The 72,089-nt window shown below is 45.8% G+C and overlaps 3 protein-coding genes across 3 annotated transcripts; 2 read left to right on the forward strand and 1 right to left on the reverse strand.

The window, feature by feature from the left end:
• Positions 1-20,934: 20,934 nt before the first annotated feature.
• Positions 20,935-22,187, reverse strand: LOC125548476 (3'-5' exonuclease-like). Its single transcript, XM_048712063.2, has one exon. It carries the CDS (start codon positions 22,029-22,031, stop codon positions 21,438-21,440), a length of 594 nt encoding a protein of 197 aa, XP_048568020.1. The 5' UTR covers positions 22,032-22,187; the 3' UTR covers positions 20,935-21,437.
• A 6,591-nt stretch (positions 22,188-28,778) lies between these two features.
• LOC147980022 (uncharacterized) lies at positions 28,779-29,369 on the forward strand. The gene has a single exon (XM_087516812.1). The coding sequence runs from the start codon at positions 28,779-28,781 to the stop codon at positions 29,367-29,369; it is 591 nt and encodes a 196-aa protein (XP_087372938.1).
• A 1,429-nt stretch (positions 29,370-30,798) lies between these two features.
• On the forward strand, positions 30,799-33,012 carry LOC125544314 (Phosphoglycerate mutase family protein). Its single transcript, XM_048707943.2, has 4 exons — positions 30,799-31,350; positions 31,438-31,519; positions 32,235-32,449; positions 32,781-33,012. Exons 1-4 carry the CDS (start codon positions 30,896-30,898, stop codon positions 32,899-32,901), a joined length of 873 nt encoding a protein of 290 aa, XP_048563900.2. The 5' UTR covers positions 30,799-30,895; the 3' UTR covers positions 32,902-33,012.
• The last annotated feature ends 39,077 nt before the right edge of the window (positions 33,013-72,089 follow it).

Below are 72,089 nucleotides of genomic sequence, written 5' to 3' on the forward strand. Positions count from 1 at the left end.
CATGAAATCTGAGATATGATCCATGTATGAGAACAAAGTATGGACTTTGATGGATTTGCCCGATGATCGGCAAGCCATAGAAAATAAATGGATCTTCAAGAGGAAGACAGACGCTGATAGTAATGTTACTACCTACAAAGCTAGACTTGTCGAAAAAGGTTTTTGACAAAGTTCAAGGTGTTGACTACGATACAATTTTCTCACTCGTAGCGATGCTTAAGTCTGTCCAAATCATGTTAGCAATTGCCGCATTTTTTATGAAATCTGGCAAATGGATAAACAAAACTACATTCCTTAATGGATTTAAAGAAGAGTTGTATATGATACAACCAGAAGGTTTTGTCAATCCTAAAGGTGCTAACAAAATATGCAAGCTCCAGCGATCCATCTATGGAATGGTGCAAGCATCTCAGAGTTGGAATATATGCATTAATAAGTTGATCAAAGCATATAGTTTTATACAGACTTGCGGTGAAGCCTGTATTTACAAGAAAGTGAGTGGGAGCACTACAACATTTCTGATAAGTATATGTGTATGACATATTGTTGACCGGAAATAATGTAGAATTATTCTGCAAAGCATAAAGGAGTGTTTGAAAGGATTTTTTCAAAGAAAACCTCGGTGAAGCTGCTTACATATTGAGCATCAAGATCTATAGAGATAGATCAAGACGCTTGATAAGTTTTTTCAATGAGTACATACCTTGACAAGATTTTGAAGTAGTTCAAAATGGAATAGTCAAAGAAAGAATTCTTGCCTGTGTTACAAGGTGTGAAGTTGAGTAAGACTCAAAGCCCGACCACGGCAGAAAATAGAATGAGAATGAAAGTCATTCCCTATGCCTTGGCCATAGGTTCTATAAAGTATGCCATGTTGTGTACCAGACCTATTGTATACCCTACACTAATTTTGGCAAGGGAGTACAATAGTGATCTAGGAGTAGATCACTGAACAGCGGTCAAAATTATCCTTAGTGGAATAAGGATATGTTTATCGATTATGGACATGACAAAATGGGTTCGTCGTAAAAGGGTTACGTCGATACAAGTTTTGGCACTGATCCGGATGACTCTTAGTCTTCATCTGGATACATATTGAAAGTGGGAGCAATTAGCTAAAGTAGCTCCGTGCAGAGCATTGTAGACATAGAAAATTGCAAAATACTTACGGATCTGAATATGGCAGACCCGTTGACTAAACTTCTCTCACAGGAAAAACATGATCACACCTTAGTACTCTTTGGGTGTTAATCACATAGCAATGTGAACTAGATTACTGACTCTAGTAAACCCTTTGGGTGTTGGTCACATATCGATGTGAACTATGGGTGTTAACCACATAAAGATGTGAACTATTGATGTTAGATCACATGGCGATGTGAACTAGATTATTGACTCTAGTGCAAGTGGGAGACTGAAGGAAATATGCCCTAGAGGCAATAATAAAGTTATTATCTATTTCCTTATTTCATGATAAATGTTTATTATTCATGCTAGAATTGTATTAACCGGAAACATAATACATGTGTGAATACATAGACAAACAGAGTGTCACTAGTATGCCTCTACTTGACTAGCTCGTTAATCAAAGATGGTTATGTTTCCTAACCATAAACAAAGAGTTGTTATTTGATTAACGGGATCACATCATTAGGAGAATGATGTGATTGACATGACCCATTCCATTAGCTTAGCACCATCGTTTAGTATGTTGCTATTGCTTTCTTCATGACTTATACATGTTCCTATGACTATGAGATTATGCAACTCCCGTTTGTCAGAGGAACACTTTGTGTGCTACCAAACGTCACAACGTAACTGGGTGATTATAAAGGAGCTCTACAGGTGTCTCCAAAGGTAAATGTTGGTTTGGCGTATTTTGAGATTAGGATTTGTCACTCCGATTGTCGGAGAGGTATCTCTGGGCCCTCTCGGTAATGCACATCACATAAGCCTTGCAAGCATTGCAACTAACGAGTTAGTTGCAAGATGATGTATTATGAAACGAGTAAAGAGACTTGCCGGTAACGAGATTGAACTAGGTATTGAGATACCGACGATCGAATCTCGGGCAAGTAACATACCGATGACAAAGGGAACAACGTATGTTGTTATGCGGTCTGACCGATAAAGATCTTCGTAGAATATGTGGGAGCCAATATGAGCATCCAGGTTCCGCTATTGGTTATTGACTGGAGACGTGTCTCGGTCATGTCTACATTGTTCTCGAACCCGTAGGGTCCGCACGCTTAAGGTTTCGATGACAGTTATATTATGAGTTTATGAGTTTTGATGTACCGAAGGAGTTCGGAGTCCCGGATGAGATCAGGGACATGACGAGGAGTCTCGAAATGGTCGAGACATAAGATTGATATATTGGAAGCCTATATTTGGATATCGGAAGTGTTCCAGGTGAAATCGGGATTTTACCGGAGTACCGGGAGGTTACCGGAACCCCCCGGGAGGTATATGGGCCTTAGTGGGCTTTAGTGGAAGAGAGGAGAGGTGGCTAGGGCTGGGCCGCGCGCCCCTCCCCCCCTAGTCCGAATAGGACAAGGAGAGGGGGGCGGCGCCCCCCCTTCCTTCTCTCTCTCCTCTTTCCCCCTCCCGAATCCTATTCCAACTAGGAAAGGGGGGGAATCCTACTCCCGGTGGGAGTAGGACTCCTCCTGGCGCGCCCTCCTCCTGGCCGGCCGCACCCCCCCCCCCTTGATCCTTTATATACGGGGGCAGGGGGCACCCCTATACACACAAGTTGATCCACGTGATCGTTTTCTTAGCCGTGTGTGGTGCCCCCTTCCACCATAATCCTTGATAATATTGTAGCGGTGCTTAGGCGAAGCCCTGCGACGATAGAACATCAAGATCGTCACCACGCCGTCGTGCTGACGGAACTCTTCCCCGACGCTTTGCTGGATCGGAGTGCGGGGATCGTCATCGAGCTGAACGTGTGCTAAAACTCGGAGGTGCCGTAGTTTCGGTGCTTGATCGATCGGGCCGTGAAGACGTACGACTACATCAACCGCGTTGTGCTAACGCTTCCGCTGTCGGTCTACAAGGGTACGTAGATCACACTCTCCCCTTGTTGCTATACATCACCATGATCTTGCGTGTGCGTAGGAATTTTTTTGAAATTACTACGTTCCCCAACACAATCAAGTCGGGTGATCCCTGACAATATAATTTATCTCAGATGTAAGAAAACATAACCCATTACGTTGTCTTCCTTGTCCAACGTCAACTCTTTAGCATGTCATATTTTAATGAGTGCTCAAAATCATAAAAGATGTCCAGGATAGTGTATTTATATGTGAAGACCTCTCTTTCTTTATTACTTCTTATTAATTGCAACGATGACCAAAACTATGTTTGTCAACTCTCAACAACTTTTAATCATCATACTCTTTATATGTGAGCTCATTACTCTCCATAAGATCCATATGATCTCTTTTATTTCTGTTTATTCTTTCTCTTTTATTTTATTCACTCAAGATCATGGCAAAATAATCAAGCCCTTGACTCAACACTAATCTTTATTATATATAGCTCACGGACTCGATTACATAGAAGGATCATAAAGCAAAACTCACAACTAGATCATACTAAAAACTTTATTCTACTAGATCAAGACATTATCAAAAGGATCAAACTAGGAAAACGGTAAAGATAAAAGTTGTGATGGTGATATGATACCGGGGCACTCCCCCAAGCTTGGCAGTTGCCAAGGGGAGTGCCCATACCCATATACTCAGTTCTTCATTGTTGGTGAAGAAGTTGATGGTTTTGTTGATGGCGTAGGCTTGTCGTCCTTCTTCCAAGGCATAGGCTCGCCATCATAGAATGATGATCGAGTCTCCTGAAACCTCAAATCTGCAGCCAAACTCATCCTCTTGAATCTATACTCATACTCACAGTTTTGATTTTGCAGGTCATAGATCTGGGCTTGGAGGTGCTCGATTTTCTCATGAAGCTTGAAGATGGCCTCCCCAATGTCCTTGATGTCCAGCTTGTGGTTGTTGGTGAACTCCGTGATCATAATGTGATTGGAATCGAGTCCACGCTCCACCATCTCCTAACACTTGAAAACTTCTTGCTCCAATGCCTCGAACCTTGCCTCCGTGCTTCCGGTCTTCCTTGGTCCCTCAACATCACGGATGTGCAACAACCCCTCATGCATCTCAATGGTTTGAGGGTGTTGCAGCACTTCCGCGAGGTAGGGGTTGATGACCTTCTCGAAGAACTGGTCCTTGGGGGCACTTGAAGACGACATGACGACCTGGATCTGTCAGAAAAACAGCTCGAAACAAAGACAGGAGATTTTTGCGTGATACGGTGGTCAAAACCTTTGGGAGATTATATAATGAATTTTTACCGACCAAAATACGTGTCGTGTAAGAAAACGGAGTCCGGAGAGCACACGAGGTGCCCACGAGGTAGGGGGCGCGCCCTCCACCCTCGTGGAGCCCTCGTGTCCTTCCCGGACTGCTTCTTATTTTTCTATTTTTCTAAATATTCCAAAACGGAAGAAAATTGCCATTAGAACTGTTTTGGAGTCGGTTTACTTACCGTACCACATACCTATTCCTTTCCGGAGTCTGAAATGTTCCGGAAAGTGTACTTTATGTATTCCTCCAGGGTTACGATTTCAATAACATTGGTTTCAACATTTATAGGATTACCTGAGATATAATGTTTGATTCTTTGACCGTTCACCACCTTCGGATTTGTGCCTTCGAAGTTGTTGATTTTTATGCCACCGGAAGGATAGACCTCCTCGATAACGTAAGGACCTTCCCATTTAGAGAGAAGTTTTCCTGCAAAAAATCTTAAACGAGAGTTGTATAATAATACATAATCACCTACATTAAACTCACGCTTTTGTATTCTTTTGTCATGCCATCTTTTGACTTTTTCTTTAAACAACTTGGCATTTTCATAGGCTTGGGTTCTCCATTCATCAAGTGAGCTAATGTCAAATAACCTATTCTCACCGGCAAGTTTGAAATCATAGTTGAGCTCTTTAATAGCCCAATAAACCTTATGTTCTAGTTCGAGAGGTAAGAGACATGCTTTTCCATAAACCATTTTATACAGAGACATACCCATAGGATTTTTATATGCAGTTCTATAGGCCCATAATGCATCATCAAGTTTCTTGGACCAATTTTTTCTAGATCTATTAACAGTCTTTTGCAAAATTAATTTGAGTTCTCTATTACTCAATTCTACTTGACCACTAGACTGTGGGTGATAAGGAGAGGCAATTCTATGATTAACATCATATTTAGCAAGCATTTTACGGAAAGCACCATGAATAAAATGTGAACCACCATCAGTCATTAAATATCTAGGGACTCCAAAACTTGGAAAAATAACTTCTTTAAGCATCTTAATAGAGGTGTTATGATCAGCACTACTAGTTGGAATAGCTTCTACCCACTTAGTAACGTAATCAACAACAACTAAAATATGTGTATATCCATTAGAGGCAGGAAAAGGTCCCATATAATCAAAGCCCCAAACATCAAATGGTTCAATAACAAGTAAATAATTCATAGGCATTTCTTGACGTCTACTAATATTACCAATTCTTTGACATTCATCACAAGACAAGACAAACTTACTGGCATCCTTGAAGAGAGTAGGCCAATAAAAACCGGATTGCAATACCTTATGTGCAGTTCTATCTCCAGCGTGGTGTCCTCCATAAGCTTCGGAGTGACACTTGCGTAGGATCTGTTCCTATTCATGATCAGGTACACAACGTCTAATAACACCATCTACTCCTTCTTTATAAAGATGTGGGTCATCCCAAAAGTAATGTCTCAAATCATAGAAGAACTTTTTTTTGTTGGTATGTGAAACTAGGTGGTATAAATTTAGCAACAATATAATTAGCATAATCAGCATACCATGGAGCAGTACAAGAAGCATTTATGACATTTAACTGTTCATCAGGAAAGCTATCATCAATTGGTAGTGGGTCATCAAGAACATTCTCTAGCCTAGACAAGTTGTCTGCAATGGGGTTCTCAGCTCCCTTTCTATCAATAATATGCAAATCAAATTCTTGTAGCAAGAGAACCCATCTAATAAGTCTAGGTTTAGCATCTTTCTTTTCCATAAGGTATTTAATAGCAGCATGATCCGTGTGAATAGTTACTTTAGAATCAACAATATAAGGTCTGAACTTATCACAAGCAATTACAACTGCTAAGAATTCTTTTTCAGTAGTTGCATAATTTCTCTGAGCATTGTCTAGAGTTTTACTAGCATATTGAATAACATTTAATTTCTTATCAACTCTTTGCCCTAGAACAGCACCTACAACATAATCACTAGCATCACACATAATTTCAAAGGGTAAATTCCAATCAGGTGGCTGAACAATAGGTGCAGATATCAATGCTTTCTTAAGTATTTCAAATGCTTCTACGCAATCATCATCAAAAATAAATGGTATATCTTTTTGTAATAAATAAGTCAGAGGCCGAGAAATTTTTGAGAAGTCCTTAATGAACCTCCTATAAAAACCAGCATGACCAAGGAAACTTCTTATACCTTTGATGTCCTTGGGACATGGCATCTTTTCAATAGCATCAACCTTGGCTTTATCAACTCCAATACCTCTTTCAGAAACTTTATGCCCCAAGACAATACCTTCATTAACCATAAAGTGGCACTTCTCCCAATTCAAGACAAGGTTAGTTTCTTCACATCTCTGCAAAACTCGATCAAGGTTGCTCAAGCAATCATCAAAAGAGGATCCATAGACGGAGAAATCATCCATGAAAACCTCACGAATCTTTCCACAAAAGTCAGAGAATATAGTCATCATGCATCTTTGGAAGGTAGTAGGTGCATTACATAAACCAAAAGGCATATGTCTATAAGCAAAAGTACCGAACGGGCAAGTAAAAGTGGTCTTAGATTGATCATCAGCTGACACAGGTATTTGAGAGAAACCAGAATAACCATCTAGAAAGCAAAAATGTGTATGTTTGGATAATCTTTCTAGCATTTGATCAATAAAAGGTAAGGGGTAATGATATTTTTTAGTAGCCTTATTTAATTTGCGGAAATCAATTACCATCCTATAACTTGTAATAATTCTTTGAGGAATCAATTCATCTTTATCATTAGGAACGACAGTAATACCTCCCTTTTTAGGGACACAATGGACAGGACTTGCCCACTGACTATCAGCAACGGGATAAATAATACCTGCCTCCAGAAGTTTTAGTATTTCCTTTCTTACCACTTCTTTCATCTTACGATTCAGCTGTCGTTGGTGATCACAAACTGGTTTGGCATCTTTCTCCAAATTTATTTTATGTTGACATAGACTGGGACTAATTCCCTTAAGATCATCAAGAGTATATCCAATAGCAGCTCGGTGCTTCCTCGGAGTTTTCAATAATCTCTCTTCTTCATGCTCTGAAAGGTTAGCACTAATAATAACATGATATATCTTCTTTTCATCAAGATAAGCATATTTAAGAGTATCAGGTAACCGTTTGAGCTCAAACACGGGATCACCCTTGGGTGGAGGAGGATCCCCTAGGATTTCAACAGGCAAATTGTGTTTCAGGATGGGTTCCTGTTTAAAGAATACTTCATCTATTTCCCTTCTTTCATTCATAAACATATCATTTTCATGGTCTAGCAAATATTGTTCTAAAGGATCACTAGGAGGTACGACAATAGAAGCAAGACCAATAATTTCATCTTTACTAGGCAATTCCTCTTCACGGTGTTGTCTACGAAATTTAGAGAAATTAAATTCATGAGACATATCACCTAAACCAATAGTAACAACATCCTTTTCGCAATCTATCTTAGCATTAACTGTGTTCAAGAAGGGTCTACCAAATATTATGGGACAAAAGCTATCTTGTGGGGAACAAAGAACAAGAAAATCAGCAGGATAATTGGTTTTCCCACACAAGACTTCAACATCTCTAACAATTCCAATTGGTGAAATAGTATCTCTATTGGCAAGTCTAATTGTGACATCAATATCTTCTATCTCAGCAGGTGCAATATCCTGCATAATTTCTTTGTATAAGTCATGAGGTATAGCACTAGAACTGGCACCCATATCGCATAAGCCATGATAACAATGATCTCCTATTTTAACAGAAATAACAGGCATGCCTACCACAGGTCTATGTTTATCTTTAGCACAAGGTTTAGCAATTCTAGCAGTTTCATCACGGAAATGAATAACATGCCCATCAATATTATCAGATAAGAGATCTTTAACAATAGCAATATTAGGTTCAACTTTAATTTGCTCAGGAGGTGTATAGGTTCTAATATTGCTTTTACAAACCACAGTTCAAGCTTTAGCATGATCTTTTATCCTAATAGGAAAAGGTGGTTTCTCAACATAAGCAGTAGGAACAATAGGATCATTATAAGTGACAGTCTTTTCTTCAACTTCAATAGGTGCAGATACTTTTACTTCTATGGGAGCATGATATTTAAACCACTTCTTCTTAGGGAGATCGATATGAGCAGCAAAAGATTCACAGAAAGAGGCTACTATCTCAGAATCAAGTCCATATTTAGTGATAAATTTATGGAAAACATCGGTATCCATAAAAGATTTAACACAAACATACTTAGGTGTCATACCTGACTCCTTACCTTCGTCGAGGTCCCAATCTTCAGAGTTGCATTTAATTATTTCCAATAAATCCCATTTGAATTCAATAGTCTTCATCATAAAAGAGCTAGCACAAGAAGTATCGAGCATGGTGCGATTGTTATCAGAAAGCCGAGCATAAAAATTTTGAATAATCATTTCTCTTGAGAGCTCATGATTGGGGCATGAATATAACATCGATTTAAGCCTCCCCCAAGCTTGAGCGATGCTTTCTCCTTCGCGAGGCCAGAAATTATATATATAATTCTGATCATGATGAACAAGATGCATAGGATAAATCTTCTGATGAAATTCCAGTTTCAATCGTTTGTAGTTCCATGACCCCGTATCATCACATAGCTTATACCATGTCAATGCATCTCCCTTCAAAGATAAAGGGAAGACCTTCTTCTTAATAACATCTCCGGGCACACCTGCAAGCTTAAATAATCCACAAACTTCATCCACATATATTAGGTGCTCATCAGGATGCTTTGTTCCATCTCCTACAAAAGGATTAGCTAGCAGTTTTTCTAACATACCCGAAGGAATTTCAAAGCAGACATTTTCATTTTCAATAGGTTCAGTAGGTTGAGGAGCAACTCTTTGCTCTAATGGTCGGGGTGAAGATACCCCGAACAAAAACAAGCCCCTCAGAGGATTACTTTCCCTAGTAACAAGTGACGGTGAATTTCAGCACACTATATAAATTTTTCCTTACCAAATTCCACCTACCAATAACGCTTCACTCCCCGGCAACGGCGCCAGAAAAGAGTCTTGATGACCCATAAGTATAGGGGATCTATCGTAGTCCTTTTGATAAGTAAGAGCGTCGAACCCAACGAGGAGCAGAAGGAAATGATAAGCGGTTTCCAGTAAGGTATTCTCTACAAGCACTGAAATTGTAGGTAACAGATAGTTTTGTGATAAGATAATTGGTAACGAGCAACAAGTACCAAAAGTAAATAAAGTGCAGCAAGGTGGCCCAATCCTTTTTGTAGCAAAGGACAAGCCTGGACAAACTCTTATATGATGTAAAGCGCTCCCGAGGACACATGGGAATATCGTCAAGCTAGTTTTCATCACGTTCATATGATCCGCGTTCGATACTTTGATAATTTGGTATGTGGGTGGACCAGTGCTTGGGTGTTGTCCTTACTTGGACAAGCATCCCACTTATGATTAACCTCTATTGCAAGCATCCGCAACTACAACAAAAGTATTAAGGTAAACATAACCATAGCATGAAACATGTGGATCCAAATCAGCCCCTTACGAAGCAACGGATAAACTAGGGTTTAAGCTTCTGTCACTCTAGCAACCCATCATCTACTTATTACTTCCCAATGCCTTCCTCTAGGCCCAAATAATGGTGAAGTGTCATGCAGTCGACGTTCACATAACACCACTAGAGGAGAGACAACATACATCTCATCAAAATATCGAACGAATACCAAATTCACATGACTACTAATAGCAAGACTTCTCCCATGTCCTCAGGAACAAACGAAACTACTCACAAAGCATATTCATGTTCATAATCAGAGGGGTATTAATATGCATATAGGATCTGAACATATGATCTTCCACCAAGTAAACCAACTAGCATCAACTACAAGGAGTAATTAATACTACTAGCAACCCACAGGTACCAATCCCGGACTTAGAGACAAGAATTGGATACAAGAGATGAACTAGGGTTTGAGAGGAGATGGTGCTGGTGAAGATGTTGATGGAGATTGACCCCCTCCCGATGAGAGGATCATTGGTGATGACGATGGCGATGATTTCCCCCTCCCGGAGAGAAGTTTCCCCGGCAGAACAGCTCCGCCGGAGCCCTAGATTGGTTCCGCCAAGGTTCCACCTCGTGGCGGCGGAGTCTCGTCCGGAAAGATGGCTTATGATTTTTTTTCCTCATCAAAAGACTCCATATAGCATAAGATGGGCATCGGAGGGCCACCAGGGGGGCACGAGGTAGGGGGCGTGCCCCCCACCCTCGTGGGCAGGGTGTGGCCCCCCTCTGGAACTTCTTGCGCTCATTATTTATTATATATTCTGAAAATGACTTCCGTGAAGTTTCAGGACTTTTGGAGCTATGCAAAATAGGTCTCTAATATTTTCTCCTTTTCCAGTCCAGGATCCCAGCTGCCGGCATTCTCCCTCTTTATGTAAACCTTGTAAAATAAGAGAGAATAGGCATAAGTATTGTGACATAATGTGTAATAACAACCCATAATGCAATAAATATCAATATAAAAGCATGATGCAAAATGGACGTATCACCTCCCATGTTGCCGAAGTCTCTGGGCTGAGGCAGAGGCTGGAGCGGACCGAGAACGAGCTCGGTGAGGTTAAGGTTCGGCTCCAGGAGAAGCAAGGTGAGTGATGACTTGCTGTGTGTTTTAGAAAGGATGGGCGTTGTATATTGACCATTGTGTCGTAATATGTGTGGGAACCGAGACCGAGGTCGAGGCCCTGAAGAAGGCCCTGGGCGAGGCCGAGGAGAAGGCTCTCCAGCAGCAAGCCACCCGTAAGAAGTCCAAGGCCCGGGTCAAAGAGATCCAACAGGAGCTCCAGGATGCGGTCAAGAAGTGCGAGGCCTTGGAGCATGATGCGTCGGTTCAAGGGACCGAACTCGCCAGAGCTTGTCAGAGCGCAGAGACCGCACGGAATGAGGCCCAGGCTGCCCTCCAGGAGATCCAGGAGGCCAAGAAGATCACGGCGGGTAAGGAATTTAAGATGCAAAGCAAGTATGCGGAGAAGCAGTACCTTTTACTAACCCGGGTTCGGAGTTCCCCAGGAGCATTTGCGGATTTACCATGCTGTGTATCAGAGGTCGCGGAGTTCTACCGAGCCGAAGGAGGGGGTTCTATGGAGAAGCTATTCTGGTCGCAGTATGCGGTGCCAGAGCATCCCGTATCCTTCACCGATCAGCTGAAACAGCTGGTGGAGCTGCATAGGGTGGCCGAACTAGCCATGAGGGATTTCATAATCCGGCTATGGCCATCCGAAGCTATGCCAAGCAGCTACTTTGGACTCGTGAGGCGGATCGTGAACGCCTATCCTCAGCTGGATGTCATCAAGCACTCGGCCTGCATTGAAGGTGCGCGCATGGCCTTCGCCCGTTGCAAGATGTGGTGAGCAAAGATGGACGCCGTCGAGGTGACCAGAGGGCCGCCGGAGGGCAAGGAACACCACACACCCGAACGGTATTTTGCGAATGTCCTGGAGGGTTCTCGCCTTGCGGCCGCACAATGCTCGCAGGACATTGTATTTGAATAAATGTATTTGTGTTACCTTTGCCTTTTATTAGAAGAACAAAGCCTGTTTTGTAATGTAATGTTGTTATGCTTTGAATTGTTTCCTCCTGTGCGGCCGTATTGTATGTAATCTGAGGGTTGGCCAGTCGTCGGCTTCTGCCCTCACGTAGGTAGTACGGAGGTGTTCGGGATGGAATCTAAACAATCTTGATCCAATTATATGGTCCTTGAAGGAGTTGTTTAGCACAACGAACAAGGCAATCAGACTGTACGACTTAAACGCCCTCACTTAGCCATAGGAGTTTTATAATAAAGCGTAGGTGCGGCCCCTGGTTCGAACAAGGGTGCTGTCAACATCTGATCGGGAAGTGCCGATCTTTCGCATAATGCGGAAAAAATCTCCAGCGATTTGTGACCCTCGAACAGCTGACCAGCTCTCGCCGTACCATCACAGTCAGTTTTCGGCTTTCTCTACTGAGGTGCTCATCTGGTCAAGGCCAGGGCACAATCGCAGTAGTTCTCCCTTTACTACCCTAGCCGATTTAGCGAAACGTAGGGTAGCAAGCACAAGAGCCGGGCAACCCAACTATTGACCAAAGACATGATTCGGAGCTAATGCATATAATTCTAAATTCAGGTTGTCGAACTTATCTTTAGGGATTGTTCGAACTTTGTTGCCGTATCGTGGGGCGATGGGGAGCCCCTGGCAAATATGAAATGTACCAGAGTGTATGGCCGCTAAGTAATATAAAGGAAAACAGAGGGAGAACAGAGATAGGGTTCGGAGCCCTTGAACTTGGATCATGAACTGTTTCCCTTGTAATTGGGTTAATGCGTCCAAGCGCATTGGTACAAAATAATGCAACAAGCAACCGGCTATTTGACATGCCATACCCGAAGGCGGACTGCATGTGGGTCCTGAAAAACGGTTAGCCTCTAGGGCTTCCCATGTACGCATGTGCTCCGTGTCAATCCGGTGTGTTTGTCCTTTGACGGGATCGTTAATCAGGCCGTCGAAGGAGGCCCCCATAGGAGAAACCTGAAACAAGGGAAAAGAATATAGTAAAGTTATATGTGTGTCCAGGATCGGTCTGGCCGAACCGTGGATCCCGGGATAGCTTGTGCCTCCTTCGATGCCCATGGAATTTTGAGTGCGTAGTTATGGACGCGTGGTATGAATGCCACTACCTCATCGGGATTGGGACGGAGGCTGAATTGCTAATCAAGCTCTTGACGAGCCATGTTGTCCTGTTGCAGTATAGTCTGGACCATCTTAATGATGTCCAGGGGCTCGGCAGCCAGACTATGATGCTGCTTGAGAAAGCCGCTTTGTACCTCTGCTGCTAGGGCGGCGGTGTGCTCCTCTGTCCGAAGGGAGCGTTCTGTGTTTCCGTTGACTGTTATGACGCCGCGCGGACCGGGCATCTTCGGCCTGAGATAATCATAGTGTGGCACCGCGTTGAATCTAGCAAATGCGGCTCGTCCGAGTAGTGCGTGGTAGCCGCTGCGGAAGGGGACGATATCGAAGATTAACTCCTCACTTCAGAAGTTGTCCGGGGAACCGAAGACCACCTCCAGCGTGCTTGAGCCCGTGAAGCGGGCCTCAATGCCTGGTATGACTCCTTTAAAGGTAGTCTTTGTGGGTTTGATTCGTGAGGGATTAATGCCCATCTTTCGCATTGTATCCTGATAGAGCAGGTTGAGGCTGCTACCTCTGTCCATTAGGACTCGTGTTAGGTGAAATCCGTCGATGATTGGGTCGACGACCAGTGCGGCTGAACCGCCATGCCGGATACTAGTTGGGTGATCTCGACGGTCGAAGGTGATCGGGAACGACGACCACGGATGGAATTTTGGGGCGACTGGCTCTACCGTGTATACGTCCCTAAGTGCTCGCTTGCGCTCCCTTATGGGGATGTGTGTAGCGTATATCATGTTCACCGTTTTGACTTGAGGGGGAAATTTCTTCTGCCCTCTGGTGTTCGGCTGTCGGGGCTCTTCGTCCTCATCCTCACTTTGTGATCCCTTTTCTTTGTTTTCGGCATTTAACTTGCCAGCCTTTTTGAAAACCCAACAGTCTCTGTTGGTGTGATTGGCTTATTTGTCTGGGGTACCATGTATCTGGCATGGACGATCGAGTATGCAATCCAGGATGGATGGTCCCTCGCTGCTCCTTTTGTAGGGCTTCTTTCGCTGTCCGGACTTGGAGCCGCTGAATCCGGCGTTAACGGTGGTGTCATCGGTGTTGTCGCCATTGCTTCGGCGTTTGTGTCTATTGCGCCAGATCTTTCCGGAGCTGTTCTTGGCCTCGAAGGGGCCTGTCTCGCTGGCTGTGTTTTTGCTATGAGCCAGCCAGCTGTCCTCACCAGCGCAAAAGCGGGTCATGAGTGTCGTAAGGGCTGCCATGGACTTCGGCTTTTCTTGGCCGAGGTGGCGTGCTAGCCATTCGTAACGGATGTTGTGTTTAAAGGCCGCTAGGGCTTCGGCATCCGGACAGTCAACGATCTGGTTCTTTTTGGTTAGGAACCTAGTCCAGAATTTTATGGCTGATTCTCCAGGTTGTTGAACTATGTGGCTTAAGTCATCGACATCGGGTGGACGGACATATGTACCTTGGAAGTTGTCAAGAAAGGCCTCTTCCAAGTCCTCCCAGCTGCTGATGGAATTCTCGGGCAGGCTATTCAACCAGTGTCTAGCTGGCCCTTTGAGTTTCAGTGGGAGGTATTTGATGGCGTGGAGGTCGTCTCCACGGGCCATGTGGATGTGGAGAATAAAGTCCTCAATTACTGCGGGGGCGGTTGTTCCGTCGTATGATTCAATATTGACGGGTTTGAACCCCTCGGGGAATTCTTGATCCAGCACCTCATCTGTGAAGCAGAGAGGGTGTGCGGCGCCTCTATATCGGGCCGCATCACGGCGCACCTCTGATGGAGTGCATCTGTGGTTATCGGCCCAGGTGTGACTAGGTTTGTCACGCCTGAATAGGTAGTCGTCATCCCGAGTCGGGAAGCGTCCTCGCGCTCCGTAGATTGATCTGGTGTGTTCTGCTCTACTGTCCAGCTCCTGCCGAAGGTCGTATGTATGGTCCCGAGCTGTTTTGTCCCTGTTTTTGCGAGGTGGTGGGGCGGGCTGTTATTCGGCCTGAGTTGTCGTTTTATCCCGACCGCGGGGTGGTCGGTCCGCCGCACTATCCCGACCGCGTGGTGGTCGGTCCGCATTGCGTGGGGGAGGCATGGGATTTGGTGCTTCCTCATCGAACTGAGGTAGCAGTCTACGCTTTGGGTAACTCTTGGCTGGGCGCTTGAGGCCATATTCTTCGGCTGCCAGGACATCAGTCCACCTATCAATGAGCAGGTCTTGATCAGCTTGAAGCTGCTGCTGCTTTTTCTTCGGGCTTCTTGCAGTGGCTATTAGCTGGCGCTTGAAGCGCTCCTGCTCGAGGGGTGCCTCAGGCACGATGAAGTCCTCATTGCCGAGGCTCTCATCATCCTCGGAGACTGGACGATAACTATCATCGTCTGGGTCATTGGGCATGGTCTGATTATCAGGGTTATCTTTCTCGTTGTCTTGTTCCTCTTGTTCGGATGCAGCCCCGATAGGGTCTTCATTGTTTTCATCGTCGCCCGGAGTAATATTCTCCCCAGTGCCAGTATTTCCGTCATTTGAGCGACGAGGCTTAGAGCGGCGTTTAGGGCGCCGGCGCTTGGACTGTGTCTCAGAAGGTTTATTCGCAACTGGATATCCTTTGTCATCGTCGCTAGCTTTTTTAGGTGTGTTGACCATGTACACATCATACGAAGAGGTGGCCATCCAATGTCCAGTAAATGGCAGGTTTTGGCCTTGCTCATGGTCGGCATCGTCGTCCATACCGTCGATATCTTCGGAGTCGTAATTGAGCACGTCGGTTAAGTCATCGACAGCGGCTATGAAGTGGGTGGCGGGTGGGAAACAAAGTTTCCCATCGTCAGCCTCTGGCTCAAACCGAACATAGTTTGGCTGTGAGTCCTTTTCCAAGGACAAGTTCTTTTAAGAGTTTAGCACATCACCCAAAGGTGAGTGCTGGAAGAAGTCTGTGGTGCTAAATTCGAAAATCGATAACTCATCCAGCTCGGTCTCCGCAGGCGTACATGGTCCGGAACTTATAGCCGGAGACGAACCTGGAGTTCCATTGACGCGGATATTGCGACGTGCCGAGTCCGTGTGCGGCTCCAACGACGCAGTCTCTGTGGCTTCGGACACCACGATCTGCTCTAGTTCTAAGGCCGTTGCAGCAACAGGGACCATCTCCTGGATGTGATCTGAGGACAGATTTAAGTCATGTTCCTCGGAGCGAGGGGGAGAGATTGTCGCGGTCTCAAATCCATTGAAGATCAAGTCTCCACGGATATCCGCGGCGTAGTTCAAGCTTCCAAATCTGACCTGGTGGCCAGGGGCGTAGCTATCGATCTGCTCGGACAGCGTCGCCATAGTCGATTGGAGGGGCCATCGAACCTTTCGTCGACGGCACACTGGAACTCTCAATGAAAGCACCAATGTCGGTGTCAAAACCGGCGGATCTCGGGTAGGGGGTCCCGAACTGTGCGTCTAGGATCTATGGTAACAGGAGATAGGGGACACAATGTTTACCCAGGTTCGGGCCCTCTCTATGGAGGTAATACCCTACGTCCTGCTTGATTGATATTGATGAATATGAGTGTTACAAGAGATGATCTACCACGAGATCGTAATGGCTAAACCCTAGAAGACTAGCCTGTATGACTATGGTAATGAGTATATCCTTTCCGGACTAACCCCTCCGGTTTATATAGACACCGGGGGGGATCTAGGGTTTACATAGAGTCGGTTACATGAGAAGGAATCTTCATAGCCGGTCACCAAGCTTGCCTTCCATGCCAAGGAGAGTCCAATCCGGACACAGGTACAGTCTTCGGTCTTCATATCTTCACAGCCCATTAGTCCGGCCCATGGATAACAGGCCGGACGCCCGAGGACCCCTTAGTCCAGGACTCCCTCAAATCTGTTACAAGGTGCGAAGTTGAGTAAACTCAAAACCCAACCACGGCAGAATATATAGAGAGAATGAAAGTCATTCCCTATGCCTCAGGCATAGGTTCTATAAATTATGCTATGCTGTGTACCAGACCGATTGTGTACCTTATCATGAGTTTGGCAAGGGGGTACGATAGTGATCCAGGAGTGGATCATTGGACAGCGGTCAAAGTTATCCTTAGTTACCTAAGAGGACTAAGGAAATATTTCTCGGTTATGGAGGTGATAAAGAGTTCATCGTAAAGAGTTATGTCGATGCAATCTTTGACACTAATCCAGATGACTCTGAGTCTCGATCTGGATACATATTGAAAGTGGGAGAAATTAGCTAGAGTAGCTCTATGCAGAGCATTGTAGACATAGATATTTGCAAAATACATACAGATCTGAATGTGGCAGGCCCGGTGACTAAACATCTCTCACAAGCAAAACATGATCACACCTTAGTACTCTTTGGGTGTTAATCACATGGCGATGTGAACTAGATTACTGGCTCTAGTAAACCCTTCACGTGTTGGTCACATAGCGATGTGAGATATGGGTGTTAATCACATGGTGATGTGAATTATTGGTGTTAAATCACATGGTGATGTAAACTAGATTATTAACTCTAGTGCAAGTGGGAGACTGAAGGAAATATGCCCCAGAGGCAATAATAAAGTTGTTATTTATATTTCCTTATATCATGACAAATGTTTATTATTCATGCTAGAATTGTATTAATCGAAAACTCGATACATGTGTGGATACATAGACAAAACACAGTGTCCCTAGTAAGCCTCTACTAGACTAGCTCGTTAATCAAAGATGGTTAAGTTTCCTAGCCATTGACATGTGTTGTCATTTAATGAACGGGATCACATCATTAGGAGAATGATGTGATGGACAAGACCCATCCGTTAGCTTAGCATAATGATCATTAAAGTTTTATTGCTATTGCTTTCTTCCTGACTTATACATATTCCTTTTGACTTTGAGATTATGCAACTCCCGGATACCGGAGGAATACCTTGTGTGCTATCAAACGTCACAATGTAACTGGGTGATTATAAAGATGCTCTATAGGTATCTCCGAATGTGTTTGTTGGGTTGGCATAGGTCGAGATTAGGATTTGTCACTCCGAGTATCGGAGAGGTATCTCTGGGCCCTCTCTGTAATGCACATCATAATAAGCCTTGCAAGCAATATGACTAATGAGTTAGTTGCGGGATGATGCATTACTGAACGAGTAAAGAGACATGCCGGTAACAATATTGAAGTAGGTATGGAGATACCGACAATCGAATCTCGGGCAAGTAACATACCGATGACAAAGGGAATAACGTATGTTGTCATAACGGTTTGACCGATAAAGATCTTTGTAAAATATGTGGGAGCCAATATGATCATCTAGGTTCCGCTCTTGGTTATTGACCGGAGAGGTGTCTCGGTCATGTCTACATAGTTCTCGAACCCGTAGGGTCCGCACACTTAACGTTCGATGACAATTTGTATTATATGAGTTATGTGATTTGGTGACCGAATGTTGTTTGGAGTCCCGAATGAGACCACGGACATGAGGAGGAGTCTCGAAATGGTCTAGAGGTAAAGATTCATATATAGGACGATAGTATTTGGACACCGGAAGTGTTCCGGGGGTACCGGGTACGTATCGGGTCACTGGAAGGGGTTCCGGGCAACCCTCGACAAACTATATGGGCCTTAATGGGCGAAGAGGGAGACAGACCAGCCCCTAAGGGGCTGGTGCGCCCCTCCCATATGGGCTGGCCAAATTGGAGTAGAAAAGGGGAAGGAGGAAAGAAATAAGGGAACAGGATTCCCCCTTCCCCCTCTTCCCTTCCTACTCCGAATAGGAATATGAAAGGGGGAGGCCGAATTGGGAGGATCCCAAGTAGGATTCCTCCTACTTGGGGTGCCCCCTTGGCTGCCTCTCCTTCCCTCAAACCTATATATATGAGGGGGGCACCGCTAGAACACACATCAACAGTTGTTAGCCATGTCTGGCGCCCCCCCCCCTCCACAGTTTACGCCTCCGGCCATATTCACGTAGTGCTTAGGCGAAACCCTGCACGGATCACTTCACCATCACCATCGCCATGCCGTCGTGCTGACGAAACTCTCCCTCGGCACTTTGCTGGATCAAGAGTTCGAGGGACGTCATCGAGCTGAACGTGTGTAGAACTCGAAGGTGCCGTACGTTCGGTACTTGATCGGTTGAATCGAGAAGACGTTCGACTACATCAACCGCGTTAAACTAACGCTTCCGCTTTCGGTCTACGAGGGTACGTGGACACACACCCCCCTCTCGTTGTCATGCATCTCCTAGATAGATCTTGCGTGATCGTAGGAATTTTTTTGAAATTGCATGCTACGTTCCCCAACACAATCAATGAAGCCAAGCATAGCTAAAAACCCACGGGCTTTGTTCATCTTCAAAAGCGTCTCCTGTCCTCAACATTGGGTGATCTCAAAGACTCTGGCCCAAACACTTCTGCCACCACCTTTGCAAATTGTTTAACAAAAAAGATTGAAGTGCTCTCTGCCATTGCCAAGTTATCACAATGTGGCAGTAACCTTCTGCCCATTGTTGTGTCCAAGAAATCTGGCGCAATACCTCCTCTACTCGAAGGACTGATCATGTTGCTTCACACAATTGCAAATGTAAAGAAACAAATTCGAAGACATCCTAAACCGGTGTTGAAATTACCGCTCTGAATACATCGATTTGAACCAAAATTGTTGTGCATCGATCTAGTGTGAGCCTCTTGCCGATCTCTCCATAAGAAGTCATGAACATAAACGGAACCGCCATGCTTCAGTCTCTTCCTGTGCATCATCATGAACAAAGTAATATCTTCCTGCTCGGTCATGTCATATTACTCATCCGGCGAGGAATCATCCCAAAGAGAGGAGTCACATAAACGCATCTACAGTACAAGGCAAAATAGCTCGATGCCAGGATGATAAAAAGCTTAACACCTCTTATTTGACTTTTTCAATATTTTGAAATAAGAAAAAGATCTAAATATAAAATGCAAAGGTCGTCTTATTGAAAACCTTAATCATCACATCCCCTCTCTCCCACTTCACACGATCGGAACACATTGTTCTTATAGAGAGAAAGGCCCTTTCCCATCTTCTTAACCTGAAATGAAAGGGGTGCCCCGGGAAGAGATCCAATGGAGAATCTCTGTCATTAAACTACTTCTTCGTGCATGACAAAAAAGCGAGAAGGAATTTTGTTATCTTGTAGAAATCTGGCCGAACACCTTGTGTGCGAGGAGAAGGGAGTCGGCCGCCTGCTCGTCGAAGCCTAGATGGTTGCCGCATCAGGGCTAATGCGTACGAAGAGCCTCCTTAGTGTCGAGAGGTTGAGCTTGCGGCGAAAAATCGGCAACACCGTGATATTGACGTTAATGAGGACATTGGATACAACCAAAAATATTACATACATGCATATTTATGAGGTGATTTCTAACACAAACTATGCAATAATTTATTTATGTTATTTATGAGGTCGGACCGTACGCAAGCGGGAGCGGGGCTGCCCTTTTTGATTACTCAATCACTAAACAGTGAGGAGTTGGCTAAGGATGATCCTGGCAGCTATTTTTTCAGTACAAGGAATCATCATGCTAGCGTGTTCTTCTGGCCGTAGTAATTGATAAGAGTAATTTCTGACATGTATGCTATAGTCTGTACCAGTAGCTTAGTTAGTTATAGGGTATCAAATGAATAAGAGGAAAAATTGTAACTGACAATGTGGTATAAGTGGGCATCAGATATCAAATTATGATGCCAAATATTAAACAGAGCAAAATTCTATCTACGAAACTCTATGAACTGATAACTGTCAAACTTCAGAGCAAATGACTTGTCGGAAATCTGAAACATCCCATCAGTGATAACCGGAAGCAGCATGGACCTGGAGCACATAACTAGAAATAGTTGGCACTCCACCAAAACAAACATAGTTGAGCAGAATACACAAAACAGTATCGATCAGCACAAAAGGATTAATGCTCATGTCGTCAATTACAAATTGTGGTATGAGCAACAAATACCAAATTATGATACCAAATGCTAGGCAGATCGAAAAATTATAATGGCAACTTTAGAACAAAGGAGCTATTGAAAGTTTAGAACATCCGATCGGTGATAACTGAAAGCAGCCCTGACATTAACACAGAATTAAAAATAGTTATAGTTCACTAAAATTGCATAATGAGGCAGAATATTTCGCAGAGAGTTTCGATTGGCACAAAAGGGTCCATGCTCACGGCACCCAGTTGTAGGCGCGATCTTTTCCCTGCTCTGAAGTTAATCATCATCACCACCAATGTCTAATTCTTCCATCGCAGAATCACTCTCAAACCCTTGCCTAGCATTATGAAACGAAGAACTAGATCTAAACACAATAGTACGAGCTAGACTTAAGAATGCAAGTTTTCAGGACTCAGCCGCAGAAATCATCAACTCAGAGGTCGCCTGTGAGCAGCTTCCGGCCAACCTCGAAGGAGACGAAAGCGTCGATGCAGGCGTACTTGATCTGGTCGTAGGAGAGGCAGTAGGCGTCCCACGGGCCCATCCTCACCCTCTGTGGCTTCTGAAGGTTGGCTCCCATGACGGTGCGCGCCACGGCCTGCAGTCCGGCCTGGCGGAGCTCCGGCATTTGCATCCCCTCCGCCGCGAGGCCACGCAGGTCGACCGCGTTGGCCACCTCGAGGCTGTGGTCGTCGCTGAGCCGCTCGACGTCCTCCTGCACGCCGACGCCGACAAAGCGGAGGTTGGGGTCGGCGAGGAAGCCCGACAGAGCCTGGGGGACGAAGTCGGCGTGGAGGAGCTGGAAGATGAGGCAGCGGCGGCCGACGCAGAGCTGCAGGAGCGCGACGGGGTTCTGGGAGGGGCCGTAGCTGGGGCGCCACTCGACGTCGATCCCGACGACGAGGTCGCCGAGGACGGAGCGGATCTCCTGGAGCCAGCCCTCCACGGTCGCGCCGGAGTTGGTCACGGTGGTGACGATCACGTCCGGCCCGAAGGTCACGTCGGTGACGAAGGTGTCGGTGGCCATCGGATGATGGATCGCTCCTCGGTTCTGGGCTAGCTGGCGGGCTGGCGCTCCTTCCGCCCGCAGACGACCGAGGTCAAGAGGGGGTCAGAGCGAGGGAGAAGAAACAAACCGAAGGGCGATGGCGGATTGGCGGCGGGCGGGCGGGCGAGGGCAAGGACCAGCCTGACATTATATCTCAAAAGGAGAATATTAGAATAAACCCTCTTACTAGTTGGAAATCCCAAAAGAAAAGGGCAACTATTCGAGCGAGCGATCGTAGTGTTTTTGCAGGAAACGAATTGCCATAACCCCGGAGGCAGGAGGCAGATTCTCAAAAAAAAAACGGAGGCAATGGCAAGGCTATTTTTCAAAGGCTGGTTTCGAGTTTCGAGGGAACAAGAGGGGTTTTGTGAAGAATAGCGTTGGCAGGCTTTGCGCTCGTGCTTTTGGGTTACTAGCACTGTAGCTGGTCTACTGGCGAGAACAGGGCCTGACGCGTAGGAATCAAGCTGTCAGACGATATGTTTGACCCATCTGCTTCTGGCTGCAGGGCGGTCCTACCAGCCGTTAAGCTCCATCTTGTGCAGGTTGCCATGCCTGCCAACTAGACATAGAATCTGATATGCCAAGCTAATTACGAAGAGAGAGTAGTCTGATGATCCTGATAAGAAACGATCGATAGTGCTGCTACTTTGCCTCGGTACATATTGTTGGTTCCCTTCACCCACCCACAGTAACACGCCACTACAATTATACTTTGTAGTTTGCATGTACAGTTTCGTTAGCTTTTCCTTTCAATTTCATCATGCTATTACAGTTTCGGCCCGGTTTTTCTTATAAACGGGGTCAATTTGTTAAGGTTTTTGATCCGATTTTTTTTATAAACTGTATCACCACTCTGGCATTCTGGTCACTTTGAGTAATATATTCAGGTGTGGAAACTACCCCCCCCCCCCCCCCCATGATTCTCAAAAAAAAAAGTATATATGTTCCTATGATGTGTGTACTTCTATGTAGATTTTCTTTCGTACAATGGACTCGGGGCCTCAAGAAAGAATTCGATATAAAGGATCAAGAAACAATGATTTGTCCGTATGTTCACATGTCCTGCTATCAAATTTGTTTATGAAGGATCACCAAAGGTTTGTAATTTTATTTAATCTTTGGATAAAACTCTTCATCTTTACCATGTATTGTGTTCTTTCCTTTTGCCTGATAACACGATTCTTGCTGACATTTTCAAAAAAAACATTGTGGTGTTTGTTCGAATCTAGCACCTTTTTATGTGATCTAGCACCTTTCTTAGTAAGACGAAGCATGCTTCTATATGTACTTAAGGGGCATGTGGCAATTAAGAGGAATGCCAAGAATCAGTGTATGTTCTTTTGTCTAAAATCACAAGTCACAATTACTAAACTTTGTTTCTTCAAATATCGTTGTGTGGTATTGGCAAAACCAATTGTATTTTTGCCCTTTTATTTCTCTAACTTCGAACCCTTCTTTGTTTATTAGGAGGTGCGAAATCAAGCATAATTCATGCTGTGTGTGGAGCCACGTTTTGGTCTATGTATAGCACATGACATTGTTGATACCATATTTTTTACTGGCAAATGTAAATTTTATTCGATACAAAGTGTAAGAGACTGCAATGTCTATGGAAACTTCCTTTTTTTGTCATGTGATACTGGCGTTTTACAACTAACCACGACTTTAAGACATGTCAATATGTGTGCTCCATTCTTCATATTTTCCCCCAACATAGGTTTTCTCGAGAATCTTTCGTTATCAGGACATCCTTTTGAAGTAGTGTTCAATTATTTTTGGTTTTAGCATATGTTTTCAACGAGTATTTTTCTAATAAATCACTAGGAGGCATAACTATTGCAGCAATTCTTACTATCTCATCTACGTAAGGCAAATATTTAGCATGATGTTTTTTAGTAAACTTAGAGAAATTTTTATGCACAAGAAACAAGTCTTGGAGGGTGGTACAAGCGCCGGTACGATCCCTTGCGGTCGTACCGCACCTCGTATTCCCATCTGGAATGAAGGAACATATCAGGACCTTTGGTACACCCCACGGTATGAGTTCTCACGATAGACCCAGGGCCATCTTCTCTTCTGGTGCCCAAGAAGTCCTCGCACCGGTATGGTACGACTAGCGGTATGAGAAATCACGCTCGTACCACATGTTGTTTTCTCTTCTATTACCGGAGGCTTATTTCCATGCGTTTGACCTTCGGAAAAAAATGTGTGTGTGTTTTGTCACGTGTGAAGTTTTGGTACGACCCATGATACGAGCTGACACGCTCGTACGCGTGACCTTTTTACCTTTGGAAGCAGAAAGGATTTTGATGGGCACTTGGTATGAGCACGGGTACAAGCATGCCACCCGCATCTTCTGCTCTGATTGCGTGAAAATTAGCATATTCTTCCTGAATACTATGGTTTGTTTCCTAATCTTCCTCACCTAACGTAATCTTGCGAATATCTGTGAGTATACCTTCTTATATATCCTTTGGAGGACCTTCTCCATTGCACGTTAGCAAACCAATCTACCTCTAGATGCATATCAAGTTTGTAGGCAAAGGGAAGAACCTCAAGGCCATGGCGCGCCATTGGAACAAGCGGCGAACGTCCTCACGGGAGGAGGAGGATCGCCTCACCACCGGTAGGACTACACCACATGGTTCAAGCCCCCCCACAAGCAGGACTTTGAACTTGAGGAGGAGCCTCCTTCCCGTGGGACGAAGTGTGATCGTGCATGGTGCAACACGAGTGAAGACTCTTCATCAGAAGAAGACCCTGAAAAAAGAGTGATGGAGGAGGAGGAGGAAACCGGTAAGGTGCAAGTTGAATCTGTTGAATTCAATAGCACGGGCAACTCTGCATCTACTAGCAAGGGATCTCCAACAATGATGAGCCCAACATATAACTCTGTAAGTGCATGCAGTGATTTTTTTTACTCTCCGAAAGTGTTGTTGTGAGCTCGAGCTCACATGTACCCTTTGCCACAGTAAAAATTCAAAATAAAATTTAAAAAATATTTAAAAAATCTGATTTTTTTTGCCAACAAACATTGATGTTTTTCACATGCGTGCAAAATTTCGTGACAAAATGACATTCATGCAGGTCACGGCAAAAAAGACAAAAATGATGCATCAAAATGCTTCAAAAACTGTTTTTTGGAGCATGATTTTGCTTTTTTTTTTTGCCAAGACATCCACAAATGTCATTTCATCACGAAAATTGGCATGCATGTGCAACACATATCAATGTTTGTTGCTAAAAATTTCATATTTTTTTTGAATTTTTAAAATATTTTTTGGTATTACTGTAGCAAATGGTGCATGTGAGCTCGAGCTCACATACTCCATGCCCCAATAGAAAAAATGACTAGATGCATCCGGGTACATCTGCACCTACTTTGAAAAATATATTTCTAAATGTAAAAAAAGTGAAAAAAAGTTACACATGTACATCTTCACGTTTCATGTACTCGCGTAAAGTTTTACGGAAAAATGACTTTTGTTTTGGACTGTGTAAAAAGACAAACAAATAGTATCTCATAGAAGGACGTGGAGTTTCTATACCCAGGAGCAAATGCTCCTGGTGTGAACAGTAAAATCAAATAGATTCAAAAATAATTCAAAAAATTCTGAACTTTTTTTGTGCCATACTTTCACAAATGTTTGTTGTGCTTGCAAAATTTCATCGCAAAATCACATTGGTGAAAGGCGTGGTAAAAAAGCAAAATCGATGCTGTGAAAATGTTACTTACAAAAGCATTTTTGGAGCTTTGATTTTGTTTTTTTGGCACGCCTTCCACCAATGTGATTTCGCAATGAAATTTTGCGTGCACAACAAACATTTGTGAAAGTATGACACAAAAAAATTTCAGAATTTTATAAACATTTTTTTTATTTTTAAAGTTTACTATTCATACCAGGAGCATTTGCTCCTGGGTGTAGAAAGGCACTTTCGCTCGTAGAATGCTATTTTCCAGCACTGCAATTTGTCTTCTGTGCCGAGGCAAAATAAAAGACATTTTTTGCAAAATATTGTGCCGCGCGCATATCTTTACGAAGATGTATGTGTGAAATATTGATTTGAATTTTTCTAACATTTTAAAACGTGTTTAAAATACATTAATAAATGGATGCAAATGAACCTAGGTTCAAGTCCTCGCTCCCGACAGTAGCACCATCACACACTTTCACTCGTTCGCACAACCGGCTCCTCACAACAAGGCTCTGCATCTAAAACGTGTTAGGCTGATCATGGTGATGAGTAACTTGGACTAGTAATATGCATATGTTACTAGTCTATATTATTTTCTTCATAGTGGGTAGTAACATATGAATGATAAGAGCAATTCTAGCAGACCCCACATCCCGTTCCGATCCGCAAAATAACTGTCAAAGTACGGATCGGGGCGAAAAAACCTGCCCGATCAGATCCTGTATCCCGCCTCGGCCCGTAAATATTTTTGCGGGGCGCGGCAAAACTTCTCCCCCAACCTCTAGTTTCACGGCTGGGAGGCCGACCCGAGCCCAGTCCCTATCCGCAGCGAGATTTGGCGGGAGGGACATTCCGCACGCCCTTTCCCGCTCCCCCACCCTCCGCCACCGCACGCTCCAGTGCATCCTCCCCGACCGTCCCTCGCCGCCATGGATGACTCCCTGCTGTCCCCCGTCATCGTCGAGGTCACGCACGCTCATTCCCCTCGGGTGGATCTCGTCGCCGGCCATGTTGGCCCCGCTGCCGCTGCCCAAGCTAACATTGCGCCTACCCGCAAGCGACATGGCAACGTGGTCGTGCAGGGCGAGATTCCAGCAGCCCCCGCCGCGAAGGCCCGCGCTTCGGGCGCCAACGCCGCTGCGCGATCCCGGCCGGTGGCGGAGAAGGTCGGCAAGGTCTCCGGCGTAAAGCGGAGGAAGATTCCGGCTACAAAGAGGCCGACTCCTTCATCCACTCCCTCCGCCGCAGAAAGAGGTTCCCCGGCGATGCCGCGCAACAGTGCTCCTCCCACCGCAAGCGAGGTGTTTGACGAAATGGCCAGAAGGTATGCGTCTTCGGTCATGGCGATTTCCTTTCATTTTCGTCATTTTTTGCGACAGCTCGTGACTTGTTATCATTCACTATAGCGGTGGTTCGAACAATGCAACTGCTGAGTTCGTGAACTTGTTGGACACCAACGCTGTTGACATTGATCAAGCCCCGTTCGCCGCATTCGACTACAATGAAACGGAGGGCGGCGTGGACGATCATGGTTGTGAGGAAGAATTGGAGGAGATCGAAACGAAAGCGTTTGAGCAATCACAAATAAGAACTGGGAAAAACCAAAGATCGAAGAACTACACGATCTTGTAAGATCAAGCTTTGATCAAAGCATGGAGTGCGGTGTCTCTTGATGCATGCACGGATACTTCTCAAACCGCCAAGAGATATTGGCAAAGGATTGAAGATCAATACTTCCGCCACTGAAAACAAATCCATGTCCTTGTTGCTCGCCGAAGAGAACAAGATCATGTCAATGAACCGCAATGATATGGACGATCTCACCAAAACATGGCATGATATGGCAAGGAGAGAAATCTTGAAGAGGAGAATGGTCGCGTCGGCCGGTCTGTGTTACAGTTCCGGAGATATTTTCTCTGCTCCATATGGTGGCAATGTCGACGATTTCGGTGCGGGAGTTGGGACAAGCGCCAGAGGTGGATTCGGTGGTGACGATGAACTTCAAGATGAGCTCGATAGCGCGGAGCGAACATCGACCAAGATGATGCCGGACATGGGCGGAACTTTTGCAATGCCCTCTTTTGCGTTTGTCGTAATGAACTTGGCTTTTATTTGCGCGTAAAACTGTGTTATGTTGTTTGAATTTGGACTTAGTTGTGAAAACTTATGTCAAATGCGAGAATTGAGCATTTTCTATTTGCGGGTCGACGCGCAGTGTCCGAACAGACCCCGCAAAAGCCAACCCGTAGAAAAATATATTCCGCGAATATCCTTTTATACGGGTCCGTTTGGGGGTCTGCATCTGCAGTCATCCGAGCCAGCCTGCAAAAGCGGTTTCCCACGAACTGCAAACGCGTTTTGCGGGCCAGCCGGATGCGGGGTCTGCTAAAGTTGCTCTAACATGCAAGTCTTCATTAATTGAGATATAAACTCATTTTACCTCGAGGTGTCTCATGTTACAGTAACATATTATGTTACCACAAGCATCTCTTTCCTCATTAACTCCATGCCACATAAGCATTTTTTTTGGATGTGCTATGTTACTACCTACTCCCTACGTCCGGTGAAAACTGTACATCTAGCTTCAAAATTTGTCCACAAAAGAGTGTTTTTCTATCTTGCCAATGTATTTTAAAGTAGGAAAAAATACTTCTCTCTCATCACACGGTAATTAAGACCAATAGCAATCTACACATGGTTTTCTTAATTTCTACATGCACTTAGCTCATTGGTGGTTGGGTAATTAAGAGCAACTCTAGCAGATCCCGCAAAACGCACAGACCCGCAAAAGTCCGGCGAGTATGCGGGCTCGTCCCAATTTTCGGCCAGAACAGAGTCCGCATACTCGCCCGGCCCGTAATTTTTTTGCCGCAGCCCGCAAACTGCACGCCCCGACCGCTATAACTGCGGTTCCACGACTCGTTTGCGGGTCCAAACCCTACCCCCACCGCTGCCGAGCCACGCGATTCCCCTTCCCCCTCTCCACATTTCTCGCGCCGGCGACCACCCGCCCCGCCTCCAGCCGCCATGTGGGGTCGAATGTGGAGCTCCGGACGTGGCTCCGGTAGCAAATCCGGCGACGGAAGGGACCCGGAGCGCGAGCGGCGCGTCCGGTCGGACATCGCGAGGAAGCGCGGTGCCCGGAAGTGGACCAACCGTGGCATGTCGCCACCGCCGAGCTTCCAGCGAAGCGAGACGGAAGAGTACGACCACCGCCACGCATCCTTCTCCTCCGCGAGGTTTTCGTACGCCGGGAGCTCCTCGTCCTCCGGCGCGGGCTTTCTCCCCGTGAAGAGGGAGTGGTCGAAGGACGAGGAGGAGCCGGCGCCGTTCGCCTTCGTCCCCGTGAAGGAGGAGCCCGAGGAGCCCGCTCCGCTCGGCCGCCGTGGAGTCGTCGGACCCGAGGACTACGTCGCAGACGTCGACGCCGTTGCGGCCGCCATCGCCGAGTGGAGCGTGCGCAAGGATGCGGAGCGCCCCCGCCACACCGAGGAGCTCGAAGACCTCGAGTGGCGGCAGGCGGTCGCTGCCAACGAGAAGGCCGAGGAGTGGTGCCGCATCCGCGCGGAGCAGGCGGCGAAGTACGTCGAACTGTGCAGCTTCGGCGAGGAGGATTGAGTGTCGTTCGGCCTCCACGGCATCATCCTCACCGCCGTCAGATCCGACCCCCTCCAGTACTAGTTAAAGTAGCATGTGATATATGCTTGTAATTTGTTGATCATGTAGTATGTATGAACTATGTACTATGTGATGTGATGAACTATGTTTGTGCAATTTCTCCCGCGAAAGTGTTTTTTCAACTTATGCAGGTTTAGATACGGTATCTGTTCAGCCACGCTAGTTTTGGACCCGCAAACACGATCTTCGTGAAACCGCAAACGCGTTTTGCGGGTCAAGTTTTTGCGGGGTCTGCTAGAATTGCTCAGGAGAGAGATGGTGGCTTGTACCTTTTCACTGTATTTTTTACTCAACTCCATAATTTATCCTAAAAAATTTAGATGTACACTCTTCACCAGACGGGGGAGTAAATTACAGTCCATCAAAATCGCACGACTCGACTACACATTCCCGATGCCTCTATGTCCCAAGAGAATAATAAAAGAAACCCAAAAGCACACCAAACCGAACAAAGTGAGCTAGAGCCCAATACACACAAATAAAACCCAGAAAAAAAATATCCATTCATACACAATAGTCTGAAACAAAGAAGCTCATCTCCAGACAGAAAAACCGTGCGCAGCAGCAAGGCGCATGTATCCCTCTAGTAATGACCTATCTATAAACAATCTAATTTTAGCCATAACTATTTGTGGGAGAGAAATTACAGACTACTTCGACACAGTGACAACAACAAAACCACTGTTTGTAAGTTGTCTATAAATAACTTAGAATTAGCCTATTTCTCTCTCCCCATTCTCTCTCCTCCAAATTACTAAATTATATATGTGGCAACTCTTACATTAGACATTGTTGTTGTACATGTCTTAAAATTTAAAGAATTGTAGTACACCCATTATTTATAGTCAATTTATTTTGTTATATATGACATAAAAAGTTTTCTTCAACAGAATTAGTCTATGATTGAATGATAAGGAGGATAGTGGTATTCCTAGCTTAGGGATCAAGCCCTAGACTTGACATAGATGATCACATTTCCTAGATTCATTCCAGGCATTCAGCAAATGTGTGTTCAGTGGAGGAGACGTTCCTCTCAACTACGAAGACATCTATGACGACTTCGTCAATGTCAAGATGATGTGTCGATTCAATCTTTCAGAGATGCTCATACAGGTATGGTGTGCATGGATGCGTTTATAGGAATGAGCATATGTTGCATTTGTATTGTGTTAAAAAAAGTTTTCTTCAGAAAAAGGGCTGGACATAAAAATTTAGCCGTGTCAATGTTGTTAAAATTTATGAATTTATTTTTCGTGCCCATTTGATTTTCATCCGTTTCTCAAAATAATAATTTGATTTTCATCCGAAGAAGCCCGCACAGAGTCGTTGCCTGCTGTCCGTTCACTCTCTTATGTTGGCGAGAGGTCGACGAGAACGCTAGAAAATACTCGGAAAACTTTCACTCCAATCGTTGGAGCTGCCAAATCAGTCCGGCAGCGAGTGCTCGCTCCGCCGGGCGTCCGGAAATGCAAACCACCTCTCTGTCTTCCGCTCCGTCCTCTCGACCCCCCTCCGCGCCGCCGCCTCCGCCCCCTTCCCCGCACGTCGCCTTCCCCTCGCTCCGTCGCCGAGACCTCCTCTTGCTCTCAGCGTCGCCTCTTCCCCTCTCGCTCTCTCCGGCGGCCGCCTCGGCGCGCGGGCTGTTCCGCATGCCGCCGCCGGGGCTGGCCAACCGCTACTTCCTCGTGCGCGCTGGCGAGTCGGTGTACGAGGGGCAGGGACTCCTCCGGACCAACCCCGTCGCCAAGACCTCAGTCGACAGCGGTCTCTCCCCCGCCGGCCTCCGCCAGGCCGCGCGCGCCGCGCTCGAGCTCCGCCGCCTTGGTGCATGCGAGGACGACTGTTGGATATGGCCCTCCATCACCCAGCGCGCCTACCAGGCCGCCGAGATCATCGCTGCCGCCAACAGCATCAACCGCAGGTGCCTGTCTATCCACATCGTCGTGGGCTATGAGTATGACCGTCGGTCAGTGATCCTGTACTGAGATTGTTGGTTACTTCTGTGAAGTAAAATCGTGCCGGAGTATAGCTTCTTGGACGCGCGGGGGCTGGGTGCGTACGAGGGGAAGAGGTTAGAAGCATTGCCAGAGGTATTATTCATCCGATCTTTCGAGCTCCAAGCTAAATTCTACTGGCACTTGCTTACATCGAGTATTAGAAGAACAACTGACTTGAGGGATCACAGAGATGCAGTGTATTTAATTGAAGACGTTGGTACATTAGTTTCTGGAGAAACTTCAGAATATATTATTGCAACGAATGAACTTTAGATATTGGAGTGCACTGACCTTGCAGATGTACATTGCAAAACTGAAATACGAAGGATTAGTGAAATTCTGCTTCCCATGAAGGCAGCAACAGTCACTGGTTCTAGATCTGCCTAATAGAATGTGTGAATCTACTAAATCTCTACAGACAGATGGGCTCATTTGAAAATAAAATAGGTTTAGAAACATGGATTAAGAATAGGATGTGGGCCATGCGAATTCTGATAACTACATTTAGAGAAACAGTATATCGTCCTGACATAGTTATGTTGCCATTTTCATCATTAGGCAAGTTTCCATGCCTGTTTGAAGTTACTGGTAGCTAACCAGTGAGATTAGTAGTATTTTCATAGGTGGACATCCGCTAGTGGGCAAATGAGTATCCTGGAGGGAGAATATTCTCGGTTTGAACATAATGTATAGCCCGAGTTATGTTTCCCAGGCTCAACATGATCCGGTGCAACAAATACAGATAACTTTGGTTTAACAGATTTTGTTCCTATCATGATCGAGTTTTCCTTTATTGTGATGGATTTAGGTGTATGCATCTGATAATATTTCGCCAGACATCAAACCACCTCCTACTTATGATGGTACACCTAACGAGAGCGTGGCGGACGTATTTGTTCGGGTAACACAGCTCATGTCAATACTAGAGACTCAGTACTCAGGGGATACTGTTGTCATCGTTTCGCCAGATTCTGACAACTTGTCAATTCTTCAAGCTGGGTTGATAGGACTGGACCTGCGGAGGTAAAAACTAATCCTTGTCATTTTGCAAGCTTATAAGAAAGACTTCATGTGGACATACTACTTGCATCAGATATTTGGATTTCCGTTCCCTTTGATCCATAAACATACACCAAAAAGTTCCTGAATTGAAGGGAAACATATCCTGACTAAATGACTAAATATTTTAGTTTTGAGTTTTGTGGTCGTTTGGTTGCTGTAGTAAGCTGGATCATCTGAACTGTTGGTCGGTTGTATCTCTCTATCTTAAGTATGATACATGCAGTCCTCCTGCTGGTTCAAAAATAGAAGGGAAACATATCCGACTAACTGACTAATGATGCAACTTCTGCAGGCATGACAGCCTGTTCTTTCAGCCGGGTGAGGTCCGAGCCGTTGATCCTGCCAGTATACCTGAATACAAGCAACCAGCCTCTAGTGTGTTTAAGTGTACAAATCCACCAAGTTGCAAATAATTTACTTCTTGTTACCATACTTTCATATCCCCTGTACATGAAAGAATATTCCCATGACATTGTATAGCTTAATGCTGTGTATATAGCTAAAAATGCGTTCACCGCAGCACATCTGACAACCAGCAAATCTGATAGTTCCTACCATGATACTTTTTTTTTTTGCGAATAGAAACTTGTATATTACTCAAACTCCAACAGTGTTACAATCTGAAACAGCAAGTTCCAAAACTCTGGGAGGTCCAGAACCTAACCAAGTCATAGTTCTACCTTCCTCTTTAGCAAAGATAGCTAAACAATCACTAACTTTATTTTGAGGTCTACGAATATGAGTAATAATAGTCTCCCGAAGACTCATCATCAGCTTGATCTCTCTAATAAGATAAGCATAAATTGATCTGTTGATGTCATTTGTCTGCACCATCTTGACTACTTCCAAGGAATCAACCTCCAATTCAACGGGTAGCTCAGTTCTCATAAGGGCGGAAGATAAACCCTCCATACAAGCGCACAATTCTGCTTCCAAGACATCACGACATCTATACAACGTACGACATGCAGAAAAGATGATTGCACCATTAAAATCTCTCAAAACCATACCAGCACTCTTCCATCCATGGTGAAGGAACCATCAGAGTTCAACTTAACTTTCCCCGCACTCGGCGGGCGCCAAGATGAACTACTTCTGTGGGCAAAACTGAAGATTTTGATATAGGCACAACATAAACTGGGGTTTTACCTTTGCAAGGACCGATGACTGAATTGACTTTGATGTTCATCAAGGTCTCCAAATAACTGCACAAGGACTGCTTTGACACTTCTACAGGTGGCGGATTCTTATCATGAACGACCTCATTACGGACAAACCAGCTACGCCAAAGTGTCATCAAGATCATGCTTCTCGTCTCAGCAGGCACCCGGGCAAGCAAATGTAACAACCACTCCCTTCCAGAATTTTGAATCTCGTCCAACTTTGGAAGCGACCAAACGGAGGACATGCAGCGCCACAAATCTCTTGCTAGCGGACACCGGCAAAATGGATGAAAGTTGTCTTCCTTTTCAACACCACACACTGGACATATAGCTGTAACTTCATATAATACTTCGTATAATGAATCGGGATAAGTATATTTTTCATCCCTCGATTCTTTCAAAAGTATAGAAATAGTCCCTTAATTCCAAAACCAGCAAACATTGGTCCCTCAACTTTCAAAACTGGATAAATTTAGTCCCTCCTGTGGCTTCGGGTGGCGTGGTTTTGGACTAAAACCAGACTTCGCACTGGTACGTGCTCCGGCCTTGGCAGTTCTAGTGGCGTGTGGGCACCTGCCCCGTCGAGCTCAGCAGCACAAAGATGCGCATGCTATGAACCACCAGCGCGCACCGTGCCAAGCTATAGAACCTCCACGAGGCCGCTCCCGCGCGCGTCTTCCAGCGTGTCGTCTGCAATGCTCTCCCGGAGCGCCATGACTTCGTGTGCAGCACGACGAGCCTGTTCATCTGCTCGCCCGGATCAGGAACCCGCTTGCTCGGTGCTACGCAGACCGCAGTCGAATGCGATGTTCTCTCCGCGGTCGCCTGTCGTGCGTGTTGTGTTGCTGCTGCTGCCCGAACGTCAGCGACACAGCCAGCGTCGTCGTGTGTGTGTCGTGTTGCTGGTCATCGTTGGTGACGAGACGTAGATCATGTATGCCTTGGTTGATGATATGCAGGCATCACGTGCACACATGGTGGCAGCTAGGAGACCACGGCTCTCATGGCTGGGACGCAATTTATGCACCTCCGGATGCTGTTCGTTCAAGTCGGGTACACGCAGACGGCGGCGGACTGCGCGGCAAACAGACTGAGCAGGGCGAGCGCGCGACTGCCTCATGGTCACCGGAGTTGCAGGTCCAGCACGTGTGTGTGAGCCGGGTGGGCTTGATTGATAGAGTATAGTAGGGGATAGCTCGATTACTGTGGCAACACTCTCAGATTCACGATTCAGTGGCGAATTACAGGGAAATTACAAGAATGGTGGCTAGGGTTTGTGACGAGGAGAGGAAGGGGAAAGAGCCGAGCCGCTGTTGCCATGATCCACTGGATGACTGTGGCTGCATGGCTGTTTGGATTGCGCCAGCACCAGCCTCGCCAACTGCGGGCGCGCCAATTAATTGGCTGCAGATTCCACCGCCAGCGCCTGGCCAAAAAATTGGCGCTAGATTGAACTAGGACAGCCAGTTAGGGCAGGGCACACCAATGATTTGGTAACCATCCAAACACAAGCGCTAGGCCAGGTCAACGCCAAAATGTTGGCAGGGCATCTCCGGGCATCGATCCAAACAACCCCTGAGTCTCGCTTCAAGTAGCCATTGCCTGGGCTTCAGTGAACCCACTCTGGCCCGTGGACTCGCGTGTTGGGCCGCTTGAGCCTGCTGGGGCGCTGGGCAGCTTTGGTGTCGTTGGAGTGGCTGCCCAGTGGGTCCTGCATGTCGGGGTCGCTAACATCCCCCTCTCCTTGAGACGAGGCTTGCCCCCAAGCCTCAGAATGCGGGAACCTCGCCTTGAGGCTGTCTTTGTCCTCCCAGGTGATGCCGAGGGAGGCGGAATTGGACCACCGGACCTTCACTTGTTTGCGCATGGAGTTGTTCTTCCGGCGCCAGCGAGTTTGCAGGATTTCCACTGGCACAGCAAGGTCGTCGGTGCAATGTGGTACTTGTGGTTCAACAACCATACCTGGAAGAAGTGCACGGCGTAGGAGCGACACGTGAAACACCGGATGGACAGTGGCTTGCGGTGGCAGTTGAAGTTTATATGCCACATCGTTGATCTTGTCGATGATGGCGAACGGCCCGTAGTACTTGTAGCTCAGCTTGTGGTTTGCTCTCAGGGCAACAGAGGATTGGATGTATGGTTGCAGCCTGAGGAAGACACTCTCGCCCACTGTGAAGGTTCGGAAGGATCGCTTCTTGTCAGCTTGTTGCTTCATGATCTGTTGCGCTCTGTTCAGGTGCTGCTGCAGTAGGGCTTGTACTGTTTCCTTCTCGTCCAGCCACGATTGGAGTGCTGGAACATAACAAGTGCTCCTGGCCGAAATTCCCCAATGGCGCGGTTCATACCCGAACATGGCTCTGAAAGGAGTCATGCCAATGGCTGAGTGATGGGCATTGTTGTACCAGAACTGGGCCGGAGGTATCCAAAAGCTCCACCGCTTGGGACAAGCTTGAGTGGAACAGTGAAGGAAAGTCTCGACACATTGATTGACGCACTCGGTCTGTCCACCCGTCTGCGGATGGTTGGCAGTGCTGAGTCGTAGTTGCGTGCCCGCTGCGCGAAACAGCTCCTGCCAGAACTAACTTGTGAACACCGGGTCCCTGTCAGAGACGATCGCTCCCGGCAGCCCATGAATCTTGTAAATCTGGCTCATGTAAAGCTTGGCCATTGATGCTGCTGTGTACGGGTGAGCCAATGGCAGGAAATAGGCAAATTTTGTGCGCTTGTCTACGGTCACCAGTAAGCAATTGAACCTGCTGGACTGTGGTAAACCATCCACAAAATCCATGGAAATGAAGTCCCATGGTTGTGCTGGAATAGGTAGAGGGAGCAGCAACCCTGGAGATGCTGCACGATCCGGCTTAGCCTGTTGACATATCTGACAGCAACGGACGTACTGGAGCACTTGCGCTTTCATCTTGGGCCACGCGAACAGTCGTCTGATGCGACGGTAGGTTACTGGGAACCCTGAGTGTCCCCCCAAAGGACTGTCATGGAAGGCTGAAATGATCTTCTGTTGCATTTGCGTACTCCCTCCCAGCCAGATTCTGCCTTGGAATCTAATTACTCCTTGTTGAAGGGAGAAGCGACCCTTGGGATCATCACGCAATGACAGCTGTTCCAGCAGGCGTGAAGCGTGGTTGTTGCTGTTATAACTGTTGACCACATCCTCAAGCCAAGTTGGGTGGCAAGAGGATACTGCGAAGAGAGTATCTTTGGTGTTGGATCTGGACAGTGCATCTGCGCCCGTGTTCGTAGTTCCTTTCTTGTAACGGATGCGGTATCTCAGTCCCAAAAGCTTGGTGAATGCCTTCTGCTGCCAAGGAGTGGTCAGTCGTTGCTCTTCCAGATGAATTAAGCTTTTCTGATCGGTGAGGATGTCAAATTCTGCATGTTGCAGATAGGGGCGCCACTGGTCCACTACCACAACGATTGCCAAATATTCCTTCTCGTACGTGGACAACCCCTGGTAGCGAGGACTGAGCGCTTTGCTCATGAAAGCTATCGGGTGCCCTTGCTGCTGCAGAATGGCCCCGATTCCATGATCACTTGCGTCTGTTTCGATGGTGAAACGTTGTTGGAAGTCGGGCAAAGCCAAGACAGGTGCTGAGATCAACTGCTGCTTGAGAACTTGAAAGGATGTCTCGATTGTGTCTATCCATATGAAAGGAGTCCCTTTCTTGAGAAGGTTGAACAGCGGTCTTGCAATGACTCCAAAATTTCTCACAAATAGCCGATAATAGCCAGCAAGACCCAGGAAGCTACGCACCTCTTTGGTGCTGGTAGGAGCTGTCTAGTTTGCTACTGCTGTGATCTTGGTTGGATCGGTCGAAACCCCCTGCGAGCTGATGATGTGGCCGAGGTATGAAATTTGCTGCTGACCAAAAACACATTTGCACACTTTAGCTTTCCAACTGTCCTTGCGCAGAAGTCCCAAAATCTGACGCAAGTGGATCACATGATCTTCGAGAGACACACTGAAAACGAGAATGCCGTCGAAGAATGACACGACGCAGACGCGGTTGACAAGTTTGAGAGTTGTGGTGACTGGCCCGATGAAGGTTGCTGGGGCACCCGCGAGGCCAAATGAAACCACCTTGAACTCAAAATGGCCTTGATGTGTTTGGAACGCTGTCTTGTATTCTTCCCCTGGAGCCAAACGAATCTGGTGATAGCCCGCTCGAAGATCTAACTTGGAAAACCAAGCAGCACCGTGGAGTTCATCCAATAGCTCTTCAATAACCGAGACCGGGAACTTGGCGACAACTGTGAGAGCGTTGAGGTGACGGTAGTCAATGCACAGACGCCAGGTTCCATCCTTTTTCTTAACCAATATCACTGGTGATGCAAAGGGGCTCATGCTTCTCTGAATGACACCTGATCTGAGTAATTCTTCCACCTGAGCTTCTATCTCTGTCTTATGTTCAGACTTGTGACGGCATGGTCTGATATTCACAGGTTGTGCCCCTGGAACTAAAGGAATCATGTGGTCACAAGACCGGCGTGGTGGGAGGCCAGTTGGTTCCTTGAAAACATCCGGAAATTCATCCACCACTGCTTGTATGCACTCTGGAGTTAGAGTAGGTTTGCTGGTTTCCGATGCCACAATGCACAAGTGAATAATGTGTGAGACTGCCCCTTTGCTGCAGAGCCCGCGCAGTTGTATATTATTGATGGACTCGCAAGTGAGGACGCGGCGTCGTGCCCGACCAGGCAGAGGGGGCCTGCCGGCGATGGAATCTCCACGAAGCACGCACGCCAGTCGATGATCATTGGGCTGTGTTCCTCGAGCCAGTCCATGCCCAGTATTGCATCGTAAGTGCCCAATGGAAGCACCTTCAGATCAGTGAAGAATTCGCGCCCCTGCGAATACCACCCGTAGTGAGGAATGAAATTAGAGCAGAGCATCTCGCCCCCATCCGCGACTCTGACTTGTCCTGGCTTGGGAAGGGGCTGCACTCTGGTGAGGGAGGCAGTGAGTTGCGCGTCGACGAATGAATTGGAGTTGTCGGAATCAACTAGAAGAAGCACCTCACGCCCTTGGATCCGCGCGCGTAGCTGAAAAGCTTTGGCGGAGACACCCCCTGTGACAGCAGACGGGGAGATCCCCATGACCGTGTCGTCCGAGCCATGGCCTTGCTGAACTTGGGAGTCGAGGAAGTTGTCGAGGCCGATCATGTCGAGCAGCTCCTCGACGACGTGCAGTTGCACCGACGTGGGGCACGCGTGGTTGTGTCCCCATCGCTCGCCGCACTTGAAACAGAGGCCGCGGGCTCGACGATAATCCCGCAGTGCCTTGATTTTCGAAGAATCGGCGCGCGTTGCGTCTGTCCCACGCCGATCGGTGGCGACCTGAGGCGGCGTGTGGCGCGCTGGAGGTGGGGGCAGCGGTAAAGGCACTGCTGGCCGTAGGCCTGGCTCCAGCGCTCTTGTTGTATGCACACGAGCCCCGTCCGCCACTTCCTCTTGCAGCTGCGCAAGCGCACACGCTGTGTCCAAGTCAGGCGATCGCTGCACCATGACAACCGCCCTGATGTCGTGCCTCAGTCCCTCGACAAAACGGGTAAGGAAATAGTAAGGATGTATGGCCTCAGAAAATGAATTCAAATGGTTAATAACTGCTTCAAATCTTTCAATATAATCCGGTACTGTAGTCATTTGGCGAATGGAATAAAACTGGCGTATCAAGGTTTGGTGCCGATCACAGCCGAACCGTGTACAGAGTAACGCCGTGAACGAGTTCCGATCGAACTCGTCCAGGCGGCGCTGGATGGACTGCAGCCAGATTGCTGCTGGCCCTGCGAAATTCAGTGCCGCCATAGGAACCCAAAAGGAAGGCGTAATCCCAAACATGGCGAAATACTTCTCACATAGAGTCTTCCACATGTTGGGATTTTCATCGGAAAACTACGGAAAGGAGATAGATGGATGTGCTTGGCCAAGACCAGAGAGCATCTGGTTGGCGTGGGCAAACGGAGACAGCAGGTGTGGAGTAACAGGATCGGTGCTCGTACCGTTAGCCGGGAGCGGCGACGGCGTCAGGAGGGACACCGCCGGTTGCCCCCGATGGATCTGAAAATCGCCGCGGCCATTGGGCCCTTGGGTCTTGATCTCTGCACTGGCGCCCTGGAGCACCGGAGCCGCCTTGGATCGGCCCTGAGAAGGCGCTTGCGCTTTGCTGCAGAGCCGTGATGGCGTCGCCCAGATCGGTCCGCCAGGAGAGCAAGTCGTCGATCTTCGTCATCGTGGATTGCTACGCCTTGGTGAGACCATCGATGGCGTCTTCGATCTTGGTCTCGAAATGACTGAGGAAAGGCCAAAACGCTTGGATACATGGCCTCCCGGGCTTGTCGCAAACCCCTTGTCTCGATGAGGTGCGCCAGAGCGAAACGGGAAGGAGTGGTGGCTGGTCTCTGATACCAGATGATAGAGTATAGTAGGGGATAGCTCGATTACTATGGCAACACTCTCAGATTCATGATTCAATGGCGAATTACAGGGAAATTATAAGAATGGTGGCTAGGGTTCATGGCGAGGAGAGGAAGGGGAAAGAGCTGAGCCGCCGTTGTCGTGATCCACTGGATGACTGTGGCTGCATTGAGTCTCGCTTCAAGTAGCCATCGCCTGGGCTTCAGTGAGCCCACTCTGGCCCGTGGACTCGCGTGTTGGGCCGCTTGAGCCTGCTGGGGCGTTGGGCAGCTTTGGTGTCGCCGGAGTGGCTGCCTAGTGGGTCCTGCATGTCGGGGTCGCTAACATTGATGGTGTAGGACGTCACCTTGGACGAGCCGCCACAATATAGCAGTACACACGCCGGGGCCATCAGAGCCGCGGCTTGTGGGGAGATATCGAGAAAGAGGTGTCCTGGTTTAGAGGTTGAAGATGCTCCTTACAGACGGGGTCCACATGTAAGTGAGAGAGATAAATAGCAGGAAGTAAAGTGAAAATTTGGGTTGATGTGATGGGGGGCATACTTGTCACCTTGACTAAAAAAACACGACGTCAGCAGGAAACCATCTGAAGCAGGGTGAGCGACTAAACTTATCCGGTTTTGAAAGTTGAGGGATCAATGTTTGCTGGTTTTGAATGTTGGGGGACCAATGTTTGCTGGTTTTGAAATTGAAGGATCATTTCTATACTTCTGAAAGAGTTGGAGGATGAAAAATATACTTATCCCTAATTAATCCAAATAGCAGTGTTTGAATACGCTGTATCATGGTAGTAATGTTGAGATTTTTCTGCAAGGGAATTTACCTTTGTTCAGGGCAAAAAACATGTAAACCATATAATGTTTTTGCGATACATCTTTGAAATAGGCAAAAGCTCCAATAACATCTCATAAGTTAAGTACTCTCTCCGTCCTAGTATAATATAAAGAGCAGTGCTATGCAGACGATAATATTTGGACGATTTGCGGACGGAGGAATCTTGTCCACAGCCAAGAAACGACTGTTGGATTCAGGAGGATCTCAGATCCCTAGTCCATAGGAAAGCTAGTCTAGAGGGGAGAATCTCGACCCTAGTTACCTCCTGGTTTTGACTTTTATTTGCTGTGCCTGTGCCCGTTGTTCCTCTAGATCTTTTGTACATACCCCTACCCCCTCTCTCTTTTGTACATGATGTAACTGTAAGACTTGTCTCTGTTTTAGTTTAATTTAAGGCAGTAGGGTTTTTACCCCTACTGTCATTGGCCCCTAAAAAATATGGCTGTTGGATTCTCTAGTCGTGCACAAATCACCCAGAGTTTGTCGTGTGTGGAGCAGTTTTGTAATATAAAAATGTTATCGCCCAGAGTATGTTATATTGGTTGTGATAACATCTTATACTATGGGATGGAGGGAGTAATATTTTACTTCTCCAAGAAATCACGAGTCATTCAACCCCCCCCCCCCCCATGGCAGCCCGGTGCTACCCTACCAAACTATTGGCGTTTGACCCATAGGTCAGAGTTATGTTTGGATGCCTTTAAAATTTTCAAATGTCAACCAATATTTTGCGCCTGCAGTCGGCAACTCTTATATCTGCAAAACTGCCCGCCAATAAATTGGTGCACCTGCGTTTTGGTAGGGCCGATGTATGCTCAATCCAAATAGTCATTTGTTTCCAACATCCAAGATATACTCCTCTTTACTTTGTGTTTGCCAAATTATATGATTTTCTTGTGGATCTTCCTAGAATGCAAAAAACAGAATGCAGACACCTGCAAATTCATAAAATCAAAGTCCATTTTGGTTTGCCATCAATCTGAATTCAAGAACTCCCCCCGTTCTTAAAATACAACCACTTCAAACCAAACTAACATTTCTAAAAGCACCTCATACAGCTCCCTTACCCGCAAAATAACTGCGGTTTCTAAGGAGACTGGAGTTGAGCTAGCACAGCTCACTTAACCCACCGCAAAGCACTAGAATTCTAGTTAAGGACTGTTTGGCTACCGCATGGGTTTTGGCCTCCTTGCTTATATGTCATGACTACGCTCGGCTGAGTGAATACATGCAAAAAAACCATGTTCGGCACATAGTTTGGTTGTCCACATCGCCCTAGCTTGGCTGAGCAGAAACACACGCACATGTGTTTGGTTGCAAGCAGAGGCAAAGAGCTATTGTTTGGTTGCATATAAAACATGTGATGTGGTAACCTCTTTGTTCGAGTGGTGAGGTTACCACCACACACACGGCCATAGACAGATCATGGCAAGTCTTGAACTAATAAGCACATTCGAACAACCATTAAGCATTACGCGCTACATTGAGAATCATAGTCATAGGAAATACTAACATGCACTAATAGTCCAACACGATTTTAACAAGTCTTAAAATCATAACCAACACTAAATAAACCTTAACGGTTCCAATGTAAATGCTTCCTCGTGCTTCTTTCACTTGCCACTACCTCAACAATGTTGATGTTGAAGACGAGCACCTTGAAGTTGTCGGGAGTTAGCACCTTGAAGGTGATAATTAAGGCACCCAATCTTCAGCCGGTGGGCCTACCATTGACCACCTGGACCGTGATCCTCCAGTTGCAGTCGGTGTTCATCATCAGAATGAATTTCGATGGGACGGTGGCCATGTGATCGGTAAAGGCAGTGGGCATCGGCAGATACTCCAACTTGGTGCAAGAATGATCTTGCAGAAGTGAGTTAAGCATGAGTCGTCATGAAAACGATTGTAATTCCGAGGCCTCTTGGGGGCGCTACCATCCACCACCGCCTTGCTTTTCGAGTAGTTGCATGAAGCAGCATTGCCGAGGACAAGCTTCTCGACAGCGCACTGCATTGAACACAGATGAAAAATATCAATGGAGTCACCACACTAGCAGATCAAAATGTACTACACATATGAACAAGATCAATAGATGAACATACCAAAATCGAGCATTCATTCACCCCCACGCACATGTAGCATTCACTCTCATCCCCCTCTCTCTCACCACTACTTCAACTTTCAAAGCCCCTATTTATCTACCATCGCATTCCGCTTCCACCCATCCCTCTATCTCTTTCTCTTCCAAAATCTATCTCTCTCTCTCACCACCGCTCCACCACCATGAACCCCCTCCCCACTGGCCTTGGATTGAAGACACTGCTGCTTGGGTTCTCGTGTGACGACTACCCAAAGTTTGTGAAGATGATGAAGGTGTGCTCTCGGTTCAACACCGTGGACGAGATGATCAAGGAGGCAAATGTTGTGATCTCGTAGATGACAGAGACAGAGATGGGGGCATTGATACCTGACCCAGCCAAAACACTATGTAAGTGGACATATTGTTGTGGGCGATGGAGGAGGCCGAGTCGGACGATCCAGGTCAGAGAGTTAGATAGGATACGTACATGTTTGTCGTAGCTCCTCTGACCAGGCGGGCATTCTAGTGGCGCCGACCACCATCGTTCTAGAGGATGACGACGAGGATGAGATGGTGGATGCTGGCAATGCCAAAGCTGTCAACACTCTACAATGCCACGAGGGGTCAACGAGTACCAGCGTCAAGCCTACTGCCGCACCAAGCGTCTCTAAGCCCATCGTGCATAGGCTAGTTCAGTTGCATTGGATTTGAAGGGATTTAAGGGTATTGTCATCGAACACCCCTGTTAGTAAAAATCCTTTGCATTCCCTTTGTACAAGCCCTAAATAGATATACTCGCTGACCCGAAATTGAAGCCTAAATCATGCTCGAAGTTTAATCTATGGGCAATCAATGCCTACATGACTACATCGATCAGTACGAAGGCGTGGAAAGAGGGCTTACCGCAATCGACGGAGCTGTGGCATAGAGGTGATGAATCAATGATGAAATTGGTGCTCGTCATCCAAATCTTGCCTTCTAAGATTGTCGTCATCACCGATGACAGATTCACAAGAGGGGAGAGTGAGCGGCGAGAAAGGGGCTGAGAGATTTATGTTGCCGCATCGGGAAACAACGCGATGTCTCCTCGCGTGTCCCTGCACATGCAGTTGCCTACGCTCGCTTGCATCACTCGGATCTGGCCTGCTGGAGACCAATTCAAGTGACCCCATAGAGCCAGGGCTAGCTATGCTCTAAACATTGTGCCATGCGGGCCAAACAGTTTTAATATATGCCTCACTTTGGGTATGTTTGGATGTCAACAAATTGTCCTGCCAAATTATTGGCATTGACCCATAGGCTAGGCTTATGTTTGGATGCCTTTCAAACTTCATATCTCACGCAATATTTTGGTCACCCTGTCATATTCCGCGCCCGTGGTTTGCCTTTGGTAGGGCCGGTGCAGGCCCAGTCCAAACATCTCCTTTGTTTTCATTGTAAGAGTTGTGTCGAATATTGTGTACAAGGTAGGTTACAGTTGGACTAGGAGTTGTATTTCTGTTTACATAGGATGTGGAGTTGTGTCCTAGTAGGACACTTGTATCCTAGGCCTCTCATATATAGTGGGGGTAGACACACGATGTAACCTATGCCAACATAATAGCACAGGAACGCAGGGGAAGCTGGCGACATGTGCCGGCGTCCAGGGCGATCTGGTGCGGTATTGTAGTGGCTGAAGGAAATATGCCCTAGAGGCAATAATAAAGTTGTTATTTATATTTCCTTATATCATGATAAATGTTTATTATTCATGCTAGAATTGTATTAACCGTAAACTTAGTACATGTGTGAATACATAGAAAAACAGAGTGTCACTAGTATGCCTCTACTTGACTAGCTTGTTGAATCAATGATGGTTATGTTTCCTGACCATAGACATGAGTTGTCACTTGATTAACGGGATCACATAATTAGAGAATGATGTGATTGACTTGACCCATCCGTTATCTTAGCATGATGACCGTTAGTTTGTTGCAATTGCTTTCTCCATAACTTATACATGTTCTTATGACTATGAGATCATGCAACTCCCAAATACCGGAGGAACACTTAGTGTGCTATCAAACGTCAAAACGTAACTGGGTGACTATAAAGATGCTCTACAGGTGTCTCCGATGGTGTTTGTTGAGTTGGCATAGATCAAGATTAGGATTTGTCACTCCGAGTATCGGAGAGGTATCTCTGGGCCCTCTCGATAATGCACATCACTACAAGCCTTGCAAGCAATGTGACTAATGAGTTAGTTGCGGGATAATGCATTACAGAACGAGTAAAGAGACTTGCCGGTAACGAGATTGAGCTAGGTATTGACATACCGACGATCGAATCTTAGGCAAGTAACATACCGATGACAAAGGGAACAACGTATGTTGTTGTGTGGTTTGACTGATAAAGATCTTCGTAGAATATGTAGGAACCAATATGAGCATCCAGGTTCCGCTATTGGTTATTGACCGGAGATGAGTCTCGGTCATGTCTACATAGTTCTCGAACATGTAGGGTCCGCACGCTTAACGTTCGGTGACGATCGGTATTATGAGTTTATGTGTTTTGATGTACCGAAGGTAGTTCAGAGTCTCGAATATGATCACTGACATTACTAGGAGTCTCAAAATGGAAGATACATAAAGATCGATATATTGGAAGCCTATGTTTGGACATCGGAATGGTTCTGGATCAGTTCGGGCATTTTCCGGATTACCGGGAGGTTACCGGAACCCCCCGGGGAGTGTATGGGCCTTATTGGGCCTTAGTGGAATAAAGGAGAGGAAGGGAAAAGGTGTGAGGCGCGCCCCCTAGCCCAATCCGAATTGGGTGGGCCCCCCTTTCCTTTCTCCTCTCCTCCCCTTCCTTCTCTCCTACTCCTACTACTTGGAAGGGGGGAATCCTACTCCCGGTGGGAGTAGGACTCCCCTGGGGCGTGCCATAGAGGCCCGGCCCTTCCCCCTCCTCCACTCCTTTATATACGAGGGAAGGGGGCACCACATAGACACACAAGTTGATCATTGTCTTAGACGTGTGCGGTGCCCCCCTCCACCATAATCCACCTCAGTCATATGGTTGTAGTGCTTAGGCGAAGCCCTGCGCTGGTAGCTTCATCATCACCGTCATCACGCCGTCGTGCTGACGAAGCTCTCCCTCGACACTCAGCTGGATCGAGAGTTCGTGGGACGTCACCGAGCTGAACGTGTGCAGATCGCGGAGGTGTCGTACTTTCGGTACTAGGATCGGTTGGATCGTGAAGACGTACGACTACATCAACCGCGTTGTCATAATGCTTCCGCTTATGGTCTACAAGGGTACGTAGACAACACTCTCCCCTCTCGTTGCTATGCATCACCTATATAGATCTTGCGTGTGCGTAGGAATTTTTTTTAAATTATTGCGTTCCCCAACAGTGGTATCAGAGCCAGGTCTATGCGTAGATGTTATATGCACGAGTAGAACACAAAGGAGTTGTGGGCATGGGTATATACATATTGCTTGCCATCACTAGTTGATTCTTGATTCAGCGGTGTTGTTGGATGAAGCGGCCCAGACCGACATTACGCGTACGCTTAAGCGAGACTGGTTCTATCGACATGCTTCGCACACAGGTGGCTGATACGTCTCCAACATATCTATAATTTTTGATTGTTCCATGCTATTATATTATCTGTTTTGGATGTTTATGGGCTTTATTATACACTTTTATATTATTTTTGGGACTAACCTATTAACCGGAGGCCCAGCCCGAATTGCTGTTTTCTTGCCTATTTCAGTGTTTCGAAGAAAAGGAATATCAAACAGAGTCCAAACGGAATGAAACCTTCGGGAGAGTTATTTTTGGAACGGAAGCAATCCAGGAGACTTGGAGTAGACGTCAGGGAAGCTTCGAGGTGGCCACGAGGCAGGGAGGCGCGCCTGCCCCCCTGGGCACGCCCCCACTCTCGTGGGCCCCTCGTGGATCCCCTGACCGACTTCTTTCGCCTATATATGTCCATATACCCTAAAAACATCGAGGAGCACAATAGATCGGGAGTTCCGCCGCTAGAAGCCTCTGTAGCCACCGGAAACCAATCAAGACCCGTTCCGGCACCATGCCAGAGGGGGGAATCCCTCTCCGGTGGCCATCTTCATCATCCCGACGCTCTCCATGACTAGGAGGATGTAGTTCACCCTCGGGGCTGAGGGTATGCACCAGTAGATATGTGTTTGATCTCTCTCTCTCTCTCTCGTGTTCTTGAGGTGGTACGATCTTGATGTATCGCGAGCTTTGCTATTATAGTTGGATCTTATGATGTTTCTCCCCCTCTACTCTCTTGTAATGGGTTGAGTTTTCCCTTTGAAGTTATCTTATCGGATTGAGTCTTTAAGGATTTGAGAACACTTGATGTATGTCTTGCATGTGCTTATCTGTGGTGACAATGGGATATCACGTGATCCACTTGATGTATGTTTTAGTGATCAACTTGCGAGTTCCGTGAACTTATGCATAGGGGTTGGCACACGTTTTCGTCTTGACTCCCCGGTAGAAACGTTGGGGCACTCTTTGAAGTTCTTTGTGTTGGTTGAATAGATGAATCTGAGATTGTGTGATGCATATCGTATAATCATACCCACGGATACTTGAGGTGACATTGGAGTATCTAGGTGACATTAGGGTTTTGGTTGATTTGTATCTTAAGGTGTTATTGTAGTATGAACTCTATGATAGATCGAACGGAAAGAATAGCTTCATGTTATTTTACTATGGACTCTTGAATAGATCGATCAGAAAGGATAACTTTGAGGTGGTTTCGTACCCTACCATAATCTCTTCGTTTGTTCTCCGCTATTAGTGACTTTGGAGTGACTATTTGTTGCATGTTGAGGTATAGTTATATGATTCAATTATGTTATTATTGTTGAGAGAACTTGCACTAGTGAAAGTATGAACCCTAGGCCTTGTTTCCTAGCATTGCAATACCGTTTACGCTCACTTTTATCATTAGTTACCTTGCTATTTTTATATTTTCCAGATTACAAATACTCATATCTATTATCCATATTGCACTTGTATCACCATCTCTTCGCCGAACTAGTGCACCTATACAATTTACCATTGTATTAGGTGTGTTGGGGACACAAGAGACTCTTTGTTATTTGGTTGCAGGGTTGTTTGAGAGAGACCATCTTCAACCTACGCCTCCCACGGATTGATAACCTTAGGTCATCCAGTTGAGGGAAATTTGCTATTGTCCTACAAACCTCCGCACTTGGAGGCCCAACAACATCTACAAGAAGAAGGTTATGTAGTAGACATCAAGCTCTTTTCTGGCACCATTGCTGGGGAGGTTATCGCTTGAAGGAATATCTTTAGATCTTATAGTCTAATCTTTTAGTTTCTTGTTTTATCACTAGTTTAGTTTATAAAATAAAACTACAAAAAATGGAATTGAGGGTACCTCATATGCTTCATCTTTTAAATATCTTTCATGAAAATAAGGATTCCGATAATTATGCCAAAGTGTTAGAAGAAGAATGCATTAGAATGTTTGGCACTAAATCTTTGAATGATGAGCATGATTGCAATGTTATTAGTATGAACTCTTTGAATATCCATAGTACTAATGATGATTGCACTAGTCATGATGAAAATGTCTCTTATAAGCATGTCAACTTTTGTGGAATACATAGAGCTTGCAAGCACACACCAAATAGGGAAGATAGATTTTGCAAGAGGCATAAGTATTTGGAAACTAAATGGTTGCAAGAAAGGCTAGATGATTGTGCTGAAAGATTCAATATTTATCGCCATCCTTGTGAACTTTGCAATGAATATGGTCATTTAAAGCTCCAATGCTATTTGTTTCATGATCAAATCGTGTCCAAAAATTGTGATAACTTGATTACCCTTGAGCATCATAAAGAGCTTAGTCTTCTTTTGGGGTATGAAGAAATGAAACGTATAACTGAGGGTATTCCAAAATTTAATCTTGATAGATTTCTTGATTTTGATCTAGAAGACATTTTTATGTACTGTGCGATGAATTGCATTGAAAATCCTTATATTGCCAATTACACAAAGACGAGAAAACAAATAGAAGATGAAGAGAATACTAATGAAAGGGAAGATACTTCCCAATATTCTCCTATTATTTCTTATGATGAATCAGGTAACGAGGAGGAGCCTCCTATTCAACCAATCTCATTAATAAGGAGCTCAGAAAAGAGGATTAAACCCACACATGATGTGAAGAAGAAAAAGAAAATACGGAGAAGCAAAGGTAAAAATGTATCCCTCCCAAATGATGTTCCTCCTATTACTCATTGTGATGATGATAATTGTTATACTATTGGTGCTATCCATACTATTAATGATGAGAGTGATTATGCTTATGATATGAAAAGGCCCAAGCTTAGGGATGCTATGTTTGATGAAGATGACATGTTTGAGAATTTATTTGCTACAATTAATGTTTGTCCCAAGCTTGGGGATGCTATGTTTTATGAATATGATATGTTTAACCTTCCAAGTTTTGATATGCAAATTCATTATGATGATAGCATGCCTCCTATTTATGATAGTTATATTGATGAAAGTGGGTATGGAAGAGTATCAACTTTAGGAAGTAATGATCCCATTATTTTGGAGGGTGTTGAATCTTATTGTGACAATTATGAAAGTGGATTTGCAGAGGTCATGACTTTATTTAGTAATGATTCCACTATCTTGGAAGAGGTTTCAATTGATTATGATGAGAACAAAGTTGCTACTTATGATGATTATTGTGATGACACGTATTGCTATAAAAAGTAGTGATGATTATATTAAAAATTGTCATGATTATGATTACCCTTTTTCTGAACATTACTCTTTTAATGTGGAAACAATCTATAGTATTCGAGTTTCTTATGATACTCCCTCTATTTCGAATGAGAAGAATTTTGCTTATGTGAAGAGTAGTAAATTTTCTATGCTTGTAGATCATGAAAATAATGCTTTTTATGTGATAGTTATATTGTTGAATTCATTCATGATGATACTGAAAATTATTATGAGGGAGGAATATATGCTCGTAGGAATTACAATAATATCAAGTTTCCTCTCTATGTGCTTAAAATCTTGAAGTTATGCTTATTTTGCTTTCCTATGCAAGTTGATTTTTGTTCCCACAAGTTGTTTGCTCACAAAATCCCTATGCATAGGAAGTGGGTTAGACTTAAATGTGCTAGTCATATTCTTCATGATCCTCTCTTTATGTTTCAATTCTTATCTTTTATGTGAGCATCATTAAAATCATCATGCCTAGCTAGGGGCGTTAAACGATAGCGCTTGTTGGGAGGCAACCCAATTTTATTTTTTTTCCTTCCTTTTGTTCCTGTTTAGTAATAAATAATTTATCTAGCCTCTGTTATTATTGAGTTTTTATGTTTTAGTTAGTGTTTGTGCCAAGTAGAACCTTTGGGAAGACTTGGGGAAAGTCTTTGCGATCTTGCTGTAAAAAACAGAAACTTTAGCGCTCACGAGATTAGCTGCCATTTTTTACTGGAGTGTGAGATTAGGTTGATTCTTTTTGCAGATGATTAATGGAAAAATTCCTAACATCCAGCAATTTATTTTGTAATTTTTGGGGTTCCATAAGTATACGTTTGATCCATATTACTACAGACTGTTCTGTTTTTGACAGATTCTGTTTTCTATGTGTTGTTTGCTTATTTTGATGAATCTATGAGTAGTATCGGAGGGTACGAACCATAGATGAGTTGGAATACAATATATATTACACCAATATGAATTTATAATGAGTCCACAACAGTACCTAACTGGTGATTTATTTTCTTATACTAACGGAGCTTATGAGTTTTCTGTTAAGTTTTGTGTCGTGGAGTTTTCAAGTTTTGGGTAAAGATTCGATGGACTATGGAATAAAGAGTGGCAAGAGCCTAAGCTTGGGGATGCCCAAGGCACCCCAAGGTAATATTCAAGTACAACCAAGAGCCTAAGCTTGGGGATGCCCCGGAAGGCATCCCCTCTTTCGTCTTCGTTCATCGATAACTTTACTTGGAGCTGTATTTTTATTCACTACATGATATGTGTTTTTCTTGGAGCGTCATTTTATTTTATTTTGTTTTACTTACTGTTTGAATAAAATACCAAGATATGAAATTATTAAATGTTAGAGAGCCTTCATATAGTTACATAATTATTCGCCTACTCATTGATCTTCACTTATATCTTTTGGAGTAGTTTGTCATTTGCTCTAGTGCTTCACTTATATCGTTTTAGAGCACGGCGGTGGTTTTATTTTGAAGAAATAGATGAACTCTCGTGCCTCACTTATATCATTTTGAGATTCTCTAAACAGCATGGTAATTTGCTTTGGTTATGAAACTAGTCCTAATATGATGGGCATTCAAGATGGGTATAATAAAAACTTTCATATAGAGTGCATTGAATACTATGAGAAGTTTGATACTTGATAATTGTTTTGAGATATGAAGATGGTGATATTAGAGTCATGCTAGTTGAGTAGTTGTGAATTTGAGACATACTTGTGTTGAAGTTTGTGATTCCCGTAGCATGCACGTATGGTGAACCGTTATGTGATGAAGTTGGAGCATGATTTATTTATCGGTTGCCTTCCTTATGAGTGGCGGTCGGGGACGAGCGATGGTCTTTTTCTACCAATCTATCCCCCTAGGAGCATGCGCGTAGTACTTTGTTTCGATAACTAATAGATTTTTGCAATAAGTATGTGAGTTCTTTATGACTAATGTTGAGTCCATGGATTATACGCACTCTCACCCTTCCACCATTGCTAGCCTCTCTAGTACCGCGCAAATTTCGCCGGTACCATAAACCCACCATTTACCTTCCTCAAAACAGCCACCATACCTACCTATTATGGCATTTCCATAGTCATTCCAAGATATATTGTCATGCAACTTTCCACCATTCCGTTTATTATGACACACTCCATCATTGTCATATTGCTTTGCATGATCATGTAGTTGACATCGTATTTGTGGCAAAGCCACCGTTCATAATTCTTTCATACATGTCACTCTTGATTCATTGCACATCCCGGTACACCGCCGCAAGCATTCATATAGAGTCATATTTTGTTCTAAGTATCGATTTGTAATTCTTGAGTTGTAAGTAAATAAAAGTGTGATGATCATCATTATTAGAGCATTGTCCTAGTGAGGAAAGGATGATGGAGACTATGATTCCCCCACAAGTCAGGATGAGACTCCGGACGAAAAATAAAAAAAAAGAGAAAAAAGAGGCCATAAAAAAGAGAAGGCCCAAAAAAACAAAAAAATGAGAGAAAAAGAGAGAAGGGGCAATGCTACTATCCTTTTACCACACTTGTGCTTCAAAGTAGCACCATGATCTTCATGATAGATAGTCTCCTATGTTGTCACTTTCATATACTAGTGGGAATCTTTCATTATAGAACTTGGCTTGTATATTCCAATGATGGGCTTACTCAAAATGCCCTAGGTCTTCGTGAGCAAGCGAGTTGGATGCACACCCACTTAGTTTCTTTTTGAGCCTTCATACACTTATACCTCTAGTGCATCCGTTGCATGGCAATCCCTACTCACTCACATTTATATCTATTGATGGGCATCTCTATAGCCCGTTGATACGCCTAGTTGATGTGAGACTATTTTCTCCTTTTTGTCTTCTCCACAGCCACCATTCTATTCCACCTATAGTGCTATGTCCATGGCTCACGCTCATGTATTGCGTGAAGATTGAAAAAGTTTGAGAACATCAAAAGTACGAAACAATTGCTTGGCTTGTCATCGGGGTTGTGTATGATTTAACTACTTTGTGTGATGAAGATAGAGCATAGCCAGACTATATGATTTTGTAGGGATAGCTTTCTTTGGCCATGCTATTTTGAGAAGACATGATTACTTTGTTAGTATGCTTGAACTTTATTATTTTTATGTCAATATTAAACTTTTGTCTTGAATCTTATGGATCTGAATATTCTTGCCACAATAAATAAAATTACATTGATAAATATGTTAGGTAGCATTCCACATCAAAAATTCTGTTTTTATCATTTACCTACTCGAGGACGAGCAGAAATTAAGCTTGGGGATGGTGATACGTCTCCAACGTATCTATAATTTTTGATTGTTCCATGCTATTATATTATCTATTTTGGATGTTTATGTGCTTTATTATACACTTTTATATTATTTTTGGGACTAACCTATTAACCGGAGGCCCAACCCAAATTGTTGTTTTCTTGCCTATTTTAGTGTTTCGAAGAAAAGGAATATCAAACGGAATGAAACCTTCGGAGAGTTATTTTTGGAATGGAGGCAATCCAGGAGACTTGGAGTAAATGTCAGGGAAGCTTCGAGGTGGCCACGAGGCAGGGAGGCGCGCCTGCCCCCCTGGGCGCGCCCCCCACCCTTGTGGGCCCCTCGTGGCTCCCGTGACCGACTTCTTTCGCCTATATATGTCCATATACCCTAAAACATCGAGGAGCACAATAAATCGGGAGTTCCGCCGCCAGAAGCCTCCATAGCCACCGAAAACCAATCTAGACCCGTTCCGGCACCCTACCGGAGGGGGGGGAATCCATCTCCGGTGGCCATCTTCATCATCTCGGCGCTCTCCATGACGAGGAGGGAGTAGTTCACCCTCGGGGCTGAGGGTATGTACCAGTAGCTATGTGTTTGATCTCTCTCTCTCTCTCTCTCTCGTGTTCTTGAGGTGGTACGATCTTAATGTATCGTGAGCTTTTCTATTATAGTTGGATCTTATGATGTTTCTCCCCCTCTACTCTCTTGTAATGGATTGAGTTTTCCCTTTGAAGTTATCTTATCGGATTGAGTCTTTAAGGATTTGAGAGCGCTTGATGTATGTCTTGCATGTGCTTAGATAATGGGATATCACGTGATCCACTTGATGTATGTTTTGGTGATCAACTTGCGAGTTCCGTGAACTTATGCATAGGGGTTGGCACACGTTTTCGTCTTGACTCTCCGGTAGAAACTTTGGGGCACTCTTTGAAGTTCTTTGTGTTGGTTGAATAGATGAATCTGAGATTGTGTGATGCATATCGTATAATCATACCCACGGATACTTGAGGTGACATTGGAGTATCTAGGTGACATTAGGGTTTTGGTTGATTTGTATCTTAAGGTGTTATTCTAGTACGAACTCTATGATAGATCGAATGAAAAGAATAGCTTCATGTTATTTTACTACGGACTCTTGAATAGATCGATCAGAAAGGATAACTTTGAGGTGGTTTCATACCCTACCATAATCTCTTCGTTTGTTCTCCGCTATTAGTGACTTTGGAGTGACTCTTTGTTGCATGTTGAGGGATAGTTATATGATCCAATTATGTTATTATTGTTGAGAGAACTTGCACTAGTGAAAGTATGAACCCTAGGCCTTGTTTCCTGGCATTGCAATACCGCTTACGCTCACTTTTATCATTAGTTACCTTGCTGTTTTTATATTTTTTAGATTACAAATACTCATAGCTATCATCCATATTGCACTTGTATCACCATCTCTTCGCCGAACTAGTGCACCTATACAATTTACCATTGTATTGGGTGTGTTGGGGACACAAGAGACTCTTTGTTATTTGGTTGCAGGGTTGTTTGAGAGAGACAATCTTCAACCTACGCCTCCCACGGATTGATAAACCTTAGGTCATCCACTTGAGGGAAATTTGCTACTGTCCTACAAACCTCTGCACTTGGAGGCCCAACGTCTACAAGAATAAGGTTGTGTAGTAGACATTAGTGACTGGTGGGTGTCAGTTTCTCCAACTTTAGTTGAATCGGATTCAATGAACATGGTTTTTTCTGAAGATCAAAAAGCAATCACTATACCGCATTGTGGTTTTTGATGTGTAGGTAAGAACGGTTCTTGCTCAGCCCGTAGCAGCCACGTAAAACTTGCAACAACAAAGTAGAGGACGTCTAACTTGTTTTTGCACGGCATGTTGTGATGTGATATGTTCAAGACATGATGCTAAATTTCATTGTATGAGATGATCATGTTTTGTAACACAGTTATCGGCAATTGGCAGGAGCCATATGGTTGTCCCTTTGTTGTATGAAATGCAATCGCCATGTAATTGCTTCACTTTATCACTGAGCGGTAGCGATAGTCGTAGGAACAATAGTTGGCGAGACAACAACGATGCTTCGATGGAGATCAAGGTGTCAAGCCAGTGACGATGGTGATCATGACGGTGCTTTGGAGATGGAGATCAAAGGCACAAGGTGATGATGGCTATATCATATCACTTATATTGATTGCATGTGATGTTTATCCTTTATGCATCTTATTTTGCTTAGTTCGGCGATAGCATTATAAGATGATATCTCACTAAATTTCAAGGTACAAGTGTTCTCCCTGAGTATGCACCGTTCCTATAGTTCGTCGTGCCGAGACACCACGTGATGATCTGGTGTGATAAGCTCTACGTTCACATACAATGGGTGCAAGCCAGTTTTGCACACGCAGAATACTCGGGTTAAACATGACGAGCCTATCATATGCAGATATGGCCTCAGAACACTGAGATCGAAAGGTCGAGCGTGAATCATATAGTAGATATGATCAACATAGTGATGTTCACCATTGAAAACTACTCCATCTCACGTGATGATCGGACATGGTTTAGGTTATATGGATCACGTGATCACTTAGATGATTAGAGAGATGTCTATCTAAGTGGGAGTTCTTAAGTAATTTGATTAATTGAACTTTAATTTATCATGAACTTAGTACCTGATAGTATTTTGCATGTCGATGTTGTTGTAGATAGATGGCCCGTGTTGTTGTTCCGTTGAATTTTAATGTGTTCCTAGAGAAAGCTAAGTTGAAAGATGATGGTAGCAACTACACGGACTGGGTCCGTAACTTGAGGATTATCCTCATTGCTGCACAGAAGAATTACGTCCTGGAAGCACCGCTAGGTGACAAACCCGTTGCAGGAGCAACGCCAGATGTTGTGAACACCTAGCAGAGCAAAGCTGATGACTACTCGATAGTTCAGTGTGCCATGCTTTACGGCTTAGAACCGGGACTTCAACGACGTTTCGAATGTCATGGAGCATATGAGATGTTCCAGGAGTTGAAGTTAATATTTCAAGCAAATGCCCGGATTGAGAGATATGAAGTCTCCAATATGTTCTACAGCTGCAAAATGGAGGAGAATAGTTCTGTCAGTGAACATATACTCAGAATGTCTGGGTATCACAACCACTTGACTCAGCTGGGAGTTAATCTTCCTGATGATAGTGTCATTGATAGAGTTCTTCAATCACTGCCACCAAGCTGCAAGAGCTTTGTGATGAACTATAATATGCAAGGGATGGATAAGACTATTCCTGAGCTCTTCGCAATGCTAAAGGCTGCGGAGGTAGAAATCAAGAAGGAGCATCAAGTGTTGATGGTCAACAAGACCACTAGTTTCAAGAAAAAGGGTAAAGGGAAGAAGGGGAACTTCAAGAAGAACAGCAAGCCAGTTGATGCTCAAGTGAAGAAACCCAAGTCTGGACCTAAGCCTGAAACTGAGTGCTTATATTGCAAAGGAACTGGTCACTGGAAGCGGAACTGCCCCAAGTATTTGGCGGAGAAGAAGGATGGCAAAGTGAAAGGTATATTTGATATACATGTTATTGATGTGTACCTTACTAATGCTCGTAGTAGCGCCTGGGTATCTGATACTGGTTCTGTTGCTAATATTTGCAACTCGAAATAGGGGCTACGGACTAAGCGAAGATTGGCTAAGGACGAGGTGACGATGCGTGTGGGAAATGGTTCCAAAGTTGATGTGATCGCCGTCGGCACGCTACCTCTACATCTACCTTCGGGAATAGTTTTAGACCTAAATAATTGTTATTTGGTGCCAGCATTGAGCATCAACATTATATCTGGATCTTGTTTGATATGAGACAGTTATTCATTTAAATCATAGAATAATGGTTGTTCTATTTATATGAGTAATATCTTTTATGGTCATGTACCCTTGATGAGTGGTCTATTTTTACTAAATCTTGATAGTAGTGATACACATGTTCATAGTATTGAAGCCAAAAGATGCAGAGTTGATAATGATGGTGCAACTTACTTGTGGCACTGCCGTTTGGGTCATATTGGTGTAAAGCGCATGAAGAAACTGCATTATGATGGACTTCTGGAATCACTTGGTACTTGCGAACCATGCCTCATGGGAAACATGACTAAAACTCCGTTCTACGGAACAATGGAGCGAGCAACAGAGTTATTGGAAATCATACATACTGATGTATGTGGTCCAATGAACATTGAGGCTCATGGCGGATATCGTTATTTTCTCACCTTCACAAACGATTTGAGCAGATATAGGTATATCTACTTACACTACAAAAAAAGACACATCCATGACATTTTGGGCCGAACGAAAAAAATTTCTGTCATACATATGACACTTCTATGACGATAATTGTGACAAAACCCGGTATCATCATAGATGTGGTGGGCTCCTACTTCTATGACAAAAAATCATGACAGAAAATGGACTTTTCGTCCTGGGCGGGCCGGAGACGCAGCTGCATGACATTCTTTGGGCCGTCCATGGCGGGAAAACCGTGGTAGAAGCGAGGGGGAGGAAAATTTCAGGGAGTTCCCGGTTACGGTGGGAGGTCGGGGGCCGAGCGATGCGCGTTTCTCTCATACACGTACGCGCGTGTGTGCGAGGCGTTGGCTCTAACTGAACCCGAGCGAGGCGTTGGGCTCTAACTGAACCCGAGCGATTGCACTGCAGGCTACGCGTTACTGAACCCGAGCGATCGATCGATGGCTGTTAACCAAACCCGATCGAGCGATTCCTTCGCTACTGCTGCTAACTGAAGTCGATCGATGCTGCCTCTGGATGAACAGTGAGCATTGCGGGGGGGGGGGGGGGGTTGGATGAACAGTTCCCAGTGGGGGTGGATGAACAGGACCCCGTGGTGTTGCCTCTGGATGAACAGGACACCGATCGATCGAGCCGGTTGGGGCTGGATGAACAGGACCCCATGGAGGGCTGGATGAACAGGACCACCCCGTGGAGGGCTGGATGAACAGTAGACGGTGGAGGGCAGGATGAACAGTAGCCCGTGGAGGGGTGGTTGAACATGAGCCCGTGGAGAGGGGTGGTTGAACAGTAGCCGGTGGAGTAGCGCGCGGTGGAGGCTGGATGAACAGGAGCCCGTGGATGAACAGTCGCAGGTGGAGGCTGGAGGAGGTCGACGGTGGATGAACAGTAGCTCGTGGAGGCTGGAGGGGGTCGACGGTGGAGATGAACAGTATCCCGTGGAGTCCCATTTTGCGGTACGCCACACCCCTCCCGATGAACAGGACCCCCATTTCGACCGTAGCGCTCCAACACAAGTCCGTTTCGTCCGTTTTACGGTACGCCACACCCCTCCCAATCAACAGGACCCCCATTTCTATTGTAGGAGGTCCGTTTCCTCCGTTTTGCGGTACGCCAGACCCCTCCCGATGAACAGGATCCCGTTTCGAACGTGGCCGGTCGAACACAAGGCCGTTTTCTCCGTTCTGCGGTATGCCAGGCCTCGTTTCCATCGCCTGTTCCGTCCAAGCCCTCCTGATGAACACGACGCATTCCGTTGCCTCCCCATGAACACGACACATTCCGTTGCCTCCCCATGAATATGATGACGATGCTGTTTCTCCGTTCCGACCCAGCCATGTACACGAGCCCTGGCCGTACGTATGCACGAGTAGGCGTTCGAGACCCCGCCCGTATGTACACATACGTGGCCGTATTTTCTTTCTTGCACCCTGGCCGCTGTACGTACGTGTACATGCTACGTGCGTGCCTCTACTACGACACGTGCGCGCCTCTACATCGACCAGTATATATGTACGTACACATTTGCGACCAGAATGACAACGCTACGTACGCTTCGACCAGGTGGGTCCCGACTGTCAGGCACTTCCTTGCGTGCGAAGATGTAGCTAGTGGGTCCCAGCAGTCAGGGGGGCGAATCGTTTTTTTTGCCCGGACGCACTTCCTTGCGTGCGAAGGTGTAGCTGGTGGGTCCCAGCAGTCAGGGGGAAACGTTTTTTTCGTGAAATACGGTGGCCCGTCAGGTGGGGGAATAATTATTTTGCACGTAATAAGGAGGCACTTCCTTGCTGCGGCCGTGGACCCAGCTGTCAGCCTCTCCACGTACAGTCCACGTCCGATGGAAGTCGTTCCTCGACCACGTTGACCACGCCGCGCCGAGAGCACCAGGGCGGTGGACGACGGCGAGGCCTAGGAAGGGGACGACATGGAGCCGGGGAAGACGCGGCAGTGGAAGCCCGTGCGGAGAGGAGTACGAGGGTTCACTGGTTCGGCTGCGGTGTGAGGCTGCCGTCGCCGCAGGGCCTGGCCAGCGGTGGGAATAGTAGGGGGCGGTGAGGCCTCCGCGGCAGCACAGCCGGCCACGGGAGGTAGGAGCATGCGGCACGACCGGCGCTGCTTTGGGCGGCTGGAGCAAGAAGACCAGAGGTTGAAGAAGCACTACGACCGTTGGATGGACATCGTACGGTCACTGGAGCTAGAATCGTTCATATTGACTAAAGTTGACAAAGGCCCCCGTCCCAGTCAACTTAGTAGGCCCACAAGTCAGCCTCCCACCATGGTGGGTCCCAGCTAGCAGGGGGAGTATTCATTTTTTGTGCGTAATAAGGAGGCACTTCCGGTGGGTCCGAGCTGACAGCGGGGGGAACATTTTTTTCGCGAAATACGCTGGCCCGTCCGGTGGGTCCGAGCAGTCAGGGGGGAAACGTTTTTTTTCGCGAAATAAGGTGGCCCGTCCGGTGGGTCCCTGCTGTAAGGTGGAGGAATAATTATTTTGCGCGTAATAAGGAGGCACTTCCTTGCGGCCGCCTGGACCCAACTGTCAGCCTCTCCACGTACAGTACTCTTCCGATGGAAGTCGGTCATTGACCACGTTGACCACGCCGCACCGAGAGCACCAGGGCGGTGGTCTGGACGACGATGAGGCCTAGGAAGGGGACGACGCGGTGCCGGGGAAGACGCGGCAGTGGAAGCCCGCGCGGAGAGGAGTACGAGGGTTCACTGGTTCGGCTGCGGTGTGAGGCTGCCGTCGCTGTAGAATAATAGCGGGTGTGGGTGAGTGGAGGGATGGCCTGGCCAGCGGTGGGAGTAGTATGGGGACGGTGAGGCCTCCGCGGCAGCACAGCCGGCCACGGGAGGCAGGAGCAGGCAGCACGACCGACGCTGCTTTGGGCGGCTAGACCAAGAATACCAGAGGTTGAAGAAGCACTACAGCCATTGGATGGACATCGTACGGTCACTGAAGCTAGAAACGTTTATTATTGACTAAGTTGACAAAGCCCTTGGTACGCTCCAACTTAGTAGGCCCACAGGTTAGCCTCCGTAACGGTGCGCCCCAGATGTCAGGGGGAATCATTTTTTGGGCGGTCGAAGCTAAGAATATCCGAGATTGAAGAAGAAGAACGACATCCATTGGATAGACATTCAACGGCCACTGCTGCTAGAACCGTGTGTTGACTATAATAAGTTGGCAAACCTTGCATACGCGTCAACTTATTTTTTTAGGGGACGCGTCACTTAGTAGGCCCACAAGTGTGTGGCAGAGAACTTATAGCCCATTTGCGTTTTGTAAGAATGTACAACCCATTTTGGAATTCTAATGGAATTTACAACAACTCATTTACAGTTTGTTAAAAGTACAACCCATTTTCTAGCTAGGACAATGATTAATAATTTCAACCAACCGTTGAAGAAAGAATTCAATAAAATTTCCCACATTTTGATGGGCTCCAAAATATTTTTATCCCGAAATTTCTAGTCAGATTAAATATAAATTTGTATTACGTAAAAATCCAACGAAACATTGTGCATGCAACAATGAAAATTTAAGATTTTCAAAATCCATAAATAATATTTTATAAACTAATTTCGTGTTTGGTGCATTTTTTTATAGTTACTGCCCAGTTTTTATAATTACATCCTATTTATTATTTTTTAAAGCCCATTTTCCCGTTAAGCCTAATGCATCCCTCCTAGGAAAGATTTGCAGCCCAGCGGGGCGGAGAATAACAAGTTGACCTTGCCTAGGTATTCCTCAAAAAGACGTATAGCTGGGCTAGCCATTTTCATCTTGAAAAAATTAGTATCTGGGCTAGATATCTGGCCTGGGCTAGACGGGCCACAACCCACCCAGTTAATACCCTGCTCTCCTCTGAACAACAACGAAATCATCGCCAAGAAAAACTCTGTAGTGCTCATGCCTCAAAAACACAAATACTGCTCGAGCTGCTTGGTCCCAGCTGTCGGCCGCACCTTGTGTAATTCTCTCATTTATATTGACTACATAGGTTGACAATGGTGTGGGACCGTGATGTCACGAAACCAGGAGAAAGCAAAAAAAATAGTTGTACATAATAATGAGGCACTTGCGTACGTACGGCTATGGCCCCAGTGGGTCCCTAGTGTCATCCAGTCAAAATAAAGTCATCTTGAATCCTCATGTTCGTTGATGATGTTAACAATGCTCGGCGCCACGGCGAGCGCAACAACTCGAAGGACAACGGAGAGGGCCTCGCGGGCCCTACGGATGGTCTGATACAGCGCCCGCTACTCATTCAGGAAGCCAGGATCATCGGACACCTATGAGCACCTTCGAGAAACTGAGACGGCATGAAACGGTAAGGCCGCGCTTGGGAGCTCTGGTTTATTTCAAACCTGTATTAACATACAAGTGTAATTTACTCGTCATCAAAAACAACGCGTAAAATACAGGCGTAATGAAACCGAGGGCCCGATGTCTGTAAGTAAAACCGGTGGGTTACGCGTGTAATTTGAGAGACCAGTGTATATTTTACGAGCACTGCTATATGGACGACATTGCCAGACGATACATGCACGACGTGCGTATCATGCCATCCATGGGCAAGGCTGAAACAACAACTAACAGCTGGATTAGCAATCGTCTGAGTGTCATTCAGCGTTTTTATCGTGTGTCAAGTACTTCCAATATTTTACTAGTCGAAATCGACCAACCAAGCGCCTTCGCCCGAGACCATCTGCTTTAATGTACAAGCGTCAGTTTTACAAGCGGTTTTGGTTGGAAAACGACGATCCAATCACGGCCTAATATCATGAGTTGGTTGGAAGATCATATGGTTTCACGTCTAACCTACCCGACTTGTCGTATAGGCTATGAATGAAACATCAGACGATGAACTTCTTAAGCACGGAAACAACAGAAGAGGATGATCTTCTTAACAAGCAAATCACTGGCATTAGATCAACATGCAAAACAATACGAAGCATTATTCTTAGGAGGCACGGTGAACAGCTCGTGATGCTGCATGCCACAACATTCCAAGCTCAACTTTGCAATCAAACACAAGGCATGGCATTACATAGAAAATATTCAGAACAAACTCTTAACACATGAATATCTCAGCAGAGTAACTATTTACTTCTAAACTGAACACAGGAATAGGAAAAAATACTCGACGCTGCTCACAGCAAGGGCGTCCCACTCAAAAATATCAAATGCATGTCTTCTGGCTAACATCAATGAGCAAATTTTGACAAGGTTTTCCAATTCCAATATATTAAACTAACGTCTTCTTGCTAACATCAATGATTAAACATTGACAAGCTTTTCCCATTCAAAATATGTAATGCCTATGATCGTGGAGTCCCGTCGTAGCTTTTATACTTGTTTGGGCACTTTTTGCCCAGGGCACTTGTAACTCCCCAAGACCGGAGCTTCAGTTGCCTTCCAGGGTTCCCGGGCTTCTCTGTGTGTTTTATTTTTACTTGCTCCTTTTATGTTTGCTTTGCATCATGTCATCATGTCATCATGTCATAAATCTTTTGCAACTCAACTAAATAAATTGCATGGATCTTCGGTCCATTTAAATCGAGGGAATTCACATGGTGATTCTCTTTAAAACATATCCTCTCGATATTTAGAGAGCTATAATAAATATTCCATCCCTTGGAAATTACCGCAACACACTTGCAAAATATTCCATGCTTTTCTTACTATATTCCTCGTCTCCAAACTTTGCCCTAAATTCTTTCTTCACTTTCCGGAGTCCCACCAAAAACCTCAACATTTTTGGATACTTCTATAACTAAGCCCTAGTTCAAACCCATTTGGAATTAAATTCAAATGAGTTTGAATGACATCTTCCAATCTTGCCTCTCCTATTTTTCGTGGACCGTGCACACTTTTACGAGTCCGTGAAAATAATCCCTCTTCTTCTTTTTCTTCTCTCTATTTTTTTCTTTCTTTCTTGTCTCCCTCTTTCTTCTTAGAAGTGAGGTTAAGAGAGAGAGCCCAACCCCGCAATCCCTTCAGCCGGTGCCCTCCCCGCTGGGCCGGCCTGCTAAGGCCCAGCTGCGCTCCAGTAGGCCCAGCCCGCGTGCCCTAACCCTAGGCCTCGGCCTCTCCCACATCGCTCTCTCCCTCTCCCATCGCTCCCTTGGGTCCTCCCGCTACCGCCGCCATTCGCAGAGGCGAGAGCCGCTCCCTAGCATCGATCCCCGCTTCTCCTCTCGTTCCCTCACCGCCGCTGCGTGCGCGCACACACACACACACACCCGCACAGCGCCCCGTAGCCAGCGCCAGGAGCTCGCGTCCCCTTGCCTCCCTCTACTACACCGCTTCGCCGGATCGCCGCTGCCTTCCTGCCTCCGGCGAGGAACGCTGCCATGTACCTTCTCGTGGACCGCACGGCCATGGAGACCACCGTGCCGGCCCCCAAGCGCGTCGCCCGTGCTCCTTCCCTGCCTCAGACGCCTCGCCGCCCGTCTTTTCGCTGGAGCACACGCCAAGTCCACCCCCGCGGCTACCCGGCGACCTCGACCTTCAAGAACCCCGTGCATGCGCCCGGATCTCCTCCTCCCCGTTCATCCTTCTCGCCAGGAGCCCGAGCTCCGCTGGATCCCCCTCGCCCTCGCCGTTCAACTTCCGGCGTCGCCCTGCTGCTGCGTCCATGGCCTCCGCCAGCCTCCTCCCCGTGCTGACGAACTCCTGCCCGAGCTGCTCTCTCCGACCAACTCTGTTGCTTGCGTCCGCCCGGTTCCCAGCACCGCCGCGCCTGTTGCCCAGATCCACCATCGTCTGTGTGCTGCTGCCCTACTGCCTTTTGTTGTCGTTTCCAAGGCCACTGAATCCAGGGATGCAAGACCGCCTCCGTGGAATTTCGCCAAGTACACCACTGACAAGACCAAACGGATGCTTGAACGAGTACCGAACGGAACGCCAAGTACCACTACAAACCCGAAGAATTCAGATGCATCAAGTCCCCGAGGAGACCCGTTTTTCATCAAGTTCGACTACCGTTGCAAGAACGAGATCGGCAAGTCCGAAAACCCAAGTACCACGACGCCGAGTACCCCTACGCATGAAGACGCCAAGACCGTTTCGGGATCCACCGAAAACCGCCACCGATGACTCGAACATCTACGGAAACTCATGCAACTATGAACGTGAACGACTACCATCGACCTCGAGTTACTCGGATTTGTCAAGTTCCTCTTCGAAACATGTACCACTACCGCTTCGATGATCGCCGATGAACGATAGGACGACTACTTCGACTACCGTCGCGTGAACCACTACTTCCCTCGACGTCCCGAGAACGTCTACTTCCTCTACACTGCTTGACTCGAACCGTCCCGTTTGCATGCTTTGAAGGTATAACCCGAGACGACGCCCGTGAACGAATGTTGTGTGATGTATGAGATGCTTGTGTTTGCACCGTGTCCGAATTGTCACTCGTTTCCATGCCACTAACCCGTGGGAACCCGGTAGTCGGGAGCACCCCACCATCTCTAGCATGTTGCGCACATCCGCACGCTTCCTTTTGCACCGGTATCTCCATGAGCTAACGGGACCGATATGTTGCCGTGGCATCATTTTCGGATTCGTTGCCGTGGCACCCCTTTCTTCCACCACGGTGACAAATGCTTCATAACATGCTCATGTCAACATTTTCATAAAATTGCTTAAAACTTGCATAAAACTTGTTCATGTCATCCGCATCATGATAACAACAATTAAATGTTTAAATTGTTGTTGCAATAAATTACTAAAGCATATGGGGATTTACCGGTTTTGTTGTTTATTATATCCGGCCCCATTTAAACTATTTAAATGGGTATAGTTTTGTTATGCTTCACCTCTTGCCATGTTAACCAACATTTAATATTGTTGAGTACATAACCGAGAGAGAACTAAATAAGTCATGTGGTGTTTCGTCAATATGCAACTCGTTGCATATTGATCTCCACTTAATTTGTAGTTTTGTTTGTGCCCCTTGCCATGCCATGCATATTTAAACTGGACATGCATCATACTTGATTGTGCATCATGCCATGTTCATGTCGTGGTTGTTTACTATGTTGTTTGCTTCTTTCCGGTGTTGCTTCTTCGTGTTGGTTCCGATAATGTCGCGTTTGTGAGGATCCGTTCGTCTATGTCCGTTTGTCTTCTTCATGGACTCGTTCTTCTTCCTTGCGGGATTTCAAGCAAGATGAGCATACCCTCGAAATCACTACTATCTTTGCTTTGGTAGTTGCTCGCTCTTTTGCTATGCCTATGCTGCGATTCCTACCACTTGCTTATCATGCCTCCCATATTGTTGAACCAAGCCTCTAACCCACCTTGTCCTAGAAAACAGTTGATTGGCTATGTTACCGCTTTGCTCAGCCCCTTTTATAGCGTTGTTAATTGCAGGTGAAGATTGAAGTTTGTTCCTCGTTGGAACATGGAGATGTTGTTCCTTATTGGAACATGTTTACTTGTTGGGATATCACATTATCTCTTATTTAATTAATGCATCTATATACTTGGTAAAGGGTGGAAGGTTCGGCCTTATGCCTGGTGTTTTGTTCCACTCTTGCCACCCTAGTTTCCGTCATATCGGTGTTATGTTCCCGGATTTTGCGTCCCTTACGCGGTTGGGTTATAATGGGAACCCCTTGACAGTTCGCTTTGAATAAAACTCCTCCAGCAAGGCCCAACCTTGGTTTTACCATTCGCCACCTAGCCTTTTTCCCTTGGGAGTCGCGCATCCAAGGGTCATCTTATTTTAAACCCCCCAGGCCAGTGCTTGTCTAAGTGTTGGTCCAAACTAGAGCCCCTTGCAGCGCCACCTCGGGGAAACTCGAGGGCTGGTTTTAGTTGTACGGATTGCTTATCCGGTGTTGCCCTAAGAACGAGATATGTGCAGCTCCTATCGGGATGTCGGCACATCGGGTGGTCTTGCTGGACTTGTTTTACCATTGTCGAGGATGTCTTGAAGAACCGGGATACCGAGTCTGATCGGAATATCTCGGGAGGAGGTCTATTCCTTCGTTGACCGTGAGAGCTTGTCATGGGCTAAGTTGGGACACCCCTGAAGGGTTTTGAACTTTCGAAAGCCGTGCCCGCGGTTATGGGCAGATGGGAATTTGTTAATGTCCGGTAGTAGAAAACCTAAACTTGACCTTAATCAAAATGAATCAACAGCGTGTGTTACCGTGATGGTCTCTTTCCGGCGGAGTCCAGGCAGTGAACACGGTGTTGGAGTTATGCTTGACGTAGGTTGTTTAGGATCACTTCTTGATCATACTTTTATCGACCGTGCTTTGCCTTCTCTTCTCGCTCTCATTTGCGTATGTTAGCCACCATATATGCTAGTCGCTTGCTGCAGCTCCACCTCATACCTTTACCTTACCCATAAGCTTAAATAGTCTTGATCGCGAGGGTGCGAAATTGCTGAGTCCCCGTGGCTCATAGATACTTCCAAAACCAGCTTGCAGGTGCCGATGAGTCCGTGCAGATGACGCAACCAAGCTCAAGGAGGAGCTCTATGAAGATCTTGTCCTTTATGTTGTTTCGTTCTAGTTGATCAGTAGTGGAGCCCAGTTGGGGTCGATCGGGGACCTTGTCGCATTTGGGGTTCTTCTTTTATTTTGGCTCCGTAGTCGGGCCTTGTTTGTAACTGGTTGATGTAATGCTTTATTTATGTATTTGTGTGAAGTGGTGATTGTAAGCCAACTATGTATCTTTTTCCCATATTGTATTACTTGGGTTGTGTGAAGATTACCTCACTTGTGACATTGCTTTCAATGCGGTTATGCCTCTAAGTCGTGCTTCGACACGTGGGAGATATAGCCGCATCGAGGGCGTTACAAGTTGGTAATCAGAGCCTTCCCCGACCTTAGGAGCCGCATTGCTTGATCGTTTTTAGCGGCCGAGTTGCGTCTAGAAAAATGTTTTGAGTCATTTAGGAATTATATATCGGAGACTTTAGGAATTCTTTTTACTTCCCAGTCTCCTCATCGCTCTGGTAAGGCATCCTGACGTAGAGTTTTGACTCTTCTCTTCTCAAATTTCACTAAATTTTTTTTAGGATCACGCGGGTATCTTGGAATCGTTCCGATGGTTTTGTGATGAGAACATTGTCTTGGTGCCTCCTGTCAGGGGTTTTGTGGAAGTGTCCCGAGGAGTTGAGCTCTGAGGTGTTGTCGTCATAATTTTATCGTTGCAGTTTTGGAATACCTGAGTTTAGTACGCCGACATCGAAAATCTCTTTTATGCAGTTTGTTGGTGAGATAACCTCGACGCCACCCAGTACTGGGGCGGGAGTTCGGGAGTATCGCTATAACTCGTATAATGGATGCTTTTCGAAGGTTGAGGTAGATGATTTCCGAATGTTTCTTGGTTATGTGTTGAAGGATGGATACAGCTGGATGTAGGATTTGCTAGTTTGGGTGAGATATTATGCTTCCCCTGTATCCCCAACACCTGATTGCATAACCGGAAAATTTTGGGAGTTTATAAGTGGGAATTCAAGTAGCTCTTAGGATATCTTTCCGACAGATGTATGATTTGAAATTGGGGTTCGACGTCTAGTGGTCCGCCTATTCACGGTCGATTTTACAGTGGTCTCGTTGTGTCTTAAAGAGTCCTTGGCTATGCCGACTCGGGGACGCTTCGTATGTCATGTGCACTGCCTTGTACATGATGGTGCTGTATGATCGAGCCCGTGTAGGCCCCACCACAAAAACTTCGGATGAAATCTCTATCATACATTTGTTCTGGCTTATTCCGCAAGCCAATCCTTTGTTTTTGTTTTTGAGTTGTGGTATTCGAGTTGCTTCGATGTCAAATGTTAATTCCATACCTTCCCCAAATGGTGTTCTCATACTCCGATGTGGATACCAATCCTTCTTGATCATCAAGATTGTCTTATCAATCCTTTTTCACCGGTGTGTTTCTCTTCAAGTGGATCCGAACATTTCAACATCCGCAAGATCCAACCTCAGCTTTCTCAACGGTGTTCGTTTCACCCATTCCAAATTGTCTTTGTTTTTTCCCACCCTCCCTCCCTTTTGGTTTTCTCAAAGGATTCAGATCTCTTAATCGAGTATCCATATTATTGATGTGAGGTCTCTCCATTCTTTTCTATCAATATTCTTATCTGGTGATTCTCATGAAGATACTAACGAAGTTTCTAGTTCATCATTCTGCATTCTTTCCTTTTCCGGTGGATCCAATTCAAGATTTCGGTGTCGATCATATTCTTTTCTGTATTTCAAATGCTTTTCTCGTGCCGGTGCACCTCATAACCATTCATTTCTCGCTATTCATTTGTTCCGGAGTGCTCAAGATATCTCAGAAGGATCGTCTTGTCATTCAAGATCCATTAATCCTATTTTGAGGATGTTTATCTCATTCAAGCTATTTAACTCAACCGGTGCAATCTCTCCTTCTAATCATTTCGACGGTGTTTTTTTTGAGTGGGCCCTAACCCACCGGTCTTTTCCAGGATCTTACCTGACTCTTCTATTTTCTCGGAGGTATTCTCAAATTCTTTTCGAAGTTTGACGTAAGAATGATTTACCATCAGTCAAATGTCTTTCTCCAAGATCTTTCAAAATTCTTTTCATCCTTGGCTCAACCTCTTTGTTTTGATTCTTCCGGAGTGCCTAAATAAGTCATGATGGTATTTCTCGTCGTCATTCTCAGATTTTGAAGACCGAAGAAGGCTCGTTCCTCCATATATTGCTCCATTCTCGTCAAGATTCGTGATTCCACCTTGTTGCCATCCTCTCATAATTATATTCAATTGTGAGAATTCTTTTCACCTATCCGGAGCAATTCAAGAGTCTTCTCAGTTTGTTATCCGGAGTCCATCAATTCAGGTTTATTCATTCTCAGCTGTCAGTTATCATTCTCCTATCTTGCCGGTGCATCAATCAAATATCCTCTAATCAGTTCTTGATCTCTTCGTTCTCATGTATCTAGTTTGTCTCAAGCACCTTCGTTCATTTGCTAATTCTTACCGGTGATGCACCCCTACTTCGATCATTTTCAATTCTTAGGATGGTCCGTTCAAGAGTTCTCTTCCTTGGTCACCATATCAATTTATTCGTTGTTTCAACCCTTCCGGTGGTTCGTTCAATACCTTCTCAAGTTTGCGCTATATCTCTCTTAATCCTTTCTACGAGAATAAGTAGTGTGCCAAATCCATTGTTTGTCATCAATTTAATTGATGAAGGACGAGCATAATATAATTCTTATTCTTGTTTCATCGAGTTCGTTCAATTCCTGTTTTTCCGGAGTGGTTCATCATACTTATTCTGGGTTTCAAGTGCTCTTCTTTCTTTCCCGGAGTTCCAAGTTCTCTCAATTATTTCATCGCGGGATCCATCTAAATCATTGCAAGGATTCACCTTGTGTTTTCAATTTCTCTTTCTTTTATTCTTTTGTTACCGGAGTTTCTTCTTGGAGGCTATACATGATGGTTCATCAAGGACTTATTCCCTTCTCGAAGCGTTCATCAAGATTCTTTTCTAAGGAGCTCAAGCATTCTTCATCGTGCAATCTGGAGTGCAATTCTTTAACCGTACCATTTGAGGTGGTATTATGTCATTCTCGATAATTTGAGTTCATGTCTCATGATTCCCATGTGGTTAAGAATGGGATATTTTAAATCCACCAATCTCGTCATTGGGGTTACCTTGGGTTATATTTCACCTAAAGCCTTCCCTAAGGATTGCTGCTAATTATGGTGCTTATAAATGACCCAAGTTCTTCATTTATCCTCCCGGTGATATAGTTTCTCGTCTCCTTGTTCATATCAATCCAATTCTTTTTCCCGTGAGTGGCAGGTTTTCATCTCTTAATTTGAGATGTACTCCACAAGTCCATATCAAGCCTATCTTTTTCGTTGTTGGGTTTCCAACAACTCCGTTCGACCCTTCTCATATAGATGCCTTTTCAAGCTCTTTTGTGGCAGAAGTTGGCATTTTCTTCTCCATTCTTCTATTTCAATTATCTATCTTTTATTCTTTTGTTTCGGAGGTATTGTGATATTGCTCTTCTCAACCCATCATCTCGTTTGTCTAAGATCATGTTCTTTTCATGATTGTCCATTTAACCGGAGTGTCGTGTCCTCTGCTCAAGCTCTTTTCTTCCTATCTAGTCTTTCATCTCTTTTCAACCGGAGTGCTGTCAGAATTCGTTCTTCCTTGTTTCTTTTTCTAACGGAGTGTTTTCAACTTCATTCATCTTTGTTGTATTCTTTTCTCGTATGGCTTAACCTTTGAAAGGTTCTTTGGTTTCACTCGTTTGTCAATGAAGCAACTTAGCTTTACCTCTCCTCTTTCTCTTCCGTTTTCCCTCCGGAGCCATTCTAGATCTCGGGACGGGAGCTTCAGTTGCCTTCCAGGGTTCCCGGGCTTCTCTGTGTGTTTTATTTTTACTTGCTCCTTTTATGTTTGCTTTGCATCATGTCATCATGTCATCATGTCATAAATCTTTTGCAACTCAACTAAATAAATTGCATGGATCTTCGGTCCATTTAAATCGAGGGAATTCACATGGTGATTCTCTTTAAAACATATCCTCTCGATATTTAGAGAGCTATAATAAATATTCCATCCCTTGGAAATTACCGCAACACACTTGCAAAATATTCCATGCTTTTCTTACTATATTCCTCGTCTCCAAACTTTGCCCTAAATTCTTTCTTCACTTTCCGGAGTCCCACTAAAAACCTCAACATTTTTGGATACTTCTATAACCAAGCCCTAGTTCAAACCCATTTGGAATTAAATTCATATGAGTTTGAATGACATCTTCCAATCTTGCCTCTCCTATTTTTCGTGGACCGTGCACACTTTTACGAGTCCGTGAAAATAATCCCTCTTCTTCTTTTTCTTCTCTCTATTTTTTTTCTTTCGTTCTTGTCTCCCTCTTTCTTCTTAGAAGTGAGGTTAAGAGAGAGAGAGCCCAACCCCGCAATCCCTTCAGCCGGTGCCCTCCCCGCTGGGCCGGCCTGCTAAGGCCCAGCTGCGCTCCAGTAGGCCCAGCCCGCGTGCCCTAACCCTAGGCCTCGGCCTCTCCCACATCGCTCTCTCCCTCTCCCATCGCTCCCTTGGGTCCTCCCGCTACCGCCGCCATTCGCAGAGGCGAGAGCCGCTCCCTAGCATCGATCCCCGCTTCTCCTCTCGTTCCCTCACCGCCGCTGCGCGCGCACACACACACACACACACACACCCGCACAGCGCCCCGTAGCCAGCGCCAGGAGCTCGCGTCCCCTTGCCTCCCTCTACTACACCGCTTCACCGGATCGCCGCTGCCTTCCTGCCTCCGGCGAGGAACGCTGCCATGTACCTTCTCGTGGACCGCATGGCCATGGAGACCACCGTGCCGGCCCCCAAGCGCGTCGCCCGTGCTCCTTCCCTGCCTCAGACGCCTCGCCGCCCGTCTTTTCGCTGGAGCACACGCCAAGTCCACCCCCGCGGCTACCCGGCGACCTCGACCTTCAAGAACCCCGTGCATGCGCCCGGATCTCCTCCTCCCCGTTCGTCCTTCTCGCCAGGAGCCCGAGCTCCGCTGGATCCCCCTCGCCCTCGCCGTTCAACTTCCGGCGTCGCCCTGCTGCTGCGTCCATGGCCTCCGCCAGCCTCCTCCCCGTGCTGACGAACTCCTGCCCGAGCTGCTCTCTCCGACCAACTCTGTTGCTTGCATCCGCCCGGTTCCCAGCGCCGCCGCGCCTGTTGCCCAGATCCACCATCGTCTGT

Source organism: Triticum urartu, chromosome 3A (genome assembly GCF_056163025.1).
Source record: "Triticum urartu cultivar PI428250 chromosome 3A, HENAU_Tu73, whole genome shotgun sequence".
Classification (NCBI taxonomy): Eukaryota; Viridiplantae; Streptophyta; class Magnoliopsida; order Poales; family Poaceae; genus Triticum; species Triticum urartu.

Excerpts from the sequence above, each read along its gene's own strand:
- LOC125548476 (XM_048712063.2), bottom strand. The coding sequence starts at position 22,031 with ATGGCCACCGACACCTTCGTCACCGACGTGACCTTCGGGCCGGACGTG.
- LOC147980022 (XM_087516812.1), top strand. The coding sequence starts at position 28,779 with ATGTGGGGTCGAATGTGGAGCTCCGGACGTGGCTCCGGTAGCAAATCC.
- LOC125544314 (XM_048707943.2), top strand. The coding sequence starts at position 30,896 with ATGCAAACCACCTCTCTGTCTTCCGCTCCGTCCTCTCGACCCCCCTCC. Across the intron at positions 31,351-31,437 it reads GCCAACAGCATCAACCGCAG|TAAAATCGTGCCGGAGTATA; the intron begins GTGCCTGTCTAT and ends ACTTCTGTGAAG. Across the intron at positions 31,520-32,234 it reads GGTTAGAAGCATTGCCAGAG|GTGTATGCATCTGATAATAT; the intron begins GTATTATTCATC and ends TGATGGATTTAG.